This window comes from Balaenoptera borealis (assembly GCF_965194805.1).
Source record: "Balaenoptera borealis genome assembly, chromosome: 5".
In the NCBI taxonomy this organism is placed as follows: Eukaryota; Metazoa; Chordata; class Mammalia; order Artiodactyla; family Balaenopteridae; genus Balaenoptera; species Balaenoptera borealis.
The window spans coordinates 12,409,096-12,481,184 of record NC_138862.1 but is presented as its reverse complement, the minus strand read 5'-3'; positions in this window follow the sequence as shown (position 1 = coordinate 12,481,184).

The window sequence follows — 72,089 nt, the reverse complement described above, 5'->3', positions numbered from 1 at the left end:
GAATATTTGATTTTCATCTGGTTTAAGAACTTGTGAAAAATTAGGGGATTAAAATGTCAGATATCTGCCAGGGACATGTTCTTATGAGAAGAGCAGAAATCTTGATAAATATGTACTTTAATATATACTTTGCAGGGAGGAAGGCTTAACATCAATATTATTCTTCTCCCCTAATGCAATATTGCATATCAACTATACTTGAATGAAAAAAAAGAAAAAAAATTATTGTTCTTCCCCATCAAAAAAAAAAATCTATTTGAGGACATTCCAAAGAATGTAAATAATAGGTGACCTAGTTTTTAGAGAGGATGTCATGCATTTGAACAGGGAAGTAGCAAAAAAATAACTTTTAAAGTACACCATTACACTACTATATATAAAATAGATAACTAATAAGGACCTACTGTATAGCATAGCGAGCTCTACTCAATACTCTGTAATGGCCTATATGGGAAAAGACTCTAAAAAAGAGTGGATATATGTATACGTATAACTGATTCACTTTGCTGTACACCTGAAACTAACAAAACATTGTAAATCAACTATGCTCGAATAAAAATTAAAAGAAATAAAGTACATGATTAGTAAAAGGCAGGGTATATGCATGCTTTTGGAATTAAAAGAAATAAGAATGTTTTAAGAGCTTTATTCTGATTATTCATGATGCATTGGCCACAATTAAAAGTATCTGGGATTTAGATGAAGCCCCTACCTTTCTTGCTCCCCTAAGCTACTGAGGGTTGGGGGTATTGTCATGGGTACTACGAAGTTTCTAGAAGAAAGTTGGTTCTCACCTGTGCATGGAGCTGATGATATCTACAGGGAATTTCTCTAAGGACAAAAAGGATGGTGGTGATAAGGCAGTTGGAATTTTACCAATAGGAAAATGTGTTACAGAAACTACAAATTAGGATGTAGGATTACGAATAGTGCATTTTATAAATAGGAAAGAGTTTGGTTCAAAGAGGACAACTTGGAGGCCAGGCTTTCATTGGTTGGTTTGTCTTTCTTGAGTCAGAGTAAGAAGGCTGAACATTGGGGTGAAAAGGAGTGGCAGAAATGAGTGGGTGGGACCTTGGTTTGGAGGGCTGTAGAAGCAGCAGTGCTGAAGGCTTATGTAGAGTTGTGTGTTTGAAGGCGTGACGACTTTGGCTTCCCCAGTCTCCATTTTGAGTTGACTGCTTTATACAACTGCAGCCTGGTGGCCAAAAACATGAGCCTCACCTTCAGATAAACCTGGTTCAAACCATGCCCCACTCTATTGGCATGTGCTGTTGGATGAGTCACTTAACTTCTCTAAGCCTCAGTTTTCTCAGCTGCAAAATGGGGCTAATCATATGCACCTCATAGAGTTGTAAGAGTTCATGGGATAATGGATGTGAAGCACTTTGTACTGCACCTGGCACAGAGTAATTGCCCAGTAATTGATGGCAATTATGACTATTATTACTAATAAGAAAAAAATGTTCTTTAAAATTCTTTAAAGTGAATGGAATAATTATCACAATATTTGTTTGTTTCAAAATTGTCATTATGGATTTTATTGATTGGCTATTTGCTCTGCTTAGGGAATCAGGGGCATTTCCTGCCTCTTCTAGCAGATAAAATAAGACTTGCCCCCCAAGTTGTCATGGGGCACTGCATCCCCGGTCTTTTGTTCTCCCTACCTACCCAAGGGACTTCCATTCCAGGCTCCTTCTCCCCAAACGACAGATTCACACATACAGCAATCCATTTCTTGGAACTATCTGGACGCTTACCATTGTACTTTTCCTATACAGAGCAGGCTGTTGTGATTCCTTAAGTTAAATATCATGTGATTCAAAGGAAACAATGGAAGTCAAGAAACAATATCCAGAAAAAGGGCAGCAACGGCCCTACTCTCATCTGTGTAGCCAGATAGTGACTGCGGCATGACATCCAACTCTGAGGCACCCACATGAGAGGGAATGCAAAAGACATGGAACATGTGCAAAGGAGAAGAGTTGGTGTGCTCAGGGGGAGCAGAAGCTGTGTTATAAGAGATACATTTTTTTCGTTAAAATGGTAAATTTTATGTTGTGTATATTTTACCACACACACACACACACACAAAAACAAACAAACAATGACAGCCTGGCTGATATGGGAAACACCAAAAACTGCCGCTGTGAATAGGCCTCCTTGACTTTAAGTGCCTGGAGATCAAGGGTCCAGGAGTTAGACTTCAGTAACTCACTGTAACTCAGTAACTCAGCTGAAAGGAACGGGATGGAAAATTGAGGGAAGAAAAGACACAAGGACACACAACAGTATCTCCTAGTAGTTGAAAGGCTGTCATGGGGAAGGTAGATTGGATAAGGACGACCTCAAGAGGAGCATATTCAGTCAGTAGGCGTAAGCTCTAAAGAGAGAGATTTTGGGTTTGTTCCAAAAAGGAATTATCCAAAGATGGAATCAGTTGCTTCAGAAGAGTGGATATATGTATATGTATAACTGATTCACTTTGTTGTACACCTGAAACTGACACAACATTGTAAATCAACTACGCTCCAATAAAAATTTTTAAAAATACATGTACTCAAAAAAAAAAAGAAGTGTAATAGTTAGGGTTCTCCAGAGAAACAGAAACAATAGGCTCTTTCTGTATCATCTATATCTACCTGTATAATGAGATTTATTATAAGCAGTTAGCTTATGCAATTATGGAGGCTGAGAAATCCCACAATTGTCATCTGCAAGTTGGAGACCCAGGGGAGCTGGTGGTGTAAATTCCAGTCACATGCTAAGGCCTGAGAACCAGGAAGGCTGATGGTGTAAGTTCCAGTCCCAGGGCAGGCAGAGAGAGAGAATTCAACCTTCCTCAGCGTTTTTGTTCTACTTGGGCCCTCAAAGGGTTGGATGATGCCCACCCACAATGCGAGGGCAATCAGCTTTACTCGGTCCATCAACTCCAAAGCTAATCTCTTCTGGGAACACCCTCACAGGCACACTCAGAAATAGTGTGTAACCAGATATCTGAGCATCCCATTGTCCAAGCAAGATGACACATCGAATTAATCATCACAAGAGGGCTGTGGAGTGATTTTCCTGTTCCTGGAAGTATGTAAGTCTCGATGACATGGTTTCTTGACTGGAGCGAGAGGGAAGGGATAAAGGCATTAGATGGGAGGTCTAGATGGTCCAAGAGGCCTTTTCTATCCTGTGTGGATAACTTACCTAACCCACCACCATATTCCCCACTCTGTATGGAAACCCAAGCCCCCTCTGTATGAGTTTTGTGAGGCTGCCAAAAAGAAGGACTAAAAGCAACAGAAATGTATTGCCCTACAGTTCCGGAGACCAAAAGTCTGAGATCAGTTGTTGGCAGGGCCCCATCCTCTGAAGGCTCTGGGGGAATCCTTCCTCTCCTCTTTCAGCTCCTGGGCGCCCCTGCCATCCCTTGGCTTGTGGCTGCATCACTCCAATCTCTGCCTCCATCTTGACAAGACCACCTTCTCTGTGTCCTCTCCTCTTCCTATAAAGACACAGTCACTGGATTTAGGGACCATCCTAAATCCAATATGATATCTTGAGATCCTTAACTATATCCTGAGGTTCTGGGTGCACATGAATTTTGGGAGGATGCTATTCAACCCACTCCACCCTCATTTTGGATTATTTCCTTTGTCCTTTAGTCAGAATATCTGATAAAGGATGTTGCTGCTATTTCTTTTCCTGGTAATTTGTCTGGGACATTTTGCCGAACGTAAACAACCTCTACCTTAAAGATTCAGTTTGAATTAGAATCTGCTTTCAGGAGATGTTAGGAGGAAATTAGGTCTTTTTTGAACTCACCTTAGGAAGGATGAAACTGTGAGAGGATCAGATGGGCTTGCTCGTGATAGGCCAGGTGTGTACGATGCCTAAGGGTCCTGAGCACACCATTACACAGGGGCCGGGGTGGCCAGCTTCTTCCAAATGGCAGGGCTCAGGAATTAAGCAGTGGGAGCTTCCGCTTAGAGACAATGCATTTCTTCATTCGTTTTATATGTATAGATGACCGAGGACCCCTTATGTGTATAAAGACTGAAGGTGGCTTCTTTTTCTTTTCTTTCCTTTTCTTTTCTTTTTTTAAATTTTGTTTTGTTCCTAGAAGATCATGGTTGCAGTTGAAACCTCTCTCCAAATATACAGCTGCTAGAGCTTTTGCAGCAATGAGTGACATTTAGAAATTGTTTTTCCTCAAGCTTTATTAAGATATAATTGACATGAAACATTGTTTTAGTTTCAGGTGTACAACAATGATTTGCTACCTGTATCAAATAACCACAATACTTTTAGTTCACATCCATTATCTCACATGGTTACAATTTTTTTTTTTTTTTTTTTTGTGATGAGAACTTTTAAGAGCTACTCTCCTAGCGACTTTCAAATATACACCGGCCACACCTCCAAGTCGAAAATCCACGTATAACTTGATAGTCATGCCTCCTTATCCACATGTGTGGATTCAGTCAACCAGGGATCGTGTAGTACTGTACATATTTATTGATAAAAATCTTCATATAAATAGACCCGTACAGTTCAAACCCGTGTTGTTCCAGGGTCAACCGTACAATACAGTATTGTTAACTATAGTCACCATGCTGTTCATTACAGTCCCAGAATTTATTTATCTTATATCAGTAACTAGAACTTTGTACCTTTTGACTCCCTTCACCCGTTTCCCCACCCCCCATCTCTGGCAACTATATCTGTATCTATATCCATCTATATCTATATCTCTATATATCTCCACATCTTCTTTATCCATTCAGCTGTCAGTGGACACTAGGTTGTCTCCATTGGCTGTTGTAACTAATGCCACAATAAACAGAGGGCAGGGGGATGCAGATAACGCTTCAAGACAGTTATTTCATTTTCTTTGGATATATATCCAGAAGTGGAATTGCTGGATCCTATGGTAGTTCTCTTTTTAACTTTCTGAGGGACTTCTATGCTGTTTTCCATAGTGACTGAACCATGAGTAACATTTTTTAAAATTGATTTAATTTCATGGGTTTTTAAAGAATTCTCCATTGTTTCTGACTTTAGGATAGGCTTGTTTTTTTCTATAAAGAGCCAGATAGTAAATATTTTACAGTTTTTGGGCTCTGTCACAACTACTCAATTCTGTCTTTGTAGCATGAAAGCAGCTGTAGCAATTTGTACACAAAGGTGTATGTCTGTGTCCCAATAAAACTTTATTTGGATTTCATATAATTCCCACATGTCGCAAAATATTTTATTCATTTGATTTTTTTCAACCATTAAAAAGATGTAAATTCTTACCTTGTGGACCATGCAAAACTAGACAGCAGGACCTGGAAGGGCTTACAGAATCTACAGAATCATTGCCCAGCCAAGATGCAGAAAGGAAAGACAGAGCTCGGCTTCAGGAGCAATTACCACCTCCAAGGACCCTACAAGTCCCAAGAACTTCCCTCTGCTTCTTGTCTCTGCTTCTTTCTTCTCTCGTGTAGGAAACTCGGTCACTGATGGCTTCTGAGCCTCACGTCTCATAGCTGTGGCTGTGGAGACTTGCTGAGCTGTATCTATACATTTGTATATCCCAGATCTATATATTTTGGAGCAGGGAGGCGCTGGTCTACTTGGGTCAAGAGCCAGTCAAGAACAGATATCTGAGGCTGGTGGGCAGGGGGGTGGTAGGAACATGGTAGATCCCATGGGACTCCTAGAGGTGTGAAGGGCAGTTCCCAGACACGTGGGAGTTTGGGGTGGACTAAGCAATTGTTGACTTGCCCAATGGCTCATAAAACAGGGTGTGTGTGTGTGTGTGTGTGTGTGTGTGTGTGTGTGGTGGGTGAGATAAAACATCCATATATTATTACAGAGTCCCAGCGTGTGTTCTAATAGGGTCTCTAGAACATGTGCTGGCTCAATAATTGCATACACCAGCTTTTAAGCACTTGTAACTGAGCAGGACCCTTTGGAGCCTTCCCAGAACGGGAACCCCACCCCCGCTGTCCTCCACCTGCCTCTTGTCTGTAGAAAAACTTTAGCCTCCCAGGCCTCCTCTAAGTTCCAAAGAGCAAATATAATCAGAGAAGTGAGAAAATGCAGAAAGAAAGGAAAACAGTCAAGCAAGAAAAAATAATAATAGCTTGGCCATTAAACAAAGTCAAGTCCCTTTAGTTCCTCCTCAAGGGCCAAAGATAATATCCTGAGCCATATCTTTGAGCTGTTTTGCAGATACTGAAACCCCTGCCAGGTGGAAGAAGTTAACTGTATGCTGCCCACAAGCACATAGACCCCAGACCGGTTGGAACCAGAAGGCTGATGATGTTGACTCCTGATTACCTCACCACCAACCAATCAGAAGAATGTCCACGAGCTGATCACGCACCCCACACCCCTCTCCTTCACACTGTCTTTAAAAACCTTTCCCTGAAAGCCATCAGGGAGTTCAGGTCTTTTGAGCATGAGTTGCCCATACTCCCTGCTTGGCCTTGCAATAAGCCTGCACCTTCCTTTACCATGACCTGGTGTCAGTAGATTGACTTTACTACATGCGGGCAGCTGGACCCATGTTTGGTTCGGTAACAGAGGACTGATTAACAACACTCCCACAAAAATAGGCTGCTGGAGCCATGCTGGGAAGATTTGTTGACACCAGGTATTTTTCATTTGCAAGTTTAAATATTCCTCCTTGTTTGGGCCCAGCATTTGATAAGCATCTTTCATAGAAAATCTTTTTCTGTCTCTGTACCCAACATTTGCTCTCATTTCAGAGAGAAAATTTTAACGACTCCTGCTCTTCTCACAGGGAAGTGGCTGCTCTTTTTGCAGAAGTTTAACTAATGGCTTCTCAGCCAGATCAGAGCAGACAGGTCACTACAACCGTCCGGAGGTCTTGCTCTCAGATATAAGCCAAAGGGGTGACAACACAGGGGAGGACGAGTGCGGTCAGGCGGCCAGCTGGCTGTGTGCCTGTTACCAGCCTGTTTGCTTGTTAGTCCCTGGAAAAGCGTGGGGTTTCAAAATCTGATCAGAGGAACAAACCCACATGTACCAAACACTCTGCGACAAAAAGGCCAAGGGTGGGTTGTGAGGCAGTTTGTGCTAATCAGACTTTCTAAATTTACACTTTTCCTCTTCATCCTTGACAGTAAAAGTGGAATGCGGCCTCAGTTTTTGGTTGAACAGCATGCAGGAAGCAAGAACGTCAAGTACGCACGGGCCCATCACAGCGTGGTCTGTCTCTACAAAAATTATCTGCAGCCCCTTGGGAGTAGGAATTGTGGTAAAGGGGAAAACTAAAATATTAACCAGACCAATCCATTCCAAAGTTATTAGGTGCCAATGGAAGAGAGTTGAGGCCCACGTGAAGAGGGAGCAAAGTGCCTTTATGGCCACGTAACACCAAGGCAAATGCAAAGCACAATACACATAGGATCCTCATTCACTCACCAGACGTTAATTGAGGACCTAATATGTGCCAAAGACTGTTGGAGGGGGAGCTGGGGTGGGTAGAAAGGATAAAATGATTAAATGAAGTTCCCACCCTCAGGAGATAATCACACATGTGAGCAAATAATTAGGATACGGTAAGATAAATAGTAAAAGAAGGGAAACCAATTGGGATGGGATTCAGAGAGGAGGTGGCATTTGACAGAGGTCCTGAGGGATGAATGCACTTTGCCAGGCGCAGAAGAAGAAAGGCTATTTCAGGCACCGCGTGTAGCAAGAGGTGAGAAAGAATCATGAGTTTTAACGGGTGGAGAATTGGTGAGTAATTCAGTGAAATGAGACTTGATGGTACCTGACATGTACCTGAGGATACATGAGGGAAGTCTGGATGGTTGGATTGGAGTCAGGCGGTACAGGGCCCTGGGCACATACTAGGCATTCAATTAATATTTGCTCAAAGTTGAAAGATAGAAGAATAGCAAGCATGCAATAGTAAAAATGATAATGACAATAAAAGTAATAGCTATTTACTGAGGGCCTACCCATTGTTTTACAGATTTACAAGGTATCAGGAGAGAAATAAAGAATTACAGAAATTCAACTACTTATTACATTGCACTACATCATATCTATCTATCTATCTATCATCTCTCTATCATCTATCTATCTATTATCTATCTATCTATCAATTATCTATCTATTATCTATCTATCTACCTATGAATGAAAGAGATAGTAAAAGAGAAAAAGACAGTAGAAGAGAACTGTGGGTTTCTCTGATCTTAAGTCCTGTGATGGGATGACAGTGGGTAAGAGGGCAATGTCAGACCATCTGCCCTTCCTGTCCCAGCATCTGTTCTGGGCAGTGGTCCCTCTGAAGATGGGACCAGGCCCCTGTGCAATGCTGAGGCCAGTATCTTAGGGGAAAGCTTCCCTCCCAGGGGTCTGGATCATGCCCATTCATGATGGTAAGGGCAGGGTAAGGGCATGACCTCAGACAGAGTTCACCAAGCTGGCCAGGTCTGAACCTTGACCCTTGGGTAAAGAGGGCATCGAGTTACCTGGCAAAGCATAGTTCCTTTTTCAGAACAAGGGCTGAGTTAAGAGTACATATGTTAACATGGAGCCCGGCAAAGTTTTTCGGGGACGAACAGCAGAAGCAGGCATCTATATGGATTTTCTGAGATGATCTTTTCACCTGTTCCGAGGGTCAGGTCATGTGGCAGGTCAGTGGGAAGGAGCTGCTCTTGGCAGTGCAAGGGAAAGCGTGTAATGGATCCTCCATGTCTCAGAAACTCTACCTCTGGAGTAACTGGAGAGGATACACACGGACTCAGCACTCAGGAAGGAGGTGTCACTCACATGCTTCGTGTAGGAGGTGGTTAGCACTCATGAGAGTAAAGCACAAACCTGCCTGGTCCTTCTCAATATAAAAACTCCTGTCCGCCATCATCCTGGGAAGCTCAACATGCATCTACTCCACTGGCACTGCCACTGTGCAAGCCTTTTTTGGAGCTCCCCAAACTTCAGAGCCTGTTTATGCGTCATAAAAGAAATTTGTCTCATTGAATCATGTCTCATTTTGGACCCAAATTAATATGGCTCAGATTGATCCCTACCTTATTTCCCAGACAAGTTCAACCACCACAATGTAATAGCTGACATCTATGAAGCTCTTATACATGCCAGGCCCTGTGCTAAGTGCTTTGCATCATTTAATGCTTTCGGGAATGCCGAGAAGTATAAATGATTGTTATCTCCATTTGACAGATGAGGGAACTGAAGTACAGATTTGTAACCACTGATTATAAACTAAAGAATGTGCCTCTGAAAAAAAAAAAAAAATGTGCCTCTGGCTCTGAAGAGAATTCAGAAATAGGAGCTCCGTTTTAAGTCCTTTTGCTGGCCGCCTGTTGAAATAAGCATATGAAAAGCCTCTCCTGTTTATCACTTTGGAACAGCACCCATTCTGAACTTTAATTTGCACGCGGCAAGTGCGTATACCTGGATTAAGTGCTCTGAGTCTGCATTTGATGATGGAATATTGTGATGAGAAAGAGAGAGGCTGCATGACAACTCATGCCCCGGTCATTCAGCCAATATATCATTCATCTTTCAGCATTCATCGGGGCCCTGGAGCTCTCAATATTGCAATCTTTTCTTTTCTGTTTTTAGGTGAGAAGATCAGCGTCTACAATCATAGGTATAAGCAGCAGACATTTTCCAAGACACTAGAAGCAGAGTCAGAAGGAAGTGGATTCGAGTTACGGCCCTGCATTCACTAGCTGTGTTTAAGGAGAGTTGTCACATTTTCTAGCTTCCCAGCACCCTTTAATACGTCTCTTGTTATGACTTGGGACTTCCTTCTCCCTAAGGTAGAAGGCAACCTTCACAGCCTTCTTGTTGGTAGGGCTTAGGCTGGGCTTGTGGGTGCACCTGTGGGAGGCCCCAGTTTGGAGGAAAGCAGCATGAGGAAACAGTTCTCACCGCAGAGAACTCTGTCTCTGGCGAGTGTGGCGGCGAAGGCATCCGGCTGTGCACTGACAGCCATCCTGGGTCCAGTCCCCCTGTGGCAAGCGCCGTGTCCGTGCACAGTGGGCCAGGGGTGAGATCTTTGTTCTGGGATGTGGTTGGGTTTCCCAGCTCTGGGGCTGATCTTCCGGCCCTCCTAGAGACTCTGAACTACCTAAGGAACACTTTGAAGAGCAACTTCTCTCCTTAAGCTGCCCAGAGCGGGCTCTGCTGTTTGCTGCTAAGAACCGAGCGGAACCTCTGTGATCCTGCTTTCCTGCCTACCCCTGACCTCCTCACGTGCAAAACGGGGACGGAAGTAACACTCACCTCGTGGCATTTTCATTCGGATTTTACGAGATTTTTAAAGGAAAGATGACTTTGAAAATTCTAAGTAATTGTATCAACATCAGTTATTTGAATTTAAAAACAAGCAATATGACACAGTCACGGTGGAAAGCAGTTTGGCAAGTCCTCCAAAAGTTAAACATAGAATGACCTTAAGATATAGAAATTCCACTTCAAAAGAATTGAAAGCAGGGACTTAAATAGATATGTGCACACCCATGTTCATAGCAGCATCATTCACAACAGCCAAAAGGTGGAAGCAACCCAAGTGTCCATCAGTGAATGAATGGATGAACAAAACGTGGTCTATTTGTACAGTGGAATATTATTCAGCCTTAATAACGAATGAAATTGTGCTACATGCTATGATATGGATGAAACTTGAACACATACTAAGTGAAAGAAGCCAAACACAAAAGGACAAATACTGTAGGATTCCACTTATGTGAGATACCTAGAATAGACAAATACATAGACACAGAAAGTAGAATGGTGGTTGCCAGGTGCTGGAGTGGACAGAGGAATGGGACTTACTGTTTAATGGGTACCATTTCAGTTTGAGATGATGACAAAATTCTGGAGATGGATGGTGGTGATGATTGTACAATAATGTGAAGGTATTTAATGTTACTGAACTGTATCCTTAAAAATGGTTACCATGGTAAATTTTATGTTATGTGTATTTTAGCATAGTAAAAAAAATCCAGAAGAAGAAGAAGGAGGGGAGGGATCGGAGAGAGGAGAAGAGGAAGGGGAAGGAGAGAGAGGGGAGAGGGAGAAAGGGAAGAGGAATTATCCCAGTGACACACTTGATTTTCAGAAACTTTGGTATCAGCCCTTCTTCATTTAGCAGATTGGAAAAAAAATCCATGAATTTGGTAATTCTCTGCTAAGCAGACTGGGAGGAGACAAGGCACTCTTAAATAAGTCTGAGAATGTGAATGGGTACAACCCTAACAGAAGGCAGTCGGGCAATACTATTAAAATAGCAAATGTATATACATATCCTTTGGCCCAGCAGCTTGTGTAACTTAGCCTGACTAATACCATCCCTGCCTGCTCATACCTGGTCTCTGGTCTCTCCATCCTCAGTGCTACCTCTGGATTTTAGCAGAAAAGAAATTTCAAAGAGTGGGAATGACCATGAGCACTTGGCCCTCCATATCCACGAGTTCTGCATCCATGGAAGTTGAATCTGTGGATGCGGGGTGGGAGGTGCCGGGAAACAACTGTACTATGCCTTTTTATAAAGGGACTTGAGCATCTGTGGATTTGGGTATCTGCTAGAGGTCCTGGGACAAATGCCCCACAGATACTGAGGGATGACTGCATATGAAAGTTGACATTTCTTCTTCTGGAATAGCTGAATGAGAGGAGATGTTTGTTTAGAAAAGTTTTCACAAATCCTTCATCAGGAAGATTTTCAGGAAAGGTGATGGTGAACCTTGTTAAGGTGACTTTTTACACACCAATTAAATGTCTTGATTCAAGGACTTCAGGGCATGAAGGGAGCTGGCAGCTGCCTCGGGTGTTCTGATCTGAGCCGCTCATCAGCACCTAATAGCCCCTTTGCTACATGTGGATACAAATGACCAAACTCAGGCTTTTTCACCCCCCTCTCGCCTAGATTTTCTTTCCCTAAGGAAATATGAAAATGTCACCGGTTGCTGCCTCTACGTCCTATAAGTTTATGTCTCTATTTTATGTTCCAGAGGGAGAAAAAGCTCACAGTCAGAGAGAAAAGTAATTTTTCTTGTTGCTAATAAGCTAGGTATGTGCAAAAGGTTAGTTTCTGAATTCATTTCAAAGATTCTCTGATTCAAAGTAAGAGATTTGGTAAACTATAATGGATAATTGTGAGAAATGAGAAATTAAAGGGAGTTTGAAGTCTTCTACGTATTTCTAGTTTAAAAACAATTTGGTCTATGCATCATTAAAACTAAACTTTCACCGGCTGCAAATTTCCTTCTTTGTTCCAAAAGCTATTGTTTGTTTGAACAGAGAGGAAAGGAAGCTGGTGGAGGCCTTGTACACAGTGCAAATGAGAGCAAAAATCAGCCGGGCCACAAATGTTAATGAGAGAATGGCTGCTGATCAAGAGGGTGGATTGGGACACAGAAACTTTATCTTGGATCTAAGAAGTTTTTCAGTTGGTGATTGCGGGTCACAGTAAAATGAATTACTTTTCGAAAATAAATATTCAGTGATTCAAGATATTTGAAATTATTATGACCACACTTTGTAGATCTTGTGTTATGACTTATACCTCACATTTAAGCAATCAACCTACACTCAGAATTTTTAGATCTTATGTATTACTGCACATATATTTTAGAAATATATACATAAATATATAGCATTTAAGTCAGTACATATAAAAATACATTTCTTTCAAAAGACAGGTGAATACTATAGTTTCTTTCCCTATGGATTCACCAAAGTATGCTTTTTAATCCTCTTTTTATGGATTTAACATTTCATATATCAATCTCTCAAATTTTTTTCCAACCAATAATGTCTCGTTTTACCTTCAGAACAACTCTGTAGGTCAGGGATTATTATCCCTATTTTATAGATGAGGAAACCGAGGCTCAGAGAATGACACTGACTCACTGCTGAGACAAATGTTCAAACCAGGCAGACACACAGGAAGATGAAGAGTCTCTGAGGAGGGCAAATAAATTAAAATGAACAGGTGAATTCTTGTGAATACTGTGAACTAATTTTAAAAGATGAGAAATGTCTCTCTCCCACTGGAATGGGGATGCAATATCAGTGCAAGATACTGCCATGCAGAAAGGCATTTAATCTAGGGAATTATGCTTACATAAGTGTTAGAAGGTCCGGAGTAACAGAGGTAGAAGGCATTCGCTGGGCTTCGAGGTCACATCACAACTGTGTCCAAAGAGGAGGAACTCTCCATCATCATCATCATCATCAGAACACCCTGGATGGCAAAGCCAGGTGCCAGAGGGGAGCAGGAAATCTGGCTGGTGTGATGCTCGTGTCAGTCGGAGCCTACCCATCAGACACCTCTCTCACTGGAAGAACAGCTCTGCCTTACCACTGACTTCCAAATGGTGCACAAGTGCATCTGATTGGCAGAATCTAAACTGTGTCCAGAACCCTTGTGGGAGAGAGTCTGGGGGATTTCTGAATACAGGAGGGGACAGAAAAAGGGGATAGGAGTCAGGGTAGTCTGAACTATGGTAACAAATAGACTCCACACATTCAGTATCTTTAAGAATAAAAAGTTTATTACTCAGTTAATAGTCCAAGGCAGGGGTCAGGGCAATGGCAACCCTGTTCCATGCAGTCATTCAGGGACTCAGGTTGATGATGGCTTTGCTATTTTCAACGTGGGGCTTCCAAGGCTGTCCTGGGTGTTCATCCTCTCAGTCAGCTAGAGGAGGGACAGAGCATGGAGGAACATGTGTGAGAAGCTTTTGTAGGTGGTCCTGAAAGTGGCAGCATCATTTCTGTCTGTATCCCATTATAAAGAATATGGTCTTGTGGCCACATTTACCTGCAAGAGAGGCTGGAAAACATCCATTTGTAGCTGGACAAATATATGTCTGGTGCCTCCAATAAAATGGAACAATAAAAATATGGATTTAAGACAGCCGGCAGTCTCTTATAATGGATGGAAAGAGTACCAGTATCCAATAGATGATATCCAGCACAGGGAAAGAGAGTCTCTCTTGCCAATCTTCATTTCTATAATTTGCAGGTATAATTTGGAGTGAAGTTAGCCCGGAAAATCTACATGTCTCATTATAAGGGGACCTGTGCATTTTCTCTCTTGTTCCTCACAAAGTTAAAGTGCACTTTCTGTAACTGAGAATTAATATTGGTTGGCCAATAAGTTCATTTGGATTTTTCATAAGAGGTTACAGAAAACTCAAACGAACTTTTTGGCCAACCCAATACATTCTACTCAAGCTGTGTTTCCACTTGCGGTCAGTTGTGATAATATTGCAATTAATTTCTCTTGTCAGAATAAAAATCCCCTGTGCTGATCTATGTTGTTATATGTTTTGGTTTGTAAATTCACTACTGGAATATTTCTCTTCACCCTTCACACACCCTCCAACACAGATAGACACACTTTATTTTGTTTTGCCTGCAATTAGAGGTGCTACCAGCAGGTGGTAGTAGTACACTACTCAGGCAGATGTTCTGAACTGAGAGCACAGGGTCTTAGAAATAAAACATGGATTTTAAACTGATTTTTAGAAAATAAGAAATAAGAAAAAAGAATTTTGTTAAAATTCCTTAACAAAATAGTCATCTTTAAAGAGTATTACTCAGCCCTATACTTTAAAACCTACCCTCCTCAGATATATACATACACACCCTTGAAGTCAGATTAAACTTACTAAAGCACAGGTCAGATCTCCTGGGACTCTGTTAAATTCATGATCTCCTCTCTAGTTTAATCCCCAATTATTCCTATTCACTTACTGTGTTCTCTGGTCAAACTCCACAGCTTTCAGTTTCCTAAATCCTAGCCTTTGCTCAAGACATGACTCCTGCCTGAGAATCCTTCCCCCTTCTCATTTTCCAAGGACCAGTTCAAATATTGCCTCCTCCACGATGCTTCCCACCACACCATGGTATAAGGGAGCTCCCTTTTTCTAGCCTTTTACCTCTCTCAGGTACGAAGACCATTACTCTCCCCATTGTGGTCAAGTTATTTGTCAAAGTCTGATATTTTCCATTAGATTATAAGTTCCCTGAGGCAAGAGCCATATCTTACTTATCTTCGGGCTACCAGACAACCCATCTCCCCTTTCTATTTTTCTAACAACTAAAATCAGAGTTGTTAACAAATGAATAAAAGGGTAAATCCAAACAATGCCTAAGGTACAAAATTTGATACCTTTACCTTTGGGACTCAATTCTTTTTTTTCCCCCATAGCTTTTTACTTATTTATTTATTTGTTTATTTATTTATTGGCTGCACCCCGTGGCATGCGGGATCTTAGTTCCCCAACCAGGGATCGAACCCACGCCCTCTGTATTGGAAGTGCAAAGTCTTAACCACTGGACCACCAGGGAAGTTCAGGACTCAATTCTTATCAGCCATCAGCCATGACTCAGTCTCACCCCTATCCCTAGAATTAGTTTACAATGATTCTGATTGCTGCTATCAGCAACTGTCTTTGGTTAGAGAAATTTTGGTGATCTTTAATTTTTGGCTTACCTTATTTCTACATTTTTTTTCCTTTTTTTGTGGCAAACTATGCATAACAAAAACTGCCATTTTAACCATTTTTAAATGTACAGTTCAATGACATTAAATACATTCACACTGTCATGAAAGTATCATCACCATCCATCTTCTAAACTAAAAACTCTGTACCCATCAAACACTAATTCTCCATTCCCACCTACCCCCAGACTCTGTTAACCTCTCTTCTACTTCCTGTCTCTATGAATTTGACTATTTTAGATACCTAATATAAGGGGAATCATACAATATTTGTCCTTTTGGGTCTGATTTATTTCATTTAACAAGGTTTTCAAGGTTCATCCATGTTGTAGCATGTGTCAGAATTTCCTCCTTTTTAAGGCTGCATAATATTCTATTTATGCAATATCTATCTATATGTATGTATGTGTACATATATATACAGATAAAATGTATATACTACATTTTGTTTATCCATTCATCTGTTGATAGACACTTGGGTTGCTTCCATCTTTTGGTTATTGTGAATAATGCTGCTGTGAACACTGGTGAATAAATATCTGTTCAAGTCCCTGCTTTCAGTTTTTCTGGGTATATACCTAGAAGTGCAATTGCTGGATCATATGGTGATTCTTCCTTTAATTTTTTGAGGACCCACCATACTGTTTTCCACAGCAGCTGCACCATTTTACATTCCTACTAGCAAGGCGGAAGCCTTCCAATTTCTCCACATTCTTGCCACCACTGGTCATTTTCTGGTTTTTGACAATAGCCATCCCAATGGGTATAAGGCTATATCTTATTGTGATTATTTTATATTTTAAATAATGAAAACACACTATTTTAGTTTTTTGAAAAATTAAAGGGAGAAATGTTCCTATTGCTGTCTCATCACCAGTTAATTGGCAGGCAAACTCTTCTCAGGGCTTGTGGAAGCTTCTGTAGCTTCATGCTGAGCAAGCTATACCATACCAAACTATACTATACTGTACTGTACTATACTATGCTAACTATATTATAGCTTGCACCTAACTCATCACACACTCATTCTCACTCTTCTGTGAAATGAAATGATGTGATTAATGGGGAGAGTTTCACCTCGAATTGTTTGATCAATCGAGGGACATGAAAGTGTGAGCAGGGGGACTTCCCTGGTGGCGCAGTGGTTAAGAATCCGCCTGCCAATGCAGGGGACACAGGTTTGAGCCCTGGTCCAAGAAGATCCCACATGTCGTGGAGCAACTAAGCCCGTGCGCCACAACTACTGAGCCTGAGCTCTAGAGCCCGCGAGCCACAACTACTGAGCCTGTGTGCCACAACTACTGAAACCTGTGCACCTAGAGCCCGTGCCGCAGCAAGAGAAGCCACGGCAATGAGATGCCCGCGCACTGCAATGAAGAGTAGCCCCCCGCTCACTACAACTAGAGAAAGCCCGCGTGCAGCAACAAAGACCCAACACAGCCATAAATAAATTTATTAAAAAAAAAAAGTGTGAGCAGGAAGTGCTTTAAGACAGCCTCTCCAGGGACCCATGTGGGCTATGATAACCAATAATGGTTGCACTGTATTTGAGAATGTGACTGAGGGGCTGTGCTTGTGTGTTTCTTTTTTTTTTTTAATAGCTTTATTGATGTATAATTCACATACTGTATAATTCACCCATTTAAAGTGTATAATACAAATGGGACCTAATGAAACTTAAAAGCTTTTGCACAGCAAAGGAAACCATAAACAAGACAAAAAGACAACTCTCAGAATAGGAGAAAATATTTGCAAATGAAACAACTGACAAAGGATTAATCTCCAAAATTTACAAGCAGCTCATGCAGCTCAATATCAAAAAAGCAAACAACCCAATCCAAAAATGGGCAGAAGACCTAAACAGACATTTCTTCAAAGAAGATATACAGATTGCCAACAAACACATGAAAGGATGCTCAACATCACTAATCATTAGAGAAATGCAAATCAAAACTACAATGAGGTATCATCTCACACCAGTCAGAATGGCCATCATCAAAAAAATCTACAAACAATAAATGCTGGAGAGGGTGTGGAGAAAAGCGAACCCTCTTGCACTGTTGGTGGGAATGTAAATTGATACAGCCACCATGGAGAACAGTATGGAGGTTCCTTAAAAAGCTAAAAATAGAATTACCATATGATCCAGTAATCCCACTACTGGGCATATACCCAGAGAAAACCATAATTCAAAAAGACGCATGCACCCCAATGTTCATTGCAGCTCTATTTATAATAGCCAGGACATGGAAGCAACCTAAGCGTCCATCAACAGATGACTGAATAAAGAAGATGTGGCACATATATACAATGGAATATTACTCAGCCATAAAAAGAAACGAAATTGAGTTATTTGTAGTGAGGTGGATAGACCTAGAGTCTGTCATACAGAGTGAAGGAAGTCAGAAAGAGAAAAACAAATGCTGTATGCTAACACATATATATGGAATCTAAAAAAAAAAAAAAAGGTTCTGAAGAACCTAGGGGCAGAACAGGTATAAAGACGCAGATGTAGAGAATGGACTTGAGGACACGGGGAGGGGGAATGGTAAGCTGGGACGAAGTGAGAGAGTGGCACGGACATATATACGCTACCAAATGTAAAATAGATAGCTAGTGGGAAGCAGTCGCATAGCACAGGGAAATCAGCTCGGTGCTTTGTGACCACCTAGAGGGGTGGGATAGGGAGGGTGGGAGGGAGACGCAAGAGGGAGGAGATATGGGGATATATGTATATGTATAGCTGATTCACTTTGTTATAAAGCAGAAACTAACACACCATTGTAGAGCAATTATACTCCAATAAAGATGTTAAAAAAATAGTGTATAATACAATGGTTTTTGTATATTACATTATTAACTTAAAAAATGATCTATATCATAAAATTTGCCATTTTAACCATTTTTAAAGTGTACAATTCAGTGACACTAATTACATTCATAATGTGCAACCATCACCACTATCTAGTTCCAAATTTTTTTCATCATCCTAAACAGAAACTCTGTCATCATTAACCAGTAACTGCCTATTACCCCTCCCTCCAGCCCCTGGTAAACTTGAATCTACCTCTTGTCCCTAGGAACTTGCCTATTCTAGACATATATAAGCAAAATCATACAATCATACAATATTTGTCCTTTTATTTCTCGCTTATTTCACTTGGCATAATGTTTTTTTAAGTTTCTTCCATGTCGTGGCGTGTATCAGAACTCCATTCCGTTCAATGTCTGGATAACATCCCATATGTATGTATACCACCTTTTGTTTATCCATTTCACCTGTTGATGGACACTTGAGTTGTTTCCATGTGATTACCTTTTGGTCTGACCTGTACTGTCCTCAGTCCCAATTCCCCTTCTACTGCAAAGCTCCTCAGCCAGAAGTTTGGGCAACACTTGGCCACACCAACTTGTCTAAGGCTGTCCTGGCCTCCATTCAGATGGGGCACACTGTCCAGCACGGCTGCATAGATAACCCAACTGTTATTGTTTTGAGAGATCATCTTTCTTGCCATGGGGGCACCCACTGTAAATCCACACGTGCTGTATCCTTTTGACAGACACCATCATTTTAAATTTGGAGGTGTACCAGTTATTCTTGTCTTCCAGTTCCAAACTCACCTTTCTAAAGTCTTCTCTATGCTGTTCGATCAGGACTGGGGCTTTGCAAACCACAAGTCTACTTTCCCTGCTGGCTCCATGTTAAGTTTTGCCAGTGAGGTGAACTGGAGAGAAACTAAAGGGATGGAGTGCAGAAAAGGGCCTTGCTCTTTCCCATTTGCTTCCTGTGCCTCAGAACACCACCCAAGATGCTTCTTCACCCCAGCAGCAGCAGTTCCCTCCCACAGAAGGTGTTGCATCCAGTGTGCAGGTTTTCCAAACAGCTACAGAATCAGCTTCATTCCACACCCACCTCTCCCCCTTGAGAACCAGCACCAGTTGTCTGGAGCTCCCTCCTCCAAGATCTGTATTCCAGCCCCACAGTGTCCCCCTTACAAGCCCGGAGGCACCAGCACCAGCTGAGCAGGGCCCTTTCTTCTGAGATCTGAGTTTTTGCTCCTCAGGGTCCCTCAATTCTAGGTTTTAAAAATACATCTTCCCTTTGTTCCCACCAGCCTTAGGGGTGGAGCTGCTTCTTATAGTTGCTACCTCCATCTCTCTGAATTTTTTTTTTTTTAATTTTTATTTATTTATGGCTGTGTTGGGTCTTCGTTTCTGTGCGAGGGCTTTCTCTCTAGTTGCGGCAAGCGGGGTCCACTCTTCATCGCGGTGTGCGGGCCTCTCACCGTCGCAGCCTCTCCTGCTGCGGAGCACAGGCTCCAGACGCGCAGGCTCAGTAGTTGTGGCTCACGGGCCCAGTTGCTCCGCGGCATGTGGGATCTTCCCGGACCAGGGCTCGAACCCGTGTCCCCTGCATCGGCAGGCAGATTCTCAACCACTGCGCCACCAGGGAAGCCCCTCTCTGAATTTTCAATGACTTTTTAAACAATCTTATTCCTAATTAACAGCTATTTGTATTAAATTCCCATTTCGAATTCTGGATATGAGACGGCTTCTCACCCAGCCTCTCTCAACCCACACACAGAGCGTGGACACCACACACAAACACACACACACACACACACACACACACACACACACACTGCATGAGTGTAATGGAGTTAGGGTACCATCTTTCCAGTCAAGACAGTGAATATCCCGGGGTGAGCTCTAGAGTAGGGCCAGACCCCATGGATCTGGGGATGTAGAAGTTCCTCCAGATCAGGAAGCTTTTCTCTCCCTCCAGAGAATGTAATATTGAGGGGTCGAGTAGCCGTGGTCCAGGTGAGGCAGTCCAGGTGATGGAGGAAAAGAGGCTTCTGATGAATTCATCAGGCATTCATCTCACATTTCTTCTGTGATGCCCACAGGTAAAGATTGGCTTAAATACACCATACCTGAATCATAATCCATACCTGAATCAAGTGTTAAAAGGGAGCAGTGATTCCCTCCCCCAGGGGTGAGTGGCAGCTCTAATTCATAAGAACTCTTCACTGGGGAATGTGAGTTCCCCCAAGACCGACCTGATGACAGACTTGGGGCTTAAGGCAAGAATTATCGATAGATGCTAAGATTACTGGATGAAAGTTTGAAAAGAAACAAAGTATTCCATAGTCTAAAAGTATTTCCCTACAGATTGTTTATTAATTACAATGGGAATCAGAGTAATAACAGTGGAGAAACATGGCAGACACCACCTTATCCAGGTGATCTAAGCTGACATCACGAGTCATGGGAGAAACTGACATCATGTGTCCCCTGACGTGTTGCACTGAGAAGGACACACATCACTTATGCGCTCCTGCCAGAAGTGTAGATCCCAACCCTACTCAGCTCAAACCCAAATCGTGGAATATTCTACGAAGCAACTGACCTGCACTCTTCAAGAATATCAATGTCATGAAAGCCATAGGAAGACTGAGGAACTTTTCCAGATTAACAGACACAATACATGATCAGGATTGAAGTCTGGATTGGGGGAAATTTGCCATTAAGAACATTTTTAGGATGATTAGTAAAATTCGAATATAGATTATATATTAGATCATAGAATTATGTCCATGTTAAAATTTTAGAATTTCATAGTTACTGTATTTACGTCAGATAATCTCCATGTTCTTGGGAATACACACTGAAGTGTCTGGGAGTAAAAGTGTTGACGTGTGCACTATCTCAAACAGTTTAGGAAAAAAGTGGGGAAGGGAATCTCAGGTGACAGGTGAGCGAGGGGAGAGAAGAAAGAATGAATCCTCAAGGAAATGTGACAAAATGTTAAGAATTTGTCAGTCTATGGGAGTTTGTGTAGTATTCTTTCAATTTTTCTGTAAATTCAGAATTATTTCAATGCAAACAATATAAAAAAAAAAAGAACAGGCTGAAATATGCAAGCAGCCTACAGCCTATAAGCCATAAGACATTTCCCATCCCCTGTGGCCTCCTCCCTCCCATGCTGCTCCTACCCTGGACAAAACAGAAACCGAATACTGAGAAGGAGGTGGAGGTGGAGAGGAATAAAAGCACAAGGTGGAGAAAGAAAAGAGAAAACAATCAAGTCCATCTGGCTACTGTGGCTTCCAGCCTGAAGCAGGGCCGAGCCGGGGGTGAGGACAAGGGTTAACACCGCAGCTGGAATCGTGATCCGTGTGTGACATGGACATTCTAACGTCTGAAGCGAGACAGTGTTTGTCGCTTAAGGTAGCTGTCCAACTCCTGGGGCCCGCAGGAACTTTTATCCAAGGGGAGAGGAAGATTATCACCACCGAGTATTCATTCAAGGGAGTTGGGAGAGGCCAGAAATAAAGTTTCATCATGTCCTGTAAGTTAAGTTCTTTCCCGCTGCTGACCCAGGAGAAGGAGGTTGCTTTAGAGGGCGGGTGCTGTCTCTATACTCACCACAAAATGACTTCTAGAAGCCCACATTTGAGAGAGTTCTCTTACCCATTGTAAACTGCTTCGGTAATACGCTAGAAAAATCCTTTAACTCCTCAGTCACCAGAGACATCTGACAGGGGTTCCTAAGAATGGGGCACTTGAGCCGCAGCTGGTGGGGACAGAGGAAGAAGGGGACCAAGAGGAGGACCGAGGAGGGGACAGGTGATGGACAAGCTCCACCCCCTCATGGTCCCGGCTGGGCCTGACCTAGACCCTGGATGCGACACGGTGGGCTTGAGTGGCTGGGCCCCCAAAGCCGCCTCACCCCTACACGGATGGCTGATTTATATAGTATTATTCCCTTGGTGGTCTGACGCTCTTTGGAAAGCAAGTATTTCCCCCCAATCTCTCATCTTGTTATTGGATTTCACCTTTGTGGTTATATCCTAACACCCAGTACAGCCTGAGGGTCATGCTCAGAGACAGAGGCAGAGGGAAGGAGGGCGCAGGAGACCTGGGATGGGCCGCTGCCCTGCCTCTGCTTGGCCAAAGGACCTTGGATTTATTACTTCACCATGATGGGCCTCAGTGTGTCTCATCTGCGAAAGGAATGCTGTCTCAATGGCATCTACAGTCCTTCCCAGTTCCGCGAGTCTTTGACAATCTCTGGAGAAATCCTCAGAGACTTAAAGAAGCCCAAGTGGTCCTACATTATTCAGGGCACAAGCAAGAAACGGTGTATTACACACACATTGTGGTATCTGAGGAAAGTTTCATGAAGGGACCATTTACAAAGGGGTGGGCTGGGAGAAGGGCAATCGCAAGGAATAGTGTGGTCTTTCGGGGCTAATAAATCATGGGCGATGCTGTTACCACCCTTGGGCCTGAGAGCCCGGGAGCCTGAGACAGAGAAGGCTGGGAGGGTGAGGACACCTGACCCTGGCCACCTTTGGAGGGACTCGGCCAGCCTGCAGCGACCCCCAGAGAGGGATCAAGAGAACACAGGGCCTGGCCTCACGTCTCAAGCACCCTCCTGACTGAGGATCACGGGAAGTTGGGGAGCCCGGAAGCCTTTCCATGCCAACCTCCCAGCTCAGCCTCCTGGGCACAGAAGAGCGGAGAGGGGTGGGGAGCAGACCTGGGGGTGCCAACGGAAGATATTCGGCACAGGTCACCCCTCTATCCCCCAGTTTTTCCTCTTGTCTTTTGTCCAGTTGAAAAATGGGCATCCCCAGCACGGGGTGGGGGGTGCAGAGCATATCAAGTCCCGTCAGTGACTGTATGGCTGTGGGGTGACACCAGTTCAGTCAAACTCCTACCTGAAACTGAAAAAATTAGCTGCTTCCTTCCATCATCCTCCTGTGTCCCCCCCCTTATCTCATGACAGCCACAGTTAGGCTGAACTCTTTACCTAGAGGGATCACCTGAGCCTTCATTCTGGAAGGATCTAGACCTTGACGATCGTTTTTCCACTGTCCCGGACTATTGGACACGGAAGTACTCAGAAGTACCCCAGTGAATCTCCTGGGCCCACACATAAGAACTTCATTCCCCTATTATGTCATTTGCCCCTTGGTTTTGGGGATCAACCGCCCTGGTCAACACAGGGATCCCTCCTCTGCCTGTTGGTTAGGCAGCATGAAGTTCCCCCCAAAACAGTCATGACTCATCTCCTTGGGCAAGTCATCTTCCCCCGGACACTATATCAGTCAGGGTTCCACCAGAAAAAATGAACTATTTATTTGCAAAGAATTGGCTTACCTGATTGTGGAGATTGGCTAGGTGAGTCTGAAATCCACAGCGCAGGCCATCAGGAAGGACAGGCTGGAACTCTCGGCAGGAGCTGAAGCTGCAGTTCACAGAGGATGTTTCTTCTTCTGCAGGGAAACCTCAGTTCTGCTCTCAAGGCCTTTCAACTGATTAGACCAGGCCCACCCAGGTTGTCAAGGATAGGCTCTCCTTTACTCAAAGTGGACTGAGTGTAGGTGTTAATTGTATCTACAGAATACCTTCCAGCAACACTTAAACTTATATGTTTGGTTGAATAACTGGGGGCTAAGCCTAGCCAAGTTGACACATCAAACTGACCACTACTGGCACTAACGACAGCTCCAAACCCTCCAAGTCCACAACACCAGGGATGGGAAAGCAAGCATCACTTCAGAGAGTGACACAGTGCAGTAGTGAGAGGGACAGTCTCCTCTGCACCCCCTTGCTTCCCAGGCCCCTGCATTCTGGCCAAGGGGAAGATGGCCCATACGTTAGCTCTCTTTAAAGGCATGTGGGACAGATGTGACAGCATTCTGACCCCTAGCTTATCATTTCTCCATTAGTACTGCACTTGAGGCTTCAGCTGGCTCTTACCCTCTTCCATTAAGCCAGCAGCTTCTGAGTAATGTGCTATTTGGGCATCAGCTCTTTGCCACTCTTTCTTACCCTAAAGTGGAGGTGAACAAAAGGGGGACATTTTGGTAAGGGATGTGCTGGTCCCTTACAGGGTAGACATGATTTTTAGCATAGATTAGATTACCAATAATCATGATTTCTACAGTACATCAAATGATACATAGCAACAAAAAAATGTTCTCCCTAGCTCTTAGGTACTTCTATTTGAAAAATAAAGTTTCAAATCATCTTCTTGATTTCTATGAAGAGTTCAGTGAAATTGCAGAAAAAATAAAATGAAAGATTATTGATACCTTGTCCAAATAAACCCTAGACTTGTGTTAATCCACTCACACATTTGGCTGACGGTGCAAATGTAAATTCTGGCAAATTCTTTCCAGACTAGAAACTTCTTACCAAAGAAAATGAAAAGATCTTACCTGCTAATTGTCTTGCATTCAGGGAGTGTAATTTGCTTATTTGGGATACAGTAAGTCCCCTACATACAAATGAGTTCCATTCCGAGCGCCCGTTTGTTAAGTCCACTTTGTTCGAAAGTCCAGCAAAGTTAGCCTAGGTACCCAGCTAACACAATCGGCTATATAGTACTGTACTGGAATAGGTTTATAATACTTTTCACACAAATAATACATTAAAAGCAAACAAACACAAAAAATAAGGAAAACATTCTTCATCTTAAAGTACAATACCTTGAAAAGTACGTTAGTACCAGCTACATCACTGCTACTTTTATGCATGCTTCCGACATCCTGGGCTTGAAATAAAGGTACTGTACTACTGTACTCTATACAGTCCTGTACAGTAAAGTACACAAAAGCACAACCACTTGTAGAGGATTCATACACATGACAGTGTACGCCAGACACATGAACAAACTTAACATGATTGGACACGCGAATGCACGTTCGCATCTTCGAAAGTTCGCAACTTGAAGGTTCGTATGTAGGGAACGTACTGTATTGGTGCTTTCATAATGAAAGTTTTTGGTCACCTTGTAGCTTTCCTAAAACATGCAGAAGCACTTAGTGAGACTTTTGACTTTGTAGAAATGCAAGGAGATAGCCTCCCTTGCCATGTGCCTAGGAGATGGCTCTCGTTATCTCCTGCCATAGAAGGGATGTTGACCTGTTACAAAGTCATATTTTCAAAGTTTGGGAAAAGAAGAGTGTCCTTCTCTAATTTGGAAAGAACATTGAGGATAAGAATGGAGAAAAGGATTACAGCAAAGCAGAATTAATCTGCTCTTTCTCCAACTGTTTGATGATCTTTGAAGAGGCCATCAGGAACCTAGCAAAGGATGAATCGACTGAACCTGGGTTGTTTTATGTTATGTGGAGATTATGACAAAAACTCATTTACAAAAAAGACTTTTTAAAAAATAATCCTGTTTAAAAACTAAAACCAAACAAACCCAAAAAACAAACCAAATCACCAGAAAAGGGCAACAGGATTTTCTCAATTTCTTTACTAATTTTGGACATGAATACCCATACGGTGAATTTCTAGATGCAAAGGGCCTGACTGAGAAACAGCTGGTCAGCCTAGACAAGCCCATAGATACAGAGTGGGTGGGCATTTTTGGAGAGATGGAAACAAACTCTTGCAAGTCTAAAAATGCTCTGTTTATCATGTATTAGTCAGGGTTCTCCAGAGAAATAGAGACAGAGGGACAAAGAGACAGAGACAGAGAGATTTTAAGGAACTGGCTCATTTGACTGTGGAGGCTGGCGAACCTGGAATCTCTAGGGTGGGCAGGTAGGCTGGAGACTCAGGTAACAGCTGATGTTTCAGTCTTGAGTCCAAAATTCATGGGACAGGCCAGCAGGCAGAAAACATAGGCAGGATTTTTATGCTGCAGTCTTAAGGCAGAATTCCTTCTTTCTCAGGAAACCTCAATCTTCACTCTTAAGGTCTTCAACTGATTGGATGAGGCCCACCCACATTATGGAAAGTGATCCACTTCACTCAGTGTCAACTGATTGAAATGTTAATCTCATCTAAAACATACCTTCACAGCAACGTCTAAACTGTTGTTTGACCAGACACCTGGGCTCCATGGCCCAGACAAGATGACACATAAAATTAACCTTCAGAGCCAATAAAAAGTATCCCTTGTTCAAACACTTTTGTTGAGAGGCTATTCAGCTCAATGTCATCACCTTGGACTGGTATCAGGCATCAGCATAATGTGGGCTTCATAAGAGGAGAGCTATAAGTCAAAGTGAATTTTACTTTGGGCTATGTTCAGTTTTATCACTACATAGATGAAAAAGGCAGTTCAGAGAAGTATTACTAGAGAAGGAAGCAAAAAGAATAAAAATATCCTATTATAACACTGCATAGGAAGAAACATATTATTGTTATTTTTTTATTAAATATAGGTGATATCTACTTAATTAGGCCTGTTGTGTTTGTTTTCCTTTCCTTTAAAAGTTTTACATTTATGTACCTTAATATAGCCTACAAGATTTAAATATCCAATAAAGAGCTGAAATATATTGCTCTATCAGAGGACCGAAAGAAACATTACAAAATATTGTTTTATTTTCTCACATATATTATTTGTTTAATTAGTGCACCTACTAATTACGGTCAGCCCTTCACATCTGTGGGTTCTGCATCTGCGAATTCAACCAACAGCGCAGATTGAAAATATTTTTTAAAAAATTCCAGAAAGTTTCAAAAAGCAAAACCTGAATTTGCTGCACTCAGGCAACTATTCACATAGCATTTACATTACGTTTACAACTGTTTACATAGCATTTACATTGTATTAAGTATAATAAGTAATCTAGAGATGATTTAAAGTAGACAGGAGGAGGGAATTCCCTAGCGATCCAGTGGTTAGGACTCAGCGCTTTCACTGCCGTGGCCTGGGTTCAATCCCTGGTTGAGGAACTAAGATCCCACAGGGTTCGGCCAAAGAAAATAAATAAATAAATAAATTAAATTAAATTAAAATAAAATAAAGTACACAGGAGGATATGTGTAGGTTATATGCAAATACGACACCATTTTATATAAGGGGCTTGAGCATCAGAGCATTTTGGTAAGGGGGTGGGGAGCCCCCCATGTATATCAAGGGGCAGCTGTGCTACTAATTGCCATTGTTAACTAGTCCTAGTGCTGTTTTGTTTAAATAATATCATTTATGTAACAGAAAAGTGAGTAATATAGAATAATATATCATTTTGGATAAATACCCATTTTTCATATTTTCCTGTTAAAGGAATAAAACACATGTATCTGAGTATTGATTATATATTATATTACTATAGGTAGTGGTTGTTGTTTTTTAGTCTTATATGGCCATGTCTCAGGTAGACTTTCAAAAAGTTGGTCACCCTGCCCATTGACCAAACACTGCCAGGACCCAGAGGGCAGGGGATCCTGTGGATGTAACCCCCACCAATCCAGGGCCCAGAGCAGAGTAGAGATGATTGGGAGGTGGATTTGGAGGAGGAAACAGCCGCCCTCCCAGTTTCCCAGCGTGTATTGCTGGGGTACATGATGCTGGGGTAATCTCAGGTGCCCAAGACCACCAACAGCATAGCTACGTTGACAGCCCTGTAACAACTGGGAAATGGACAATGCTGATTTCCATGAAGGAATCAGGGTTTTCTTAGGGCTGCTTCCTAATCTCTTTTCAAGAAATGATGGCACTGCTGGTGCCCCAGAGCATCAGCTGAGTGTGACTTTTCATTCACGTGCCTATGGTCAGTCAGAAGCGTACAGCAATCCCGTGGTTCAATTTTGTCATCCATAAAATGGGAAAAACAAAGCACAGATTTGTCTTGGGGCTATGGTTAATAGATAGGAAAGCACCTTGACAAACTTAGTGATTCAATCATTTCTTGGCATCTAGCTCTTCTGTCTTTCAGGCCACTGGAGCCTTTCAAAAAATAATAATTCTCTGAAGTTGGATATCTCATTCAAACTAAGGAGTAATAACCACCATAGTAATAGCAGACATTTACTGGGGGTTGACTACGTGCCAGAATCTGTGGGAAGTGCTTTTTCACAGATTATCTTATTTAATACTCATAATAACCTTAGGAAGTTGGACTACTGATGTACTTCACAGAAGAGGCTTAAAGCATTGAACAACTTGGCTCAAGTTTCCAAAACTAGTAAGTAGTAGATCTAGGGTTTGAACCCAGGCAGTCTGACTCAGCCCATACTTTTGACTACTAATACAGTGCTTTGTAAAGCCAAGATAACAACCAGGAACTATTCCCTGTAGAGAGATTTTTGATAAAATATTGCAGAATGGTGATGAGGTGTGTGTACTGCAGAGAGTATTAAACTCCATCAAGATTCAGGCTTTGAGCCTTCCATCGGCACCAACACAGAGGAATGATAGATTTAAAAAATTGCCATGCTCAAAAAAAGATAAATCTTCATCAGCCAGCAAACCTAAAGTGAAAGCAGGACTGAAGCTACCAGCCTCCTGGACTGTGAGTCTGGAAGCAGTTAAAGGAAGCAGGGAGCTTGTTTCCTACATAGTGGTTGAGACTACAAATGGCTCATACAAAGCAGGGAACAGAGCCAAGGATGGGGTGCAGCTCCCTCCTTATAAAGAGGATAAAAATGCTTCTATCAACCACTGCCTAGACTCAAGATACATACCTATTAAGATGAGGAAAAGCAAATAACAGACTTGAAGCCAAGAAAGATCTGGCCAACTTATCAAATGGCTCAGTGGCTGGGACTGTAATATTCCCAGTTACCTCCTTAGGATGAACACTCTGAAAACCCACTATAAGATGTGGTTCTGAACTGGAGACTCTAAGGGGGCTGATAGAGACAACAAAACCCCCAGAAAGGGAGTGGTGAATACAGAGCCACTGCAACTACAACAAAATGAAACAAAACAAAAATAAACTAACTCTGTTTTTTTTTGGAATACTTACACCTGGAAATGGTTCTTTTAAAAAAAAAAATCTATTTATTTATTTGGTTGCATCAGGTCTTAGCTGTGGTATGTGAGCTCCTTAGTTGCGGCACGTGGACTCCTTAGTTGTGGCATGTGAACACTTAGTTGCAGTATGCATGTGGGATCTAGTTCCCTGACCCTGACCAGGGATCGAACCTGGGCCCCCTGCACTGGGAGCGTGGAGCCTTAACCACTGCGCCACCAAGGAAGTCCCCAAATAAACTAACTCTTGATGAACTCACACCAAATCAACAAAATGAGCAATCAGGAGATGAAATCACTTTAGAGAAAAAATTACTATGCTGAATATCTTCTAAGAGTTAAAGGCAGGAGTCACAGAGATTAAAAAAAAAAAAAAAGATTAAAAAAAACACAACTAAGGAGCTGAACCAGGTGGAGATGAAATGAAGAAGAGATGGGTATGAAAAAGAACCACTTCGAAATCCTGGAGATAAAGCAGCTTATCACTAACATTTACAAAGCTTGATAGAATTGATCAAAGTTTAAATTGGAAGGCTAAAGAGAGAATTGATGGAAGATCATTAGGGAGGAATTCATCTAGAATGTAGCACAGAGTGATGTTATCCAAATGACCAACAGCATGAGCAAGTATTTGACATCAATATTCTCAGATTGCGGTTTTAAAAATAGCTAGATATTGGTTACAAGTCCTAAAACAAAATGAAGCAGAAATGTTGAAAATATGAGACATAAAAATTTACCATGTGTAAAAGCTAAACAAACTGCTATATTGGTCAGGATTCTCCAGAGAAACAGAACCAGTAGGATGTAAATGTATAAAGAGATTTATTATAAGGAGCGAGCTCACATGATTATGGAGGCTGTTAGGCCTCAAGATCTGCGGAGTGGGTTGGCAAGTTGGAGACACAGGAGAGCCAGCAGTCTAGTTCCAATCTGAAGGTTTGTGCAATCTGAAAATGAGACCCAGGAAGAGCCAGTGTTTCAGTTTGAGTCCAAAGACAGGAAAAAGCCAATGTCCCAGTTCCATGGCCATCAGGCAGGAAGAATCTTCTCTTACTTGGGGGAGGCTCAGCTTTTTGTTCTATTCATACCTTCAACTGACTGGGTGAGGCCCACCCACATTAGGGAGGGCAATCTGCTTTACTCAGTCTACAGATTCAAATGTTAATCTCATCCAGAAACACCTGCACAGACATACCCAGAATAATGTTTGACCAAACATCTAGGCATTCTGTTGCCCAGTCATGTTGACCTATAAAATGAACCATCATCACATGTGCCGGTGGGAAACTTAGCAGGCACAGCACCCTGGTCAGCCAGGGAAATAAAGGGAGGAATTGCCCCTTCTTTTTGGAAAGAGAGGTGAATGGATCATAAGGTTGGGAATCTCTGGGTGCAGACGTCTGGGATTCTGGGTGCTATCGTAGAAAACACATGTACTTTGAAACTAGAGAGATCTGGGTGAGACTCTCTCCCCCCCCACTAGCTGTGTGACCTTGGACATGTTACTTAATTCCTCTGAGCCTCATTTTCCTCATCTCTTAAAAGAGAGCAATAATAGTATCTACCTCAAAGGGTTATTGAGAAGATTTTACAAGATGATAGGTAAAACCCTTAGCAAAATATTTCAATCTACAATAGCTCTGCAATGGTCAGCACTGGGGATGTGGACAGCAGACCCAGCTCTGGCCACGGCCAGATCCATCCTTATCGTGACCAGGGAGGACTGTACAAAGGAATGAGACCTGATGGACTTGCGTCTAAATCCCGCTCTGCCTGCTCTGTACTATCTGCAAGAGTTTGAGCTCCCCCTTTACGCTCTGAGTGTTTGCTTCTCATCTACAAACTGAGGGTGGCACCCCTGTCTCTAGAGCAGTGTTTCTGAACTGGGGACCACTTTTCCCCCAGGAGACATTTTTCACTCTCACAGTTGGGTTGGGGTCTAGGGGGTGGAGCCTAGAGATGCTGGTCAACGTCCTACAATGCACAGGACAGGCCCCACCGTCTGATCTGGCCCCAGATGTCAATTGTATTGAAGTTGGAAAACCCTAGGAGAGAAAACTCAAGTGAGATCATCTTTATAAAAGGCTTGACTTAAGAAACACAAATAAAGGCTGTCATCGTCATCATTACCGTGATCATCATCACATGAAGTGGGCAGATAGACAGTGGGTGGGTTTCTGCTCTTCTTCCCCTCCCTCCCCCAGCCCTCCCCTATGGCTGGGGACACTAACAAGGAGAGGAAGTGTGACTGCTCAGCTGGCAGCATTCCCCCTGCTCAGCACCTACTTGTGACCTCCCAGAGAGAAAGCCTGCGGCCGCAGGTTCTGTGTGCCAAGTTCTGGAACGCGGCTTCCCGGCAGCCGCATCTGCGATGCTTTCTGGCTCACTCTGCAGACCCCCAGCCTCCTGCAGCTCCTCAGCTGACTTAGGGGGAACCTCAGGCCAGGCAGGACCCTGCAGCTCACGCCAGCCCCTAGATGGGCCTCTTCTCCAAGGGCTCCCACACACCTCCCAGCTGCTTTGGGGGACTTGGCTCTCTCTGCGCAGCCCTTAGCTGCAATCCTTTCCTGAAATCTTAAAGAAGCCTTTTCTTTATGATCCTGTTTGTGCTTGTTTTGCGTGCAGGCATCGAAGGAAGAGATAGCTAGGGAGAAAAGCAGAGGGGACAGAAGAGCGATGTCCAGCCCGTCTGCAGGAGCGCCGTGCCCACGCTCCAGACTCAGTCCCCTGAAATTTCCAAGAACAGTTCTTCCTCCCACCTCTGCAAGGGAGGCCAGGGGGAAAGACCCATCCCCGCACTCCCAGACGAAAAACACAAACAGAACCAGCGTCCCCCTGCCAACGTGCATATGAGAGTTCTGGCCATCCCTCCGAGCCTTCCCAGGGAGCCCAGCATCCCCAGGTCTGTCCTCAGCTGGCTTCAAAAGGCGGGGACAACAGACCACACTCAAATCCCTCCAGTGGAGCATTGCTGCTTCTCATCTGTTTAGCCACAGCCGAGAAAAGTCTAGTCGCAAAACCTTCCCCCCAGGCTGCAGAAGATTTCTCCTTTGAGGTAGTTCCCAACGATAACACTGTAATCGAAACAAAGCCTGCTCTCCTGGAGAACCACAACTTGGGTTCCAAGGAGAGAGCAAGGCTTCCTCCCCAGAACATGCTTTCCTGGCCTGCGATGGGTCCAACTTTTTTTTCTTTTTCCACAAGAGAGCCATAAACACAGAGATACCAAAGAGTTAATTTGCGTTTTTTAAACCTCCTTCCCAATGCCCGCTCTCATTCCTGCATAAAATCCTCATGTCCAGACATCAAATCAGTAAGCCCTGTTGCCTGTCAGAGAATACAATGTCAGGCCATTAGTATGTTAATAAGTCCGGAGGGCGACAGGTGGCCTACTAGACAGCTCAATTAAGCTGCTCATTAAACACACGCTAACGAACAGCCCAGGCAGGGCCTGAACAGCACCATTCTGTAATGACATGATGTCAGAGTGAACAAATGAGGAAAAATAACAAAAACATTACAGCAGGGACAGACGCCACTAATAAGGACCCCTCGCACTACATCAGCCCGCAAATCAATGAGCCACAGGGATCAAAAAACTCGACCCAACATTCTCAGGAGACTGAATGCAGCAAGATTTTTTTTTGGTCAGTACTGAAAAAAAAATCCAACCCCCCAGCTGAAAATTATCGCAGAATATCCCAAATTAGCTGCTAAAAAAAATTAAAAAGAGCAAAAGTTTGACACGGAGCTAATCACAAAGTCTGAGAAATTTGTATTGTTGAGTTTGAATGAAAATCATTATTTAATGGGATCATCATTTACATTTGATTGGCATCTTTTTTTTTTTTTTTAAAGCCCACAGGTTCGAATCATTTGCCTGTTCTTCTCCTCGGCCAGCATAAGGGCGCAGCGGAATGTAAAAGCATGGAGCCAAGTTTCTTAGGTGAAGATCCTACTTGTTATTATTTGAAAAGAAGGGATTTCCAGAGGTTGCTAGAGGTTTTTCTCACTTTCAAGTAAGGGGCTTCCTGAATAATAAAAAAATCAAATCTCCACCAGGCATGGCTCTGACGTTGGAGACACATATTGCTAAACTAATAGGCTGGTTCACCATTAGAAGGTCATGACCTTGGCTCTTATCTTTGTCAAGTTAGCAGCTGACACGTCCTCTGTGAGTAGCTTTCTTCAGGCCTCAGGGAGGTGTTGCTCCTCTCGAGGGCGAGGATGGTAAGCTGAAGACAGGCAGGAAACTCCTAACCACGGCTGTCGGGTTTGCTTTTGTGAGCTGGAGCAGGGATCCTTGGAAGCATAGTCCTTTCCACGTTTGTTGAACTTCCTCTGCGCAAATTTATGGTCCCAATCTATGATGGGGGCCAGCAAGGCTCTCGCCTAGGAGTAGGTCACTTTACCTCCCTGACTCTATTTATCTCCCTTATTTATAAAATGCAATTAGATTGGGTGTTCTCTCTGCCCTTCCGTTCTAAGAAGGTCTTTAGTACAAAATAACTGTAAGATGCTCATGGAATTGGCCATTTGGTTGGAAAGACAAAGCTAGTACAGTAACTGAAAATAATCCAAATTCAAGAACCAAGTGCAGTGTGTTACCTGAAGATACACTAAGAATTCAAAACCGGAAGACACCAGCAGTTTGTAAGGCTCTATGTCAATTCCCTGAAAATCAGCTGGGCCTGAGAAGACTGAGAGGATGCAGGGGGTAGGGGTTCTGCTCACTCCTCAGACACAAGCAGGTCAGAAAGTGGAAGGGCAGGAGGTATTCCAAGGCAATGCCTTTTCCACGCATACTCCTATCAATAAAAATAAGTTAGAGTGCACCTCAAATATGCGTATTTAATTTATAAATAAGCATCTATTACTATACTAATATATTATTAAAATATTAAAACATACAGCAGAACAAGATAATTTTTCTTTTTTTGGCCATACCACGCAGCTAGTGGGATCTTAGCTCCCTGACCAGGGATTGAACCCAGGGCCCCACCAGTGAGGGTGCCAAGCCCTAACCTCTGGACCACCAGGGAATTCCCCAAACAAGACAATTTTAAATGATGAGATTTAAAAAAAAACCCAAAACAGGGAATTCCCTGGTGGTCCAGTGGTTAGGACTCTGCACTTTCACTGCCAAAGGCGCGGGCGCCCAACATTGAGGCAGGACAACAATGGTGCCTGTTCCCGATTTGCATATTAGATAAAAACCCCCCAAACAGAAGTCCAAACATTTTCTCCCTATACTCCAGAAGATCATAGTGGGCAACTCCTGGGGATGTACACACCCCAATTTAGAGACCACTGTTCCAGGTGCAAGGAGGGAGGGGAAAGGATGTCCAAGAACAAGCATGGAGGGCATGCGTGTGTGTGCATGTGTCGTGTGTGTGTGTGCGTAAGGTGTGTAGGGGTGATGGTGACCAGACCTCATGGGGAAGCAACGAGAAAGTAGGCGGGATGTGGCAGAGCCTCAGGAGACATTATGTGTGAGGACAGAGGTGAGGGGGAGTTTGGGGAGTTTGGGGAGCACGGCAGCCCAGCTTTTTGTCTTAGTGGGTGCTAAGTCCGTCCTCAGGCTGACAGCTCTCAGAGCATGCAACAATCCAGCAGACATTTACTGAGGTTCCTTCTCTGCTCAAGGAACTGTGGGGAACACAAAAATGGGAACATTTCATTCCTGCCCTCAGGAAGTTTATAATCAAGCCACTCATTCAACTAACATTTATTCAGGAACTTCTCTTTGCCTGTTTCTACTCTGGGGGTTGGGAATAATAGCAGATGGCACAAGCTTGGTCCCAGCCCTCATGAGCTTATTATGGTCAAGTGGGAGAGACAGGCGTATTATCTAACTAACTCCATTTCAAGTCGGATTGTAGTAGATGTGGTGGCAGAGGTGGGAACAAAGACTTGTAGGAACATGGATGAGGTTGTGGTAGATTCTGTCTGCGAGAATCGTCCAGGTACCAGTAGGAGCTCTGGGTCAGTGCTGTCCAATAGAACTTTCTGCAACAATGGAAATGTTCTCCATCTGTGCTGTCTGATATGGTAGTCACATGTGGCTATCAAGCCCTAGAAAGGTGGCTAGACTGACTGAGAAACTGAATTTTTAATTTTAATAAATTGACCTTTAAACAGTCACACGTGGCTAGTGGCTACCATATTGGACGGCACAGCTGCAGAAGATCGTGGGGTGAAATGACTGGAGGTGAGTTTCATGTGGATGACATGTCTTCTTTCTTAAAACTTGTACTTTCCCTTTGTACAGGGTAGTGACAGCCTAGAAGTCAGGAAAATAGTTTTCCCACCGTAATGCTAAATCCCCAGTGATAGTTACAAGGCCACAGACAGTGGGTGTACTGATTGATGCTGGCCTGGACATACTGATTGATAAGAAATGAAAAATAAGTTTAAATTTAGAACATATTTTCCCCTCTTCTCTTCTGGTGTGAGTTCAGATCTCACCTCCTCTGGCAGTAGTATCTTGACCTCACATCATCATCTTGGAAAGCATGGAGAGAACCTGAAAAGCAGTACCAGCTTCTCCACCAGGAGGCAGTGCACGTACCTCAAGATCACACAGATCAAGATCTCTTGGACCTTTAGACAACTGTTTTCCAGAAAATGGGGAGAACTACTTAAGTCCAATTTTAGATTTTTTTCTCTCTTCTCTACTGTGTTAGGTGCTCTAACAAGCATAAGTGGAGAAGTAGAGAAACAAATTTCTGTTCATATGTTAAAGCAAAGTTAATCAGATGGCAATGGATACGGGAATGGGCTTTTGTTTTCTTACTTGATTGTTGCTATGATAAAGACAGGAAAGGTTCCAAAGCCAAGGCCACTGAGAAGAGATTGGGGGAACCTCTATTCAAAGATGGCAAGTTGAATGCAAGGGTTATTCTCCAGTGCCTCCTGAAACCCCACTACAACAACAGCAGAGGAGGTATTTTGGAGAACACACAAACCTACAGGCTGAAGAGAACAAGAGTGCAATAATAGCAATAAACTTTGGAAGCTGGAAAGTAAATGTATGTTTGGTAACTGATGTAACAGAACCGAGAAAGCTGAATCATAGCCGCCAAGGGGGGAAGCCAAAAGCAACCCAACTGCTCAGGAGTTGGTGGCATTAGGGATGAATGGAAGTGGGAATAAAGGTGACTCTACAAGCAGGATGACTGATTAACAGTCCTTTTGAGAAGTGGTTAGATCTCCTACCTTCCTTTCCTATTCTGCAAAACCAGGCCAGACAAATGTTCACATTCTGAATGTTGACATCTCCAGCCAGTTTCTCCATCTTGTTTCCAGAATAATGATAGTAAGGACTATAGCTTCCACATGAGAGATCGTAAGAGCTTTCACTACAGTTCTTCTAAAAATGCAAGAGAAAAGACTTAAAAATAGTAATACCGAGGGTTCCCCAGGAAAATGACCCAAGAAGATCACCCTACTGAATCCCATAGTTGTCAACCCTATGCATGTGCACAGAGCTTACCATCAGCTCTTAGCGTCCCATTTGTAAATATAGAGAGACACTTAAGGATCACTGGACATTTGAGAACGGACTCTAACAGAAAAGGCAGAACCAAAGAGGAGGGGGAGTCATTTGGAGGCAACAGAAGCTATCGAAGTTATATAGGGAGAAGAAAAAGATTTTAAAATCATTATTCTCAGAGAGCAAGAAGAAAATGTTGTATTCATGAAATAAGAATAAGATTCTATTGCTATGCTATATACCTTAAAATTATATAGTGATGTATATCAATTCAATCTCAATAAAACTAGAAAAAAAGAAAATAGGATTCTAATTTTTAAAAAAATTCAGAGAAAAAACAAAAGTGCTTGGAAAGAGCAGAAATGAAAAAGTCAAGGATAGCAATCAGAATGTGTAGCAAAAACACAAAGAAAAAAATAGAGAGAAGTAATGCAATTATAGGACCACGCCAGAATGTTTAAACCCAAATTTGGAAAGCAGATCCAGAGACAATGAGAGAAAATTCCCAAAGAAATAATTCATGAAAACTTCCCAGCTATCAAGAGCCTAAATTTCCAAATTATACCCAGCAGCATGGATGAAAATTGATTCACCAAGACATATCATCATGCAATTTCATCACACTGGGACAGAGAGAAGATACTAAGTGTTTCCAGGAAGAAAAAAGAAAACATGCTTTATGCAAAGGGTCAAGAATCAGAATGGCATTGGACTTCTGAACAACAATATTATAGAAAACAATGGATAAATGTTTCAAAATCCTGAAGAAAAGTATTTCCAAAGGTAGAATTCTATACCCAGCAAAACTATTAATTAAAAATGAGGGTATAATAAATATGTTTTCAGATATGCAAGGCCTTATTGAGGAAGCTGCTGGAGATATTTTAAAAGGACTAAAATTTTTTAAAATTTAAAAAAAGGAAGATGTGGGGTCTGGGAAACAGGGGCTCCATCACAAAAGAGAGGTAAAGATACCTCTAATACAACAGCTGCTAGTAGACGTAGAGGGTAACCAATCCAGAAGGTTCTGGAAGAGACTTCTTCAAAAAGATGGAATTAGTGTGTGAACACATTGAAAGGAGGGCAGAGTTTCGTGATAAATTATTAAAACTGATCAAAAATATAAGACAATTGTTAACTTCAGGAAAAGCATAAGTTGTTGAGGAATACAAAAAGAAACATAATATTTAGGGTTCCACTATTCACAGCATTTACAGAATTATAATAATGTAAAAGCTTAATATTAGTCTCCAAAATTTCAGTGAAACTATAGAGGGAGAATGGAGGAAAGGCATCTCTGTGTGTGTGTGCACGCACGCACGTGTGTGCATGCGTGTGTACGTGTGCTCTATGTGAAAGAGTAAAATCTTTTTCTTCTGTAGAGGAAGTTAGTAGGCAACGCCTAAAACCAAAAAACCAAGAAATAGCAATAAAATCATGTTATTACAGATATATAGGATGTAAATATCAAAAGAATCTGTTAAAATGAAAGTGATTGCCTCTGATTAGGAAATGGTAGAGGGGAAATGGAGAGTTGAGGAACTCCATTTTATTATAAGCTTTTCAAACCTACCTGACTCTCTAAATTCTGTGAATTTATAACTTTGATTTTAAAAAACCAAATTACAATAAATTTGAAATAAAAGGAAGAGATAAATGGCCCAGAGCAGGGAACAGAGCAGGTTTTTCTGGAGACCCTTCAGTCTGGATCAACACACTGGTGCTGGGGGGAGATCACACCCACCTCCATGCTGCCAGACTGTTCAAGTGGGGTACAAGGGAACAACTCTGGTGCTGCACTGCCTGCGTTTAAATCCCCATGCTGTGACATCACAGCTGTGTAACCTTGGGCAAGTCCCTTAACCTCTCTGTGCCTTGGTTTCCTCATTCATAAAATAGGTAGAATGATAATCGTACCTAGTTCTCAGGGCAATATTTGGAACACATTTCTCTAAAAAATTATTCATTGTCCAAAATTCAAATTTAACCAAGCTTCCTGTATTTATCTGGTACTTCCCCAAGGGAAGGTAGACCCTTGAAGAGCCCAGCTCAGGGACTGTTGCCTGTGCCGGCACCAAGTTTGCCTGGGTCAGCTCATTCCACATGGTTCCTCCAGACCTGGGCTCCGAGGCAGTATTCGGAGGATGCAATGGCCTCTGGGCTCCAGGTGGGCACAGGCATGCTTGCCTTGATCACCAAGGTGCCCAAACACTCTGCGTAGAGTAGCACACGGACCAGGCGCTCTATAAAGAATTGACAAATATGCAATTAATTAATCTAGCTAGACTCTTAGAAAAATAAACTGTAAAGAAAAAAGTCAAGTATTTTCTCGGGTATAAGCCTTTCTTAGAGGGTGTTTTCCTAAAATCCTATTTTAGAAACTGTCATAGAAAAATTAATTTCACCCAGAAATGATTGTAAATTGTGTGCTTTGTCAGGAAGTTAATTGCAAGAGGAAATTTGGGTTAGACTCTTGTTTCATCAGGCAATGTTCCCCCAGGGAGTTGTTGGGGATCAACTCTGTGCCCGATAAAGGTGCTAAGACAGCCTCTGCAATGGTAAAGGCGCTGAGGCAGCCTCTGCAATGGTAAAGGCGCTGAGGCAGCCTCTGCAGAGGTAAAGGCGCTGAGGCAGCCTCTGCAGTGGTAAAGGCCAGAGCTCGTGCAAAGCAGAAACCAGGCCCCAGGATTCCTATCAAGCAAGTCCTGCTGCTCATTCAACTGGGGTTCAGAACATTTATGAGAAGATTAATTCTGTGGGTCCCTGGGCCTGGGCCTTAATCTTTCTATACCTTTGTGAGGTTCCTGTTAATGGAATAATCTAGACAAAGGATAGTTTGGACCACTTTGTAAAGGTGGTAATGATTTTATGCAGATTAAGATGCTATAAGTCTGGGACAAGGCAAGACAAAAAGGGATCAGACGCCAAAGGTCTAAAAGAGTAGCCTTCACACTTTGGTGAGCTTTTAAATGACTTGGACTTTACCTGAAACCTAGTGAATCCAGCACCAGAGGATGGGTCCATGGATCTGTCCTGGGCTACTGCCCTAGAGTAATCTGAGGCAGCTCATGGATATGTATATTCCAGACAGAAGTATGGGCCTTCAGGCTTGGCTTCCTGAGACAGCCAAAGGCATCCTATCTCTGTCTGTCTCTGTCTCTCCTTTCAAATGTGAATGTCATATGATATTTGTCTTTCTCTGTCTGAGATCACTTATATGTGGAATCTAACGAAACAGAAACAGACTCACAGACATAGAAAACTTACGGTTACCAGAGGGAAAAGTGGCAGGGAAGGGATCAGTTAGGAATTTGGGATTGGCAGACACAAACTACTATATATAAAACAGGTAAACAACAAGGTCGTACTGTGTAGTACAGGGAACTATATTCAATATCTTGTAATAATCTATAATGGAAAAGAACCTGAAAAAGGATAGACTACATATATATATATGTATAACTGAATTACTTTGCTGTACACCTGAAACATTGTAAATCAACTATATTTCAATTAGAAAAAGAGTAACTGTCCCCTTTCACACCCAATGCTTGATTGCTACCTGGGCTGAACCAGAAAAGTAAAGTCTAGTTAGTCTGGGTGTAGGTGGAACCATAAAACATTAGAGCTGGAAAGAGTATTAGAGGTAACTGATCCAACCAGATGAAGAGCCAGAGACCTGGAGACGGAATGTTCCTTGCCCAGATCTCCAACCTCACACCCAGGTTCCATCCCATCCACCCATCTCTCAGGGCAGCATCCTGTTAAAGGAGACTCCAGGCCCTGTGGCATGGGCTGTGAACAAGAGGGTGCTGTTCATTCCACCTGAGGTGACCACGCTCAAGATGCTTGTGTTTGTGGTTGTAGCATTTCGCTTTTGCCTGCTGTGGGAACTCCCCAGATCCCACTTCCTTCCACCTCCACGCCCTTATCAGTAATAAAGAATTGAAGGGACTCATGGCCTGCCCAGCTTCTGCAGCACCGGGCCTTGGGAATGCTAGGTTTCCTCATGGTGTCGGGCGGGCTGAACCCTTGCCGTGACCTCTCAGAGCGGGCTGCACCCAAGGGGCAGGAATCCAGCCCACAGCAGGGAACTCTCGCAGGCTCTGTGGCCCCTCTTCTTTGCCCCAGTCAGGTGGTCCCATGTGTGGGTTTGCTGGCCTTGCTTCTAGTCTCCAGCCTTGCAAGGAAGTGGGTGAGGATGGTGTAAAAATCCAGACCCCTTTGCAGGCCCACAGAGAGAACACTGCGGCTACGTGAAAGCGCCTGCTTCCTTCTGAAAAAGGATTAGGTGCGACAAAGTGCTGGAGCCCTCAGCTCTTTTGAAAAGAAACTCAGTCTTAAGTGCTAAGCTCAGATTCCGGGAAACCAGGCCTGTGGCCTCTGCAGCTGCTCGGATTCCAGCGCCACCGGCTCCCGCACGGGGGGATTTGCATCAGCTCTTGGGGGGGTGGTGGGGACAGACCAGATGTTTTAAGGGGATTATTGCCTGAAAGAAAAGTCCAGTTTTCCTGTATGTCACCCACTTCTTAAAGGCACTTTTTCCACTTAGTGCCATCAAAGTTGGAGGGAATGGAAAATAAGGGTTTCTGATCTCATCCAACACCCTAAGCGTCACGTGTCTTATCTTATTAATCCTCACGATGACCGTATTACCTCCATTAAGGGCTGAATTGTGGGCCTCCCCAAATTCCTCTGTTGAAGTCCTAAACCCCCAGGACCTCAGAATGGGCCTGTATTTGGACATAGGGCCTTTAAAGAGGTAATTAAGTTAAAATGAGATTATTGGTGTGGGCCCTAATCCAATATGACTGGTTTCCTCATAGGAGAAGGAAACTAGGACACAGACACATGCAGAGGGAAGACCATATGAGGACACAGGGAGAAGGCAGGTAGCTATAATCCAAGGCGGGAGGCCTCAGCAGAAACTAACCCTGCCGACACCTTGATCTTGGACTTCTGGCTTCCAGGACTGTCGGAAAATAAATTTCTGCGGTTTAAGTCATTCAGTCTGTGGTATTTTATTATGGCAACCCTAGCAAACTAATACAACCCCCATTTTACAGAAGGGGAAAGCAAGGCTTAGCCTGGTTCAATAACTGGCCCAAAGGTAGATAGCTCCTAAATAGCCCATCTTGGGCCCAGATTTGGTTTCCAAACTTATTTTCAAATTAAAATCTTGGGAGCAGTTTGAAAAAACAAGAACCACCTTTCTGGGCTTGGCTAAGAGCCACTTGAGGTGGGCACCTGAAATTGGCATTTTTGACAGATTTCCAAGATGATATAGTCTAGTCTAGTCTAGTTTGAGAATCAGTTCAGGAGAGAAAGTGCTCACAAGGCATAGCTCCTGATGGAGAATAACTTTCCTATGTGAAGGACCATTTATTTAAGACAATTTCACAGCCATGTCCCCTCCCCCATGACTGGTACGGTCTGCAGTCTGTGGAGGGACATCCCGAACTCATGGCGGCCTCTGCTGGCCTTTAAAGCCTCCTACGAGCATCGGGTTCACCCCAGCACAGAGGTGGATCCACCACAGCCCCAGGAGTGGGATCCGTGCTTTCCACCTTTCAGGCAGCAAACAAGTCTCCCTTGAAAGGTCTCCTGCTGCAGGTACCGCTGTTCTCCCTTGAAGAACCTCAGTGGAGATACAGCATGCATTGGTCATGACCCTCACAGTGTGCCTCTGAATCGTTAACATAATTACTAGGCTGTAGGCCAAGCTTCTCTGATGGGCCCGGGTGCAGCTTCTTCAGCTCAGAAGTTGCAGTTGGCCACTTACTTAGAATTCAGAGAAAAGCTTGTTGCTTGGGGTCCTGAAACCTCACAGCCTCCTAGTGAAGGGATTCTGCTCCACTGAAGTCCTTTAGATTGGAAAGGACCCATCAGGTTCCAGCCATGAGGGGTATTTTCTCAATCGTAAACTCTGTCCTACCTGCCTTATGGGGTTGTGGGGAAGACCCGCTGTATTAGTTACCCATTGCTGTGTAACAAAACACCCTAAAACTTAGCAGCTTAAAATGATGACAAACACTTCTTGCCTCACTGTTCCAGGGCACCAGGAATTCAGAATCAGCTTAGCTGGGTGGTTCTAGCTCAGAGCCTCTCACCTGGTTGCAGCCGAGATGTCAGCTAGGGTTGCAGTCATCTGAAGACTAGATTAGGGTGCGGACGACCTGCTTCCAAGGTGGCCCCTCACATGCCTGGCAAATGATGCCGGTGGTTGGTGGGAGGTCTCAGTTCCTCCCTTGTGGGCTGTCCACAAGCTACTTGAGTGTCCTCAGAGTATGGCAGTTGGCTCCCCCCTGAGAGATGGTGACCCAAGTGGGAGCCAGGCAGAAGCTGCAAAAACTTTTATGACCTGGCCACAGATGTCACGCTGAAATATCCTACGGGTTACACATCAGTAACAATCAGTCAGCCTGATTCATATGGGAGGGCACTACAGAGAGTGTGAACACTGGGAGGTGAGAATCCCCGAGGCAGCTGCCACACCACTGAGATGGGCTGGGTGAGAGGTTTTGCCATCAGGCAGTACGGACGGTCAAGTGATGATGGTGCAGTTGTCAAAGGCTGTGCTATGTGGTGAATGGTCCTGGCCCAGCTGTGAAGAGTCTTTCTCCTTTTTGCAATCGCCATTTGTGACTGAGTCTTGTTTGCATCTGGGGAGCATCCAGGAGAGCAGTGGTTCTCTGAAAGAAGCAGCCAGACATTGCAGAATAGACACAGTGTGTCTATCTTGTATCCAGTTCCCAGAAAAAAAAAAAAAATCCACAAGCATGTACCCCCTAATGTATATTTGACAATACCTGGAAACATCTTTGGTCATCACATGTTGGGGAGGAAATGCTAGTGGCATTTAGTGGGTGGAGGCCAGGGGTGCTGCTAAACAGCGGCAAGATACAGGACACCTCCACAGCAAGGATGACCAGGACCAAATGTCACCAGTGCCAAGGTTCAGAAGCTGCCTTAGAGACTAACCCAACTCTCCCAATGGGCCCAAGACAGTGGAGTCAGAGTCACATTCGTTTTTCTTGGCATGGCTTGATGTGAGGGTGGGGGAAAATGTAGTGCAACTTGGACAGGCTTTGTACATCCAGTAGCAACATTCGAGGTTAGAAGGAGCGCTGGGAACAGTGAGAAAGTAAACTAAGATCTGAGTTCAGAATTGCTACCTCTGTTGTCCTTGGAGAGTTGGAAGATGCTAAACTCAGCAAATGAGTTCCCCCAAAGAACTCCTCCAGCTTTCTAAACCAAGAAACTGCGAGTGACTTCAGACCCCTTTGGACTCGGTGAATGAGTTCTGTTGTCATTACCTCAGAACACCAGAGGGCGCTCAAGAGAGGAAGAGGTGATCAGGTGCCCGCCAAGGTGCTCTCCTGTGTCTTTAGATGGCACATCCCAGGTGCTGGGGAAGAAGCTAGAGATTCAGCCCTGCCCCTTTCATCTCAGTCACCTCACTGACCAACATTGGGTCCTCCCATTCTTCTGCCCAAAGCTGCTCAGCAAAACTTCTTGACATCAAAGCTAAAGAAACCACAGTGAAACCTGCTGGCTGAGGGGCTGAATCTTGGGCACTTTCATATTCTCAGCCCCTTGGTGTTAGAGAGGGAGATTTTAATTTAAAAAGAAGCCTTGGAAAGTGATGCTACAATGATCTCTCAAGGCAAGGACTAGGATTATTTCCTTGACAGTGAGATTGAAGGTACAGTAATGGAAAGATCATTGACTGCAACTCAGGATCTAAGAAGGCTCAATTTTACCCTTGCTGCTTATTTCTATGGGACCCTCGGGACGCAGAGGCTCATCTGTAGACGTGGGTGGATGGGACGGTGTACAAATTTCCCAGGGTTGCTGTAACAAAGTACCCCAGACTGGGTGGTTTAAACAACAGAAACGTATTCTCTCACAATTCTGGAGGCTAGAAGTCCAAGATCAAGATGTTGGCAGGGTTGGTTCCTTCTGAGGCTGTGAGGGACAAGCTGTCCCCAGCCTCTCCTCTAGCTTCTGATGGTTTTCTGGCAATCTTTGGCGGCCCTTGGCTTGTAGGAGCATCACCTTGGTATCTGCCATCATCTTCACGTGACGTTCTCTCTGTATGCATGTCTGTCCTGTATCCAAATTTCCCCATTTTATAAGGACACTAGTCACATTGAACCTCATCTTAACTTGATCATCTGCAAAGACCCTATTTCCAAGTAAGGTCACATTCACAGGTACTGGAGGTTACTGTTCAGCATCCTTTGGAGGGACATAATTCAATCTACAACAGATGGCTTCTGAAGTCTCTGCCAGCTTCTTGCCATTACAGCTATGGAGTCCTGAGAATAGGACCGATTCCATGCTATGCTAACCATGTGTCCAGCGAATGCTTCCCAAGAGGAAGGGGTAGTGGTTCCAGGCAGGGAAAACCGATTCCAGCTAGGCAGCGGCTGGAATGTTCAAGTTGATTGGTGACGATCCTTCCCAAGGGGCGGTTACCACTGTTTATTGCCACCCTCAGTGTTTCAGAATCACTTTGGTGCCAGTTGGAATAAATGGAAAACGTGTTTAACTTAAAAAGCAAAGCGTACAATGCTATCGTATTGCACATGCAAACGTGCAGCAGGCCAACGGCAACTGCCGTTTCAAGATGATTTAAGAATTTGATCCAGTGTCTGGCTGCACAACTGCATCCTTTGAAAGGCACCTCACAGATGGGTTTCATAATTGAGAAATGCATTTGTTCTTTGTTCGTGTATAAAAATAACGTGATTCAAAGCTTAGGGTCGGATGTCTTTCTGAAAGTGATTTCCTTCTATCATGCACACAAGTACTAGTATGTTTTCACAGAAATGACAGGCAGGTGGAAAGGTAAGGTTATTACTGCACTCTTTAGGAAAGAGTGCATGCCCATCAAAAAAAAAGTCAAAGGGTTTGTAAGCAGACAGTGCAAAAGGAAAATGATAACCAAAGAGAGCACCGTGCAAGCCTTGCTTTGTGTTTAGAACACTAGTCGCAGAAAAACAAGCCATGGCATACTCTTGGTGCCAAGTGCTTCACAGAGGGTGGGAAGTCACAGGCTTGATAAATTTTCAGGTTCTGAGACATACAATATAGAGCAACCTTCTCCAGTAATTAATTATTCCCTACTCAGCATTTTCCAAAGCCCACAGTACCTGACCAGCTTCACATAATATTTCAGTCTCTCCATCAGCCAGTGAAAACAAATGATTTACTTTAAAAAGGAAGAAGTCAGCCTGTCCAAGAATCCCACGATTAGAACTTCCTACTGGTACCTGGAAAGTGGGACATTTTCCGAAGCCCGATGACTCTGATTCCATCCTGTTTGGCTGGTTTTGGACCCCAAGACATCACAGGGCTATTCAGTGTTCCCAGGATTACTGACTTTTTGGTAGAACAAAAAGGAAACCTGTCTGATGTTTTCTTTCTTGAAAGACCTCCATACAAGGAGGCTCTGAGGGTTTTTCGGGAGTGGGAAACACATGGGTTCTGGTTTTCAAACACCTTCATTTGGTCTGAGCAAGTTCCTCAAATCATAATTTGTGAATCGATGTGTTCATAATGGGCCCTGCCTGAACCCTTTTCAACTCGAGACACAGGACCCACTTGGTTATTGACTCACAGCGGGATACAGAGAACTGAAAGGGCGCTGCTGATTCAATTACCCGCAGCAGAGGTTCTCCAAAGCCGGTGAGCAGGGCTGATGAAAGCACAGACTGCCGCCGCGGGCTTCCCATCCCACCCTGGGAGCGAGGCCAGCGTGCGGGATGCAGGAAAATGACCCAGTGACAGCTACCATACCTGCATGACCTAGAAACAGACACAGTCACCCCCGGTTAATTGCAAGCTGGCTCGGCATCTGAGTAGGAGAGCGTAACAGAGGCAGACCCTCCAGGAGGGACCGTGGCCTGCGCGTCAGACGTCATCAGAGGGTGGGAGGTGAGTTGGGGATGTCTCTGGCCGAGTCAGCTCACCTGCTGCAGCCTGAACAGTGGGAGCAGGCAGGGGAGTTGCCGAACCCCTCCTTGAAAAGCGGATTTCAAAGACTGTTTGAACAGCAGACTTATTTAAAAATATACAAAACAGGGAGACAGAACTTCTCTGGTTGAAGTGGGTAGCGAGTGAGTGAGGAGTCTGGAGGCAGGAGAGGGTGGGGAGAAGGACACACCCCCTTGGCATCGCCCTTCTCTTGATCCCCCAGTGCTGGACCTTGTAGTGCCTCCAGGGAACCCCCCACCCAAGTTCCTCGGAACACAGTTTGGAAACCACTTAGTGGTTCCTTCCCTTCTCCTTCACCCACGCATCCTCCAAAAGCTGTCCGAGCTCCTCTGTAGGAGGGAAGTTTGAGGTGCTATGAGACACGCAGATGCCCACAGAATCCTTCCCACCTTCAACAAAGCAGAGACTGTCCAGAAGAGATTGGACAGAGCTTTGCTGGAGAATTGCTGGATAATACAATAAAATGAGTACGTCTGGGGGTGTCAGCAGGTAGCAGTTGTTCTGGGTGGGTTTGCCTAGTAACGGCAGCGCTATCAGAGACTGAGAAGCGTAACCAGAGAGGAGTAATCCCAGGTCCTGGCAGAAGCCCGCATGAGTGAGTGTGCATGGGTGCTCACACACGGTAATGGGGCTCCTTTCGGACAACTGGACTTCTGCACGTAGCAGGCCCTCAGGGGGTAAGTCTGGGACTGCTCCTTTTGCCTACTCATAAGACCACCCCATCCATTACATTATGGGGAGACGGGATAGCCTCACAGTTAAGAACAGAGACTCCAGAGCCACACTAACCAAGTTCAAACCCCAGCTCCACCGCTTTCTGCCTGGGTGAACTTGGGCAAGTTACTTAATGTCTCTGACCTTGTTACTTCATTTGTAAAAATGGGGATGATGGTGACGACAGAGCTTGCTTCACAGGGTTGTTGAGAAGATTAAATGAATTAATATATTTCAGGTACGTGAAAAGACCTTAGTGTGTGACAAGGACTATACAAATGTCTGATAATTTTATTTTACTACAAGAGGTTTTTTTATACTTACACATTAAACTCTCAATAAATATTTTATTTTTATTTTTAGGGGGCAGGGCTGGGAAAGCATTGGAAGCTGGATTCTTAGAGGTCTAAATCCTCCAACTTCTCCTCTCAAACCTTAACAATCTTTTTTAATGGCACGTGGCACCTTCAAGGCCAGATGTGAACATTTTTGCATGATGGGAGCAGGGATTATCTGATATAAGAGCTGGGTAGCTCTTAAGGGAAGCAAACGGGGGTGGGACCCAAGATTGACCCCTGATCTCTAGTTTTTTGTTCTCCCCACCTCTTTCTCGTAATTCAAGAATTAGTGCTCAAACTGAGGGGCAAGTAGGAGAAGAGAAGGGCATCCTTCAGAAGCTTTGGTCACTAGAACAGCAAAGCTCATAACAGGGGCTGTTTAATGAGCACATACTACGTGCTCTGGGCTGTGTTCAGTGCTTGACATATGTTCTGGCCTAGGCTAGGTTTCCCAGGAGACCCAGAAACAAAGGTTCACGTGCAAGTGATTTATCAAGGATAAAAATCCTTGATAAATCAAGGATAAATCAAGGAAATTCCTTGATAAATCAAGGAAATCAGTAAGGAGGTGAGGAAGCAGGACAAGGTTAAGGGAGGAAACCAAGCAGAGATGTCATCTCAGGCAAAATTGTTCAGAGGCGGTTTCCACCTGATTCTGCAGGAGACTGTGGAGTGTCAGTTACACCTCAGAGGCAGTTACACCCAGTAGAGGCAGGGAAGCTGGGGCTTTCTTAATCACACATCACCAATTAGACAATAAGCGCCACGTTGGGGGAATATAAATTCCCAGACACTCCAGCTCTACATCTTTGAGCAAGGTGGGGCTCCAGTAGCCAAGGGACGCCACAGGCTCAGGCTAGGGGAAGCAAGACAATTGTCGGGGGAAGAGTGGAAAAATGAGAAAAAGGGATTCTAGGAGATCCCCAAGGGGAAGGGCTTGAATAGTCCAGTCCTTCTGCAGCAGTGTGACTTTGTCCCAGGAGACGAGACCTAGAGGTCACGATCTTGGCCTCCATCAACCGACTGTCAACAAGTGCCAGCTGAGGTGAAGTGGTACATTGTTGTCTCTTGATTTTGATTCGAATCCTCCTTCTCCGCCTGTGTGAACTTGGTCATCTCTTTGACCTCATTTTCCATATCTGTCAAATTGAGGTAATAATAGAATACATGACAAGTATTACTCTGTGGATGCAGAGTAGTTCCAACAGGAATAGACACAGTGAGAGAGGGGTTGGCCAGCAAACAGCGGGGTCAGGCACTAGCTGAGCAGACAGGGGCTGATGGAGTGTGCAGACTGGGTAGGGCATGAGTCAGCGTCCACGGAGGGCCAGCCCAGGCAGGAAGGCTCGGACACCAAGTGCAGATGGCTGGCAGGCTGTTTGGATGCACACCCAGGAGCTGAGGCAGTTAGCAACAAGAGCCCTGGAGAAAAACCCAGGTCGTGCATAAAGACTCTTTGCTCTTGGGCCCATTTCATTTTGGTTGCTGGGTCCACCCTACTTCCCTTTTTAAAAAACATCTTTATGTTTTTCCCAAAAGTATTTTAATTAATTTATTTTATAAATTTTTTGATCGTTGAATTAAAAGGGAATAACATAATGCTGAAAATATTTTGGTAATGAAAACTCACAAATAAATATCACATGTCAGCTGAATGCCAAACGAGAAACATCTTTATTGAGATAATAATTTGCACGCTATAAAACTCCCTCATTTAAAGTAGACAATTCAATGGTTTTGCTATAGTCACAGAGTTGGATAACCATCACTTCAAACTAAGTTTAGAATATTTGCATCACCCCCTAAAGAAATCCCGTATCCCTTGGCAGTCACTCCCCATTCCCACTTCCCACCAACACCTGGCAACCACTAATCTATTTCCTTTTTCTATAGATTTGCCTATTCTGAACATCTCATAAAAATGGAATCATACAATGTGTGGTCTGTTGTGACTGGCTTCTTACATTTAGCGTAATGGTTTCAAGATTCTCCCATGCTGGAGTATGTATCAGTACCATATTCCTTTTTATTGCTGAATAATATTCTGCTGTATGTATATGCTACTTTTATTTACCCCTTCTTTAGTTGATGAACATTTGGGTTATCTCCACTTTTTAGCTAATATGAACAATGCTGCCATGAACTTTCATGTATATGTTTTTGTTTGGATGTATGTTTTCATTTTTCTTAGATAGATACCAAGAAGTGGAGTTACTGGGTCATATAGACCTCTATCCTTAAGCTTTTGAGGAAAGCACCTGTAATGACATATCTTTTTTAATCTAGCGCATCCTAGTGGGTATGAGGCAGTATCTCACTGTGGTTTTGATTTGCATTTCCTTCGTGGACGATAATATTGAGCATCCTTTTTTGTGCTTATTGGCCATTTGTATATATTCTTTGGAGAAACGTCTATTCAAATCCTTTGTCCTCTTTTAATTGGGTTGTCCTTTATTATTGAGTTATAAGAGTTCTTTATGCATTCTGGATACTTCCCTTATCAGAGATATGATTTGCAAATATTTTCTCCCAATCTGTGTGTTGTCTTTTCAGTTTCCTGAAGGCATTATCCGTAGCACAAAACTTTTAAATTTTGATGTAGTCCAACATACCTATTTTTTCCTTTGGCTGTTTGTGCTTTTGGTGTCGTGTCTGAGAAGTCATTGTCTAATCCAAGGTCACAAAGATTTACTCCAATATTTTCTTCCAAGAGTTTAATAGTTTAACTCTTATATTTAGGTTTATAATCCATTTTGAATTAAATTTTGTGTATGGTGTGAGGTAAGAGTCCAGTTTCATTCTTTTGCATGTGGACGTCCATTGTTGTTGTTGCGTGTGGATGTTCTCATTGATTCAGTGGTTTATACATGTTCTTTTCACCAGTGCGGGCCTTGCATTAATTGTGGTAGAAAACATGAAATTGGAAGCAAAACTCTTAAATGTATATCCTTTCCATTTCACAAAAGAAAATCAGTGAAGTTGAAAATGTTCACCATTCAGCATTTACTTTTGGAGACCTCTAGCCTCTATTATTTATTATTTACTTCTTTTTGTCCAAATATATTTGAAGTATCTCTCTTCCTAGTATCTCTAGGGCCCGTGTAGCCAGTTGAAGAAGCCACACAAAGCTACAAAAACCAGCAGAAAATAAAAAACAGTTGAGAATCAATTTTCTTTATCTATACTACAATCCACCTGAAAGAACAGCATTCCTGGGTGATTTGGCTTCCTGTAGGGGCAGGCTTTACTCACAAGAGATTCCTGACCCAGCCAGCTTGTCACCTGGGACTGGATTCCCTCGGTTTTATCTTTTCATTTTGCCTTTCCAGAGACTCAGATTGAGATGCACGTTGTAGAACTTCGATCTGGACTTGGCAGGACTGAGAATCCCCTGAGTGCCTGCATTTGTTAGAATTAGGTTCATCTGTCTGAAACCAAGGCCCTAAATAAAAGTGGCTTGAAAAAGACCTGAGGTTATTTCTCTCTCATGTGTCCAGAGCTGGTGGGATGGTTCTGCCCCCTTGGTCACAGGGGGCTGCTTTGCCTCCTTAGCACAAATTCATAGTGTGTGAGGCATGCAGCCATCCTATCTGCATTCCAGTCAGCAGGAAAGAAGGAGAGCAAAGAAGGGAATGCCCCTTCCCTTTAAGGACACTTTCCGGAAGTTGTACACCATTTCTACCTTCAGCCTTTGGATAGAACTTAGTTACAAGATCATACCTGGCTGTGAGCAATTCTGTTAAATACGGTTGTTGTTTGTCTGGGCTGACATGTGCCAGGCTATGAATCGGGGTCTCCATTGCAAAGGAACCAGAACAGAACGGACATTGCAGGATGTCTAGACTTCCCTACCAGAGTCCAAGGGCGCTCTTTCCCAAGACTCAAGGAATCTGCTTCCAATTGCAATTCTGCAAATGATTTGTCAGCCCCTTTGGGGAGCTGGCTGGGGCAGCGTGTGCTGATGCTGTCTTGCTTCATTTAACACTTCTTCATTCCTGCATTTTCATTTCATATATTTGGATTTAGTACAGAGCGGGAGACTAGAGTTCTAGACACTGAAGGAAAGGAAACCCCCAAATGGCTCAGAGTGCAGTGGTTTCGCTGCTTGAAATAGGGTTGTACTCTCCACTTTCAAATGAAAATGCTGACATTGTTTTTCAGAACAATTGCACCGTCCAGACTAAGGGACCCACAAAAGTGTCAATTCACCACATGTTAGCTTTCTTTTTTTTTTTTTTTATAACTAATTGTAACAAGTGGTTGCTGTGAAAATGGCAGGCTCCCTAAGGCTGCCCTTTCAATGACCCATACCCTGACCTAGACAGACCACCTTCTGTCCAAGAGAGGAAAAGTTTTGTTCCTAGATCAGATGAAACCCTGGCTTTACCCCTGGTGACCAGTAGGATTAATCAGACACCAGTAAAACAGCTGACAGAGACACTGAACCAACGGACAATAATTAGCACACACACTAGGCAACATCCGTCCAAGGGGTTCGACTTGTCCCTTTCTTTGCCCTAAGATGCAATACCTGCTCTGTGGCTTGGCTCTCCGTGCTCCATAAAGGGAGCACTTGTAAGCTAAGAAGCTGCACGTTTTTAGGATCAATATGGTATTCACCCGAGCTGGTTAGGAAACACAATGCCAGGGACAGAGCTTGCTGTGGGAGCTTGTGTGGGATTAGGCTGTTTCCCCAGGATTTACCGCCCAGCGAACAGCCGGCGCTGAAATCTGCATGGCCAGCCCTGTGGTTTAAGATGAGCCGAAAGGCTTTCTCTTCAGTTTTTGGCTTTTTCAAAGTAAAATCTTCCCAACATGCAAAAAGCAACCACTAAAACTGAACCACATTCAGATGCAGAGAAAGAGTGAAAGTCAGCAAAAGGAAAACAAATTTCTGAAATTTTACGTGGGAGGTTCCTGTAAGAGTCTTTCTTGGAGAAACCATCAGGCTTGATACCTCTGCAGCAGTGTAAGTGTCAGAACTTAACTTTCCAACGCAGATTTCTTCTTCACCTTACTACCTACAGAGCCACTTTCTTCACTCAATAATTGTTTGGGTTCTGTTTTACTTTTTTCTCTCATTCTGTTTTCAAGGGCAAAGCAGAGAGGAAATAAAGTCTCACTTGTGCTAAGAACTTAATATCAAATTGACTTTATTTCCAAGTGATTTCCCTCCAATTTTATTTTAAAACATGTTTGAGAAGAAAAGCAAACTTAGATTTTATTTCTGGTCCTAAATACGGCTATCTCAGAATTGTTATGGAAACCCTGGAGGTGGCATAGAGGGTCGAGCGCGAGGCTTAATAAAAAAAGGTGACTAACAGACACAGAAAGACAAATATCATATGATATCGCTTATATGTGGAATCTAAAAAAATGGTACAAATGAACTTATTTACAAAACAGAAATAGAGCCACAAATGTAGAGAACAAACTTATGGTTACGGGGGGAAAAGTGGGGGAGGGATAAATTGGGAGATCGGGATTGACATATACACACTACTGTATATATTAAGGACCTACTGTATAGCACAGGGAACTCTACTCAATACTCTGTAATGACCTGTAGGGGAAAAGAATCTAAAAAAGGGTGGATATATGTATATGTATAACTGATTCACTTTGCTGTACAGCAGAAACAACATTGTAAATCAACTATACTCCAATTAAGAAAAATAAGGAGATGAAATTCTCCAGATCAAGAAAGACAAAGTCAAAAAAAAAATTAAGGTGACTTAGAAGGGAGGGCAAAATACCACCCAGTGACTGTTTTTGAAAGTGTTGTACTGGGCTCAGGAGAAACAGTAAGTACTAGCCGTATGTGAGACATAAAGACTAGACGTGGGGAAACGTGGTTATATGGGGGAGTGGATTTAGTGAATTTAAATCAGATGCCAAAAAAATCTTCCTTGGGGAATAAAATCAAATCCATTTTTCTGATATGTGCTTAGGAGGCAGTGTTTCAAAGCAAGACAATCTCTATTTCCAAAAGCCTTCTGGAGGCTCTCCCCCAGGGACACAACACCAGTGCTATTAATCTTGACTTAGTGAATGAAAGTATTACACAGATTTCAATCCAGACCTTCAAGCCTGAAAGAGCTCTGAAGAGCACGGATAAAGCGACCCGTTTTTCACTTTGGCGATTCCACAGGGGTAACTCACTTTAATTTCCCTTTCATCTCTTTGGGAGGGACTCGAAACTTTAAAAGCAAACAGGTTTCCTTTTCTAATTCCTGGAGAGAAGTCTTCTGTTGCTTTCTTACGCGGCAAGACTGAAGGTGGGTGACTCATCTTCATTTGTTACCTTGGAAGACGTAGAGAAGCAGAAGTAAGTCCGAAATAATAGGCAAACGGGAGATTCCTCCCTTGTTCGAGAAAAGTTATTGCCCTTCCAAATGCCAGTTTGTTTTTTGATTTTCCACGGTCCAGCCCTGTGTTTAGCACAGAAAGCCACGACACTGATAATAACCCCAAATATACACAAGGACAAAGCAAGAAGCCCTGGCCGTTTTGTTCTGTCAGGCAAATTATGATCTAAGTTTTCTGCCAACACCACTTTTCTCGGATTGTTTATGGCAACACCAGCTTGTTTGATGAGATTCTAAAATGCAGCTAAATTTTCTGGGATTAAAAAAAAAAGAGTGCGTGCTTATTATGTAGATGTAAACTGTTTCGAATGCAAACACTTCCCACTGTGAAAAAAGGAAAAGCGTTGTGGAAAAGGATGCCAGGTTATCCAGACTGAAGGAAAGATTTTATGCCTCTCTGTGCTGCTTTCCAGTGACCCGAGAGGACAAGGTACACCTGGAATTGTATGAAAATAAATGACTAAACCAGGATGCAGGGACAGCAGCCTCTGCTAGGTTTAGTGCAGCTTGTACTGAAATGATAAGGACCCACCCCCCGTTACTTTCCAACCAAGAGCCCAGGAGGAAAATAGCTCTGGGAGGGTTAAGTTTCACATAAAATAAGAAGACAGGACACACATCAGCATTTTTCCCCCTAAGGCATTACTAAAAGACACCAACTTGTCTAAAAATGGTATGAAAATCGAATGATGTTTTAATTGATGCCATATGTTTTATTCTTCCATGTGTCCAAATCCTGGGCTAGGCTAAGAAAAATAGAACTTGGAGCCTCAAAAAAATTTTCTTTTTTGCTTTGCACAATGGTTGTCACATGTGTGTGAGAAGATTGTAGGAATGGGAAAAAATTGGGAAAAATGGCATTTTTAGTTATGGAAAAGAAACTTTTAAACTGTTAATGTTTCTATGAGAGTAATATAAACCTGATGGCTAAATCACTAAATACTGATCACATCATGGGTAAACATTAAAATGAAGTCATTTAAATTAAAAGAGGGGGAAAGAAGGATACTGCTTCTCATTGGTTAACTGTGGCTTGGCAATGTGCATATTTCTTTTTACTCAAGTAAAGGAACTTCTCAAATGTTTGGACCACAATTATACAAGGGAATACAAAAATATAGAGATTATGCAACCACGCGAAAAGGTAGCTTTTGGCTGATTTTGTTAAACTCTAAAAGGCTTATTTTTGATGCGAATTAGTCTAACGGGTCTAAGGTGCTCTCTTTCCACCCACCAAAAATATCTGTGAATTAAATTAGGTAAACAGGGTCCTCAGAAGCTGAAGTGTTGCTACGCTCCCCTCCCACCCGTGAATAGTCACATATGAGTTTCCAGAAGAGTCTGCAGTGTGCAGTTTTGTAGTGAGCAGAGCCTTTTCTGGGCTGACTCAGAAAGCAGCCCCTTTCCAGCGGCTTCTGAGATGATGTGCCAGAGACCAACACATCTGACCAAGAGGTCTCTGAAGTTGTAGCCTTTTGTATTTACACTTTTGAAATATCTCTATTGTGATGCAAATCTTGATTTTCAATCAAAATTGGCTAGAAAAAAAAATCTTTCTCTGGAAACTGTGGTAGGAAGGAAGTAAGCCTAAATCTCAATTTTCTCCCTCTTGGATTCCTATTAAGCCAGAAAACAATGATACTAAACACAAGCATCTTTTGCAAATGCTGATGGAAAAACTCCACTGTGTCAACCAGTACTTCAACTGACTAGTGTTAGTCTCCAAAGGCACCAAGTTTATCCATTTTAAATGACCAGTTTTTTCTTTTTTTCCTTTTTCTAATTTGGGTGCCGATGTAAAAAGCATCTAAGAACAGTGGCTTTTGTTGACTGTTCAAAATCAAATCCATTTTAGAGAGTTTGCCCTTCTGGGCATGGATCCCTTCCTTAAGTCTAAACAAATAAAATAAAATGGAAACAAAAGGAAAGCGTCATCAATGGCACGAGGGCTTCCCACTTTTAATTTATTTTAAAAGCTGTGTGTTGAAATATGGAATCCTCTGAACCTCCACAGCAAGTTTGAAGACTTTTAGGGCTGAGGACCTGGGCTTCTCGCAGAAGCCTTTCTTTCATCCGCTCAGGTTAAAGAGGTTTGTGTGTGTCTGTGTGTGCGCGCCTGTGTCTCTTACGGTACGCTTCGAGATGGAGTTCTGAGGGAGCGTTTCTCCTACCAAAATACACACAGCCTGGGATTAAAAGGGCTGAAACCTACCAGCAAGTTCTTAACGCCCTCCCACAATCATTAGACCAAATGCACCATCATTCTAGATTCATTTTTCCCTTATTCATCTGTCCAACTAATTCCTGCCGCATTCACCAGGCTTATATCTTAATCTTTTCTGTTACATAGAGAATACATAATGAAAAGCTGCATTTTCTGGGTACATGCACACATTTGGAGCGGATGAACCATATGTGAAGCGACATACAATGCTGAATGCGGGCTGAATGGTGTCCAGTGCGAAAAACACTGCGAAGGCAGGAACAAAAAGCAGCGAACAAGAGCCAGTGCAGGGCTGGTCTCCGCTACAACACCAGGGGATTCGCTGCTAAAACATGGGTATAATTTCACTGTTTTCACTCACACAAGCTGTGGGAAAGGAGTCACCATCTGATGTTTGATTGTGTGGGATATGTTTTTGGCAGTGGCCTTGTATTCCGCATTGACAAAAAAGAAAAAGAAAAAAGAAAGAAAGGAAAAAGGAAAAAAGGAGGCGGGGGGGGGGGTGGAGGAGGAAAATAAAAAAGAATAGAGGTACATTTGCTGTTTTTAATTTGCCGTCTGGGAGACTGGCACAGCCGACGGAGTTCTGACCAGTGGCCACCTGAAAAGTGGGGCCGGGGCCTGGCTAGTGGCCCCTCTTATGCTGATTCTACCGCAAGGGGACTTTTATCTGTCCACCCCTGTTGTCTGGTTAACTTATTACTGAGCAGTGGGGGTTGACGTTTGCCTGATTTAATAAAGCCTTTTGTCCAAGATAGTGACTGGGGAAACATGCCCAGGGAAGCAGGGTCCTGCCCGCATCAACACCGCCGTGGCACTGAGCTGGCACCAAGGCAGAGGGGCCCACGCTTCACAAGGAGGCATTTCCCGGATCCTCAAAGGGCCCCTGGGAAGTGCATCTGGGTTGCCAACCCAGCCGCCAGGTGGCTACAGGTGTCTCACAGGAGGACCCCAGCTTGAAGGTTTCTCCCGTGCTTTGTGGCTGCAAGCAGGCAGGGTCCCCACCCCAAACAGAGATTTTAGAAAGAAATGCATTGTCTTTTGTCCTCTTCTCCATCCTCCCCTCATCCAGGAATGCCAGATGGAGCAAATAAAAAAGGATGCCCAAGTTAAGTTTGGATTGCAGGTAAACAACAAACACTAAAAAGTGATGTGAGGTTTACCTGCAACCCACATTTAACTGGATGTCCTATATTTTATCTGGCAACCCTATCCCTACCCCTCTGGGCCCCCTGGGCTGGCCACTTCCCCCTCTCCCCAACCTCCTGCCCCTCACCTGTCAGGGCGGCAGCCTCCTCTGCCTGCATCTCAGAGTGTTAAGAGGATAATGAGAAGATAGATGGGTAGCTGCTTTCCAGAAAGATCGCTAATTAGCCTGGCTGGTTAACATGTGGTTCCCATGCCCCAGGTGTGCTGAAAGACATTCCTCTTAACTTCAGCTTAAACTAGGAGACATCACCAGTGCTGCTGGACAGAGAGAGCGTGGTGTCCTTACCTCCTGCTCCCCATGGCCTCTCCTCCAATGGTTTTGCATCATTTTATTTGGACCACGTTTTTAAGCCAAACCAGACTCCCCAGAGGCAGATACTGTGCTTAATGGAAGATCTGGGGATAGAGCCACCTGTTCCCCAACTGAGTGTGTGCACACTCTTCAACTACCCTGATCCCACCATGTGCCCCGTCCCCACCCCTGCCAAGTCCCCTACCTTCAGTGGCAATTGTGGCTACAGCTCCTGTTCGTTGGGATATTGGATTGCTATTTTTGATCACTGGTGTTTGTTAATAAGCTGCTTCCAGGATTTGTCCTGAGTGAGCACACCACTCTGAGTTTCCCATTTGTAGGCCTATGAAGCGTATCTGATTAAGGGTAGCAGGAAAGAAGGAGCTTTCCCCTGCGAGTGGCGGGTGGGCCGGGGAGGGAGGGCAAATCTTGTGGCCAACCAGTGTTGGGGTCCACGCTGTCCTTTGTCTGCAGGTGGGCAGGGGGAAGTGGGCAGAGGCTTAAAAGCTGGTGACTCTGCAGTAACCTGTCCCAAGCTCTGACCCTCAGAAGTGCAGCTGAAGAGAAGATTTCCAAAGGAGCACTGCTGTTTTGAATGTTTCCATGATTGGAGACAGTAGTGGCTGCATGTATTGGCCGGGACTGGAAGTGTGGTTTTCTCCATGTGGCGGAACTGCTCTCATTTCCAAACATGATACATAATGGCTGTTGGTAATGACCACATTAGCATCATGGAGCAATATATCTACAATAAATTAAGACTGCATTGCAATTAGTAGCGATGATCACAGCTGTGGAGACAAATGGCATATGTGCTAATTAAATAATTTGTCACTTGACTGTTAAACAAACAACTCAGCCTCTTTACATTACAAACTGCCATCTCCAGAGCACCACCATGGGCCATTATCCCCAGGAAGGAACAGTCTGCTGTGCTCACATGGCTGGGGAGCTGGGTCTCGATAGCAGGATAAAACGGACAGAGGAAAACTCACTTGGATGAAAAATCCGCTCATCGGATTGGTGGGAATCAACAAACACGGCGTCACGTCGTGTCTCGACTTAATCTTGTGTCTTCGGCCACAACATCCTCCCCGTTGGCAACACCTTTTTAATGGTTTCTCTCTTTTTTTTTTTTCCCCCCCACCAGCCCTCCTTCCCCCACCTCCACCCCAAATGCTAATCCATAAAGCTGAATTGTGGAATATGCCTTTAAAGGGGGCCCCTGCTAGCCCATATAATGGCTTTGTGTGAACTAAGGGGGACTCAGCCCTGTGCAGAGTGCAGGTAAGTAAGGTGCAGGCTGGATTTCAGTCTCTGCTCACCTCCTTGGTCCAGGGCTCTTGTGCAGTGAACAACCCGCCCAACCATATGGGCAGTCCTGTTCTCAGCTGCTTCCGAAAGCAAGAGAGGTTTGGGTAATTTCAAGCCCCAGAAAATCCCAAAACCAATTGTCCTTTCTTCCTTGCTCTTTCATCAGAGTTGTTAACTAAGGGAACTTCATTTCGCCTTCTTATTCCTACCCTTGCTCACGTTCAAGCAGCACTTTGGTCAGACAAGAGGAGAAAGGCAAAGCAATGAGGATTTTGTGTCGTTACCCATTGGTCAAATCTCTCCTTGGGTGCCACATTTCCAAGGAGCTTTCAGCACTGGTGTGGTGCTGAGTGTAAGGCGTCATGTGATGTAACCGTTTGGGGCAAAATACTCCAGCATGTAAGTTTCACGCAAAGTGATTCTATTGCAGTAGATTTCCAAAAGGCTGGAAGAAAACTGGAAGCTGGAATGTTGAGTCTTCCGTAGGAAATTGAATCCCTGGATAATTTCAGATTAGGCTTTAATATCTACTTTTGGGTAGACTATGGGAGCAGAAAGGAACCCAAACCGTGTTTTATCTCTTTGAGAACCTGACTGTTTGGACATAAAAGTCTGTAATGGAGGCAAGTTTGTCAGCAAGATGAGGCCTTATGCACCAAAAAGCCATTCTGTTTCTTTTATAAGGTGAAATCTAGCTTTATCCCAGAAGGATTGGGCACAGAGAATCTCAGCTAGCATCACATAGGAGAGAGCTGGGCACGTGGAAAGTGCTTAGTAAAACCCAGCTCTTGTTATTGTTATTATTGTTAATATTATTACTGTTACCATTTATAACTGAATTTGTATCATTGTCTTCTTCAGCACTTGTTAATGTTGCATGCAGAGTGGGAGAAGCAGATTACTATGAAGCAATGTTTTGTTTTGTTTTGCTTTGCTTTGTTTTTTCACATCTTTATTGGAGTATAATTGCTTTACAATGGTGTGTTAGTTTCTGCTGTACAACAAAGTGAATCAGCTATATGTATACATATATCCCCATATCCCTCCCTCTTGAGTCTCCTTGCCACCCTCCCTATCCCATCCCTCTAGGTTGTCACAAAGCATCAAGTTGATCTCCTTGTGCTGTGCAGCAGTTTCCTACTAGCCATCCATTTTACATTTGGTAGTGTATATATGTCAATGCTACTTTCTCACTTCGTGCCAGCTTCCCCTTCCCCTGCTGTGTCCTCAAGTCCGTTCTCTAAGTCTGCGTCCTTATTCCTGCCCTGCCACTAGGTTCATCAGTACCACTTTTTTAGATTCCATATATATGCGTTAACATACAGTATTTGTTTTTCTCTTTCTGACTTACTTCACTGTTTTTATTTCTATTTGTTTTTTTAACATCTTTATTGGAGTATAATTGCTTTACAATGGTGTGTTAGTTTCTGCTGTATAACAAAGTGAATCAGCTATACATATACACATATCCCCATATCTCCTCCCTCTTGCGTCTCCCTCCCACCCTCCCTATCCCACCCCTCTAGGTGGTCACAAAGCACTGAGCTGCTCTCCCTGTGCTATGCGGCTGCTTCCCACTAGCTATCTATTTTACATTTGGTAGTGTATATATGTCCATGCCACTCTCTCACTTCGTCCCAGCTTACCCTTCCCCCTCCTGGTGTCCTCAAGTCCATTCTCTACATCTGCGTCTTTATTCCTGTCCTGCCCCTAGGTTCTTCAGAACCTTTTTTTTTAGACTCCATATATATGTGTTAGCATACAGTATTTGTTTTCCTCTTTCTACTTCAATTTTTTTTTTTTTCCCTAGAAGTTTTGTTTGTTTGTTTGATAACTCCTTATTTTATCTATTTATTTTTGGCTGTGTTGGGTCTTCGTTTCTGTGTGAGGGCTTTCTCCAGTTGCGGCAAGCGGGGGCCATTCTTCATCGCAGTGCACGGGCCTCTCACCATTGCGGCCTCTCTTGTTGTGGAGCACAGGCTCCAGGCGCGCAGGCTCAGTAGTTGTGACTCACGGGCCTAGTTGCTCCGCAGCATGTGGGATCCTCCCAGACCAGGGCTCGAACCCGTGTCCCCTGCATTGGCAGGCAGATTCTCAACCACTGCGCCAGCAGGGAAGCCCTACTTCACTGTTTTTAAAAGAACTTTTTCCTGAAACCTGTTCACACATCAGGAAATGCGGGGGAGTTCAGGGGAAGTCAAGAGGCCTTTGAAGCGCTACCAGGACACAAGATGCTTTTGCTATAGTCACAAGATATATTATTCTCTTCTCTGTTTTCTTGGCAGCCTCCCGCCTTCTGGGACTGACTTTCATCTGCCCAAATGGGACTGAGATGCGAGTTGGGAAGCACCCAGACCAGCCATCACCCTGCAAGTGGTGGCAAATCCCTAGAGCTTCAAGACAACCCAGAGACCCTACTCATCGAGCCTCTGTTTTCGCCAGAGAGAAGAAGTGGAAGTAAGTGTGAGAAAACAATGCCCCTAAATCATGCTGTTCGCATCCTTCTCTCTGTGTGTGGTGTGCCCCCTCCTCCCACCCCCGCTCTATTTGCTGATATAAGATGAAGAGGTCCAAAGAGTGTCCTTTCCTCTTGATGTTAATCAGGACTCAGAGATTCCACCAGCCATTTTCTTCTTTCTGGTATAAGGTATTTTTGACCATGTAATCTTTTTGTCTCTTAAAGGAGATGTGTGGTGAGAAACCTGTCTGGGCAGGGTCTTGTGTAGCCCCAGTGAGAACAATGCTGGAGCCTGAAAAGGTCACTAGGAAATAAAAGCTTAAATTCTTGAATAGCTTCTTGACCATTGTCCAAGGGCATGCAATCTGGGACACAGAGGATACCAGCTAGCCCCTCACCCACTGGCCAACCCAGTTAGATCACATCCTGTCTTTTAGGAAAATTCACTAAGTTTTGTACCATGTTAGGCTCTCATTTGCTTTGAGAATCAAATTAAGAATTTTAATCTTCAATGTCATTTATTTATACCGAGTCCCTAAAGCATATACAATAAGTGTATGTTTAACTTAGGTTATATTAAACTTTTTGACATACCATTTTAGAATCTTGAAAAATATTGCCAGCACTTTAAAAAGATGACTTATTTTTACCAATATATATTCTCTCACTTGAAAATCAAATAGTACTTAAATGGATTATAAGGAATAAACACAATACTCTGTTCCACTTCTGGAATCTCACTTTCATGCCCTTGCGAGGAATTTCAACTATTTGATCTGGGTTTTTTTTTTTTCCACAAATTTACCTCCATATTTCTAGATGGTATGCTTCTAGGAGATTTCCTTGATTATATTTTCCAACACTTCATTATATTTTATTTTTAATTCAGTTATTCTATTTTAATTTTCAAGAACTCTGGTTCTCTGACTGATCCATTTTTATATCTTCCTCTTCTTGTTTCATGAATGAATATCCTCTTTTGTATTTCTGAAAAAGTCAGTTTTATTTTTTAAAAAGTCTACTTGGTTTGAAAAGTTTACTGAATTGTCTCTATTTCCTCTGAGTTTATCTTTGTTCATTTTTGTCTTCATCTTTCCCTTTGGAGCTTTCCTTGGACATAAGAGGGAGGCAGTAAGCAGCTCACTGGATCTCTGGGTACATAATGAGGTGGAAGCTTTTATATCAAGAACAGTTGTTAAAGCTTTCCAGCACTGGATCAACACCTGACAGAGCTACATAATTATTTCTTTGTTGTGCAGCTCATCCTGGTCTTGTGTAAGTGCCATGAGAACAAAAGTTGGTTTATGTGTTAACTACTGCAGTCCCAGTGCCTAGGACAGTGCTTGGCATATAATAATGCTCAAAAAATACTTGTTGGATGAATGGAGAAATGTGAAAAAATGCTGTACAGAGCACAAAGTGAATGAGAGCCTAGGAGAGGGAGAAATTCATTTTGCCCTAGAGCATGAGAGAGGCTTTTTGGAAGACAAGGGATTTGACCAGAAACCTGAAGAATGGGTAGATCAATGTCAGGCAGGGCTAAGGGGGGAGAGGAGAGAAAATGGCCTGAAAAGAGGCTCAGAGCACTTGACTTCCCAGGGCCTTAAAGATCATCCATGCAGTGCTCTTCAAACTGACCTCTCATAGATCATGAGATCAGTTTAATGAATGGGTCTTGACTAGCATTTTAAAAAATGGAAATATCAGACTGCATCATCGATAGCTTGGTGAGTTTGATGAAATTTATTTCAGAAGTGAATGTATATATGTGTGACTATAAATCTAATCTAATCTAAAACTTTTTTCAAAAAAGTTTGAAAAACACTGTTCTAGAACGATCCTCCCTTCAAATCTAGGCTCTTCCTCTCTGGGGAATATACATCCCTGCCACCTAGTCACCGGCCCCCTCTTCTCCAGGACTACTGATGAACGCTTGCTGCCTCCCAGGGAGCCTACTGGAGGCACCAACTGCTAGAATCCAGCCTGTGTCCTTCGTTCAGTCCAAGAAATTATGTAAATCAGCCCACTGTGTCTTTTTTTATTTTGATAATTTTAAAGACACAGAAAAGTCCACAGAATAACATATAATCATCCAGAATTCACAACAGTTAACATATTTTCAAATTGGCTTTCAGTGTTTTTTTTTTAAAGGAAAAAAAACATTCCTCTCCTCACTCCCATGTTTGTTGGTATCTTTCTTGTCCAGTTTTAATACTTTCATATGCATCCAGGAACATAAGGTATAATTATTTGGTTTTTGGCTTTGAGTTTATATCAATGTGTAAAAGTATCAGTCTGGGTCTTGCTTTCTTCACTGAGACTTAAAGTCTTGAGATCACAGGGGAAGTTCTCAATCCAAGGGAACTAAACCCAGATTTCAAGGACATCATCTGCCCACAGACTCTGCTTAAGGGGACAATCTTCTGTTTCTAAACTTGCAGATGAAGCATATGCTTGCCTGCACAGAATGAGATTTCCTTCTTATTCCCTGGAATTTCAAGGTTGCTCCCAGTAACCCAGGCAAGGAAAGGAACAGTTGAATTGCACTTGACATGCCCTGAGGGAACATGGACATCCTCCCAGCCTGAGGGTTTGCACAGCTCCAGCCCTACTGTAAGCATCTCAGTGGGAAAATCTGGGGTCTGGCCCTGAAAGACTAAAGACCAGTTTTGGCAAAGAAGGAAGCGTAGCTCTAGGATGAGATAACATAAGTCTGAGTTTCTTTCACAACCTAGACTGAGAGCATTCTGATAGTGTCAAGACACCTGCCCAGGTGTTTTCCAGACGTTCTTTTATTCATGCCACCAACATCTGTTGAGCACCTGCTATGTGCTCTGAAGCAATGTAGCCAGGTGGTTAAGGGAATGGGATTTGACATTGAGAGCTGAATTCTAGCTCTGGCTGTGTGTTTTTGGGCAAGTTACTTACCTCTCTGAGCTTTAGTTCCTTTACCTCTATAAGGAAAGTTATCATAGTACTTACTTACAGGATTGCTTTAAGGATTAAACGATTTGATGCATGTGAAGAGGTCTGGGCACAGAGAAAGGACTCAACTATTAGTTGTTTTGTTTTACTATTGTTGCTTTTAATCAGACATTGCACTAGGCTATGGAGACACAGCATTGGATAAAACCTGGTCCTGCCCTCAAAGCTTCATAGTTTAGTAGGCTGCCTCTAGATTCCTTTCTCTTTTTTAAAAAATATTTATTTGTTTGTTTATTTATTTATTTAATTTTCCTTATTTTTTTTGGCTGTGTTGGGTCTTAGTTGCAGCACATGGGATCTTTTTGTTGAGGCATGCGGGATCTTTTCATTACGGCATGCGGTCTATTTGGGTTTCTCTCTAGTTGTGGTGTGTGGGCTCTGTAGTTTGCAGCCTGGCAACTTCTCTCTTTGAGGCGTGCGAGCTGAGTAGTTGTGGTGCAGGCTTAGTTGCCCCAAGGCATGTGGGATCTTAGTTCCCTGACCAAGGATCAAACCTGCGTCGCCTGCATTGGAAGGCAGATTCCTTACCACTGGACCACCAGGGAAGTCCCTAGATTCCTTTCTTCCTTAATATCTCATGAAATTTTTTTAAAAATAGAAAGTACAAATTACCTCCATAGGCCATCAAAATGACTCTTGAAGGTTTTTTTGTTTGTTTGTTTTTCTTTTGAGGGTGGTACCAAGGATTCATATTAAACTGGCTTACCATCACCTCAGGAGAAGGCAAAGTCCAGCAGAGATAGAGGGAAATAACAAGTCTACAGCCTTTTCCTCAGGGGCTCTGGCTGCGCTGGGGCTATAAATAGCAGAGACTTGCTCAGGATTAAGACAGCATTTCAATCACAAACCTGGGAAGCTGTGATTTTCCTCAATGACAAACCCTATTGCTCCTGGTGGAAAAAGAAAAAAAAAAAAGACATTGCAACTTTCTCCTACATTTGATTAGAACTTTGGCAAAGTTGAGAAGAACACTTCATTTTCTCCAGACGCCTACTTGTTCCCACCCTGACCTTGTCTAAATATTGCTTTATTATTCTGTAAAAGGATATTTTCAAAGATAGAATTGCTGACTTTAAAATTTACTAAAACGTCCATTTTCTTGGTTGTTCGGTTTCCTTGGTTGTGGTAATATCTACATTTTTAAATGCAGCCCATTTTCATTTGCATCTGTACCCAACCTCTATAAAATCTATAGCATGTATATTCATCCAGGAAGGCAGCACAGAAATCACCAGACAAGGAGAATGGTAAAGGATCAATTATAATTATCAGCTATGGAAATAAAATGTATAGTATTATGTCTTCTTTATGAGTTTTATAGTTAATTTTACAACTTACTATTTAAAATAGATTGGTGTCAGAATTTGCTTGTTGGGATGTCTGTTTTGTAAATGAAATGGGTCCAAATATTTATGTCAATGGTAGACAAACCAAATCAAACCAAAAAAGGTTTGGGTGTCGGGGGAACATCCTCCCCAAACTCTGAATCAAATCTTTGGCCCGGATCCCAGCTCCACGCACAGTTTCCTTGGCAGTCAGACACCTTCCGGGGAAGGTACCGGGAGGGGAGGGATCTTTTAATGACACCCATGGGTCACTTTTAGATGAGATCAAGACCCAAGCACAGGAGGAAGGGGGAAAACCGAAAACATTAGGATATTCTGATGGAAGCAACCACTAAATTCTTATTCCCAGTGTTATTTTTACTTAAAACTTTTTCACTTTGGAAAAGAAAACTTAAAAAAAATCATTGTTAAAAAGCTGGAAAATAGAGGGGGAGAAAATCGCCCATTAAAACCCATTATAACATAACTGAAATACAACCGTTTTAATGTTTCTGTATTCCCTTTCATTTGCTGGCCCACAAGCATTTATAATTTTACAGTTATAATTATATTGTGCATAACAGTTTATGATCTACTTTTCCCCTGAGCATTGCCAGGCAGCTCCAGAGTCTTCCAAGTAATTATTTTAATGGGTGCATAATATTTTATTGAGTGGATATATCATCATTTAACCACTTCCCTATTGATGGGCTTGTAAAAGAGGAAAAATAATTTCCTTCTACCTTTCTGAGTTGTTAGCTGAGGCTTCTATAATAAAAGATAGATTAGCAAGAGAAAAACAAGCAGAAGTTTATTCATGTGTCTACCTCATGATACATGGGAGATACCAGGGAAAAATGAGTCACTCCTGAGGTGGCTTAGAATTCAGGATTAAATACCATCTTAATAAGGAAAGGGAAGGGGGGAGGCAGGCCTCTTAGGGGAGAGTAAATGGTTTTTAGGAAAGATGAAGGGACCCTTAGAAGACGAGATGGAAGGTATGATATTTGTGACAGTTTGTCTGGGTGTGGTCCTGACTTCTAGTCTCCTCTCCTGTGATAAGGGTCAGTCTTCCCTGGTTGATGAAAACCCCCAGGAAGAGACTGATGTGTTGTGTTCCTTTTGGAGGATCTGTCTGGATAAAAGGAGTTCAGAGAAAGCCTCTTCCTGCATTTGCTGTTTTTCAAGTGCTTATAAAACCGAGTCCGCTTCAAATCGAGTTCTCTCACTCAGGTTATGATTTATCTCTTGATCCAAAACTATTCCTTTTCTTGTCTGCTCTGACCTCAATTGTGTGCTAATTGAACACTAATCACCCAGAGTCAGATGACTAAAATTCTGTTGTCAATAACAGGGTTAATGTACTAAAATTGCTAGTATAGGTATCATCACAAAGGTACAAACTCAGATCGTTTCTCCAGGACAAAATAGGCTCACAGACCTCCGAGTCATGGATCACCTGACCTGAGAATCATAAACCAGAGACATCCTGACTCCTGAAACTACGATTAAAACATGTCACAAGGCAATGATTAATCCCAGCCTCTTTGTTCTTCCCCTTTGAAAGAAACCTCAAAGACCAGGTGGGAGTGGATCTGAGGCTTGTCTCCCACTCCCTTGCTTGACGCCCTGCAATAAATGCTGTACTTTTCCTTCACCACAGCCCTGCGTCAGTAGATAGGCTTTGCTGCACTTTGGGTGAGCAGAACTCAGTTCAGTTCAGTAATACGTACAGCTCAAAATAATCAGTATACCAAAGTGGCATATTTTGGGGTGACATGTCCTGAACTCCTAGTCACATTTTGGGGTGGCACATTCTGTACCACTCAGCACTGAGCTTGCTTCTAGTTTTTCCCCATTATAAATAAATATACTGAAGATTTTATATATATATACACACACACACACACACACACACACATACAGAAGTAACCTAGACACGTATGTGTATATACATATATTTACACACATACATTTGCCTATCTTTGCATATATTTACATATACATACAGATATATATATATATATATATATATATATATACACACACACACACTTTTTAACTAAGATAGGAAATTTCTTAGCTTTCAATAGTCATCCTTCCACGATTAGCTCTTATATGGATTTGCTCATTTAATCTTGATAACAGCTGTAAAGATAGGTATAACTAACATCCTCTTTTCACAGCTAAGAGGACAGAGACCCAGAGAGTTTAAATAATTCACTAATGGTCAATAGCAGTGAAGCAATGCTTCAAACCCCAGTCTGACTGCTGAGCCCTTTCTCCTTGACCACAGACTATGCTGCCTCTCACTCTCCATTATGTGAAATTCTATACTTAGTGCAGTCAAATAAAAATGTGGCAGAGAATTCACACTGTCCTCCTGTCTTCTCTACACACACACACACATACACACACCCATCCACCCCACATACAGTGTTAATACTCACACCCCTGAATTTCTTCCCTACAACTGGGCTGTGACAGGACTTTAAAATCAACAGAATGCAGGGGGAGAAAGCCGGGTCTGTATTTTCATTTTTGTTCAAATCTGTGAATTAGGAATCCCCATTTTCCCATCCTGGTCACGGAGCAGTCCCAAATGGTCCCTGAGTAGAAGAAGGGAGAGATTTATGGACTGAATCCTGGTCCAAGTCAGAGAGAAAAGTATTCTTTGAAAGACATCTTCTGATGATTATTTTGAGAGACTTTCTGGTAATCTCCAGCAAATCTGCATGTTAATAGGAATCATTTACTCAAAGCAGGGGTCCAAGGAAATAGCTTTACATAATAACAGTAGCTTGATTTGATTACTTCAATTTGGTCCTTCTATTGAATTAAACGTAAAGCCAAGCTTTTGGAAGTTTTACAGGACGATAAACAAAGCGGGAATAGTAAATTAAGACTAACTCTGGTTTCAACCTGCATATCTTTATTACTTCTAATGAGCAGGGAGATGTAAACAGGATCAGGGAGTAAAAACCATTGATAATCTCCTTAGCATTCTGGATAATTTATTGGTTTCTTTCCCACACTGAGGGCTCTAAGCCTGCCTAACACTCGTTAAGGCTTCTTGTCAGTTTCTTCATAAAAGAAGCAATTTTCTTTCTTATAAGCTCGATGTCGTTTTGTTCACTTGCTCCCCAAAATGCTGATAGACATTTCCAGTTGCACTTGGCCATTTTGAGTCACAACAGTATTTTTTTTTTAAGATTTTTTTTGTTTTTGGTTGCACCGGGTCTTAGTTGCAGCAGGAAGGCTCCTTAGTTGCTGCTCGCCGGCTCCTTAGTTGTGGCATATGAATTCTTAGTTGTGGCATGCATGTGGCATCTAGTTCCCTGACCAGGGATCGAACCCGGGTCCCCTGCATTGGGAGTGCAGAGTCTTAACCACTGCCCCACCAGGGAAGTCCCTCACAGCAGTTTTTTTAAAAAAACAATGTTATACTTACAGAAGAGTTGCAAAAATAGCCCAGAGGGGGCTTCCCTGGTGGTGCAGTGGTTGAGAATCCGCCTGCCAATGCAGGGGACACGGGTTCGAGCCCTGGTCTGGGAAGATCCCACATGCCACGGAGCAACTGGGCCCGTGAGCCACAATTGCTGAGCCTGCGCGTCTGGAGCCTGTGCTCCACAACAAGAGAGGCCGCGACAGTGAGAGGCCCGCGCACCGCGATGAAGAGTGGCCCCCGCTCGCCGCAACTGGAGAAAGCCCTTGCACAGAAACGAAGACCCAACACAACCAAAAATAAATAAATAAATAAATAAATTTATTAAAAAAAAAAAAAAAAGTCCAGAGGGTCCTATATGCCTTTCACGCAGTTTCCCTTTAACATCTGACATAACCTTAGAGCATTTATCGAAATTAAGAAATTAACCTCTACATGATACTATTCACTAAAGTACAGAACTTATCACATGTCATCAGTTTTCCACTAAAGTCCTTCTTCTGTTCCAGGGTCTGATCCAGGGCACCACATTGCATTTAGTCATCATGTCTTCTTTGCCTCCTCCAAACTATGACAGTTCCATAGTCCTTCCTTGATTTCATGACCTTGGCCCTTTTGAAGAGTACTGGTCAGTTATTTTATAGAATGCCCCTGTATTAGCTCGGGCTGCTCTAACAAAGTACCATAGACTGGGTGGCTTACACAACAAACACCTATTTCTCACAGTCCTGGAGACTAGAAGTTCTTGGTGAGGACCCTCTTCTGGTTTACAGACACTCACCTTCCTCTTATATCCTCATATGTGGAGAGAGGTATCATCTCTTTCTTAGCTCTTCTTATAAGGGCACGAATCTCATTCATGAGGGTACCACCCTCATGTCCAAATCACCCCCAAAGGCCCCACCTCCAAATACCATCACACTGGGGACTAGGGCTTCAACATATGCCCACTGTGGGGACACAAATATTCAATCCATAGCATGCCTCCATTTGGGTTTGTCTGATGTGTTCTCATGGTTAGATTGGGATAATGCATCATTAGGAGGGAAACTCAAGGTGACTGATGTGTCCTTCTCAGCTTGCCATGTCCACCCTGATGACTTGGCCAAGGTGCTATCTGCCAGGTTGTCCACTGTAAACTTACTATTTTTTCCCTTCGTGATTATTAAATATTTTGAGGCTATGTAAATACCCTATTTCTGCTTAAACATTCACAGCACTATTTTTTGTCCTCCACAGCGACAGTTTAACCTCAGTTAAATGGCAAAGTGACGGCAGTGGGGACTTTGGACTTCGTGGAGGGCACAGGAGCCTCACAGCCATTCACTCCTCCTGGAAACCCAATGTTCCAGGAAAGGGCTGACAGATCTCCTGATTTCCTCCACCAGCTGTCTGATAGATGGGTACTGTGACGTGGGGATTTCCGAGCCAGGAGTGGAACCTTGTTTCCTACTGTAGCATGACTTAGTTTTCTCCCCAGAATCACAGCCATGTTCCCGTGTGACTTAAGAATAACATACGATTGCTGAGGGAGGGAGAGACGTGGGCCTAAGTAATGAAATAAACTGTGTTAAAAGATTGAGGGTGGGATGAACTGGGAGATTAGGATTGACATACATACACTACCGTGTGTAAAATAGGTAGCTAGTGGGAACCTGCTGTATAGCACAGGGAGCTCAGCTCACTGCTCTGAGATGACCTAGATGGGTAGGATGGGGCGGAGGATGGGAGGGGAGTCCAAGAGGGAGGGGTTATAGGTATACATATAGCTGATTCACTTCGCTGTACAGCAGAAACTAACACAACATTGTAAAGCAATTATACTCCAATAAAAAAAAAAAAAGACTGACCGATTAATGCCACTCTTGGGCAGTCACAGATACTGATGTCTGCAGATGTTCCTGAAGAATTTAATTGCAAAATAGATCTGCAACTCAGAAAAATGTTAGTTGGGGATGTCTCCTTCATGAAGATAGTTTTCTCCTTTTTTGTTGTCTTTTTAAAAACAAGTATATTTGCAATGGATTAGAATTAGAAATGAAGGATGAGGAAAATTAAACCAAATGGGGAAAATGGGAGACCCAGTGCCCCCATGGCTATGCAACTGGGGGCTGATGGTACCAGGCCTGGGAAGCTCCTTGTCTGAGATCCATATAAAGAGAGAAGGAAATAGGAAAGATGCCTTTCCTCTCTCTCCCTCATTTTTGTTTCTATTTTGTGACAATACAGTTTTCAGGGTTCTGCAAAAACCCTTCTCAGGGTTCTGAAAAAGGAGGATACTAGTATTTTTTTGTTTAGCCTCAGAATTGACTCTTGCATGTCTGCTTATATGGCTGTATCCTTATTTACCAGGGGTACACAACTAGAATCTGATGATGAGGTGAAGAAGGAAGAAGAAGAAGAGAAAAAGAGGAAGAAGAGAAGGACCCAACCTAGAAAAATTAACAGACATTTGTACAGAAGGTAGCAATATATACATATGTATATACATATATATGTATACATATATACACATCATATCATATACATCATATATATGTGTGTATATATATATCATATCTACATCACTATCTTGCTAAAACCTCTTTACATTTTCTCTGATCTCTGCCTTTTACTTGTACCCGAGCAGCAATACCACATATCAAGTATCTGTTTCTCTACTCAGAAATAAAAGACGC